At 35.5% G+C, this 72,089-nt stretch overlaps 1 protein-coding gene and 1 pseudogene across 1 annotated transcript; both read right to left on the reverse strand.

The window, feature by feature from the left end:
• Positions 1-30,588: 30,588 nt before the first annotated feature.
• On the reverse strand, positions 30,589-31,032 carry LOC149161548 (T-complex protein 1 subunit beta pseudogene; annotated as a pseudogene).
• A 9,158-nt stretch (positions 31,033-40,190) lies between these two features.
• On the reverse strand, positions 40,191-40,949 carry LOC149161549 (RING-H2 finger protein ATL3-like). Its single transcript, XM_089434911.1, has one exon. The coding sequence runs from the start codon at positions 40,947-40,949 to the stop codon at positions 40,323-40,325; it is 627 nt and encodes a 208-aa protein (XP_089291037.1). The 3' UTR covers positions 40,191-40,322.
• Between the last annotated feature and the right edge of the window lie 31,140 nt (positions 40,950-72,089).

The following is a 72,089-nucleotide window of genomic DNA, read 5'->3' on the forward strand; positions in this document are numbered from 1 at the left end:
GCACAGTGAAAAGCCAGTTAAAAGCACATGCATGATAATTCTAATAACTTAAACAAAAATACAAAAAGATGTTTTCTTCAGATAGTAGAATTAGGGTTTGCTAGGGTTTGTGTTTCTTTTTGGCTTTCAGTTTCTTTCCGCAATTAGATTAGCTTCCTTTGAGTTAGCTTTCGTCCATCAGTTAAAAAGCTTCTTCTAAGAGCTCATAGAAGTTGGCTTGAGCCCCTAGCGGACTTGTGCCAGCTGACCAAGTGACAGCTGCGGCAAGAGCTAGTACTTGTGCATACAACACCGTCGCTTCCAAGTTTGTTACGAACTACCGGGTTGATAAAATTAAAGAAGGTAGTTCCAGGAGTTGTAGCATTATTGCTACAATACTGGAGCCCACCAGTGATCGCGATCACGCAATTTACCGATCGTCGATCATGCGATCGGTGAATCGGCATCAGCGATACACCGAATCCTCAGTCGAGCAACATTTCAATCGTCGATATTGGTGATTGGTGATTGACAACCCATCATGTCGATGAAAAGGTCGAACCCGATGTTTCAAGAAAAACTAGTGTCGATTCGAACTGCTAGTCTCACTAAGATGGGTAGCTATCTTAGAAACAAAAAATGAAAGCCTTTCGAGAGTTCCTTTATCTGTAAGAGGTAAGAGAGAAGAAAAGAGGACCATCTTAGATTTTCCACTTTGATCCTCGCTTGATTTCTCCTTCCCTTGATAGAATTTGCCACCCCTCTCCTACTTGTCCCGCTTCAAAGAGTACTTGTAGAGTCAAAGTAATAGAAAACCATCAAAGCATCTCCATCTAAAGCATCATAAGCAATGCAGAATTAGAAACACATTGATCATACAATTGCATTCATAAACAATAAGATTCAGAAACACACAATTATATGGAGGAAAACTCAAGAAATTTATTAATAGTGAAAGAGAGGATTACAACCTAGTTGTCTGATCCAACATCATCCTCCCAGTGTAGAAGCCCTCTTCACCTCATGAATAAGCAAATCACCCAACAATTCAATGTCTCTTCTCACCAACAAATCAATACCACTTTGTTACAAATTACAAAATTCTAGCCTCTAGATCTCTCAGATGAGGGATCCATTTATAGATGTCTTGCAAGGGTGTGAGTCAACTCTGGGATTTTGATTAGTGTCATTCCACTAATAGTTCTTGGTTCCACTTCAAGATTTCATTGATCTCTTACTCATCCCTGGGTGAATTCAGAGAGGCAAGTGTCACAGGAGAAGTTTCTGGAAGATTCCATGATCATCCACTTAGAAAGCTGTCTCTGTCATTTGTCTATTCTCATTCTTTGTACCCCATAGAAGGCCATTTTAGTATGCATCACACCTAGCTAGTGTGGTAGTCAGTATGCATCACACCTTAACCATGGAGCAGTTAGTATGGCCCAGTTTTGGCCAATTCTGAGTAGTTTTTCAGGTGGAACTTCTGGGAAATTATGTAATTAGTTGACCATGATCCTTTAGGGTATGAAACAACACATTTAGGGACTAAAGAGCCCGTAGTTTATGGATATATGAGTTTGGGGTTGTAGTGCCCGAATATATCTATAACAACTGCCCCCTAAAGCATGAGGTCATAAATCTCTTGATGTCAGGTGAAATGCTTTATCATGAGGATCCGAGGTATTCGAACTCGAAGGTGACCTATATAAGATACAATACAATACATCATCATCATATTATTTTCATGATCTAGCTGAGGCGGGCATTCCCATTCTTAGCTTTATAAATTCATTTTCATGTACATAGGATAGATAATCGTCTCTTGTTGCAGATTGGTGATTCTTCACATGAAGAGTCATCTTCCCTGGCTTAGATGACTATCTATGTAGCTTCTATGTACATTTGATGTCTTTACGTTCCTGAATATATCACAGCTCGGATGGATGAAAATAGATCCAAGGTCTTTAAACTCATCCAATCTTCACCTGATTATACAAGTCGATCATTGTGAAAAGATTTTATGAAGTTGAACATGGAAAGACAACGCCTGATTACCAGCCAATATTGTAAGCTATTAACAGGCGCGAGAGGAATCACCAATAATGATGATGACCTTCAAGGTACTACACTACAATTCATGTGGTGTGAATATATGAGCCGATGTCGAACATCACGCAAAATCTTGTGGTCGAAGGTCATTGATGTAAACCTGTCGCCAGAAGTGAGAAACTTGCCATTAAGGCATGCAAGCTACAAAGTACTGAAAGGGTTGTTTCTAAGTCAACTTCTTGGATAATGAGTTGATGTTCACAAGAAGTGACCTGTTGTAGGAGGGCCTTGATATATCCCACATCTACAATGTGAAACGAAGAAAATGATTTTTTTGGAGGTGAAAACGATCTGATGATATAAGGTTCAGGAATGGCGGTCATGAAAAATGAAGGGTGGAGGAATTGCAGTGGATGAGACATTTGCTAGATGGTGAGCTCTCTAAATGACTTCTCTTGAACATGTCGGTGACAATGATATGGACTGGTAGCATTAACCCCATGGATGTATGGAGTACCAATGGTGATAGTGAATACAAAATCCCAACGCAGCTCAATCATGGTGATGGAGTGAAAGTGTCATGTTCAAGAGTGACCTGCTACCAATAAAATTCTTCAAGTTTCCTTCCCTTTTTCCAAAGTCATTACTAACCAGTACCTCTTTATTTTTTTCAAGCTTGAGTACGATAACATATGCTTGGTCTATAATTTTTCCTTCGGGAAAACCTGTCACTCTATTTTTAGCCAGCCTAGTGTTAGTGAGACTCATTCTTGTCTAGGTGGACAAGTTTGTCGCTATTGTTTTAACAAGTTTAATGACAAAGATAACTTGGTCCTTTTCATGTTTAGAGAGTTTGAAAAGGGACGAAAAGGAGACTCCAACAGTACTTTTTCGTGGCATAATCCCTTAAGTCTGAAAAAGTATATAATAATATGAAAGGGATGAACTTTTGAGCACTTTAACGAGCCGAAAAAGACAAGCGCTAGATATTTTTGTTTAATAATGCCTCAGGTCCAAAAAGATTAAAATAGATGGGAGGGATGGTGTTCCCATTACTTTAACGAGCTGGAAATGCCAATTCCCCGACAATATTTTTATATTTGAGGAGTCTAAAAAGAGTTTAAAAGGGACTCGTTTTTAAGGAAAGAGTGATATTTTTGGGTAGCAACTGGTTCTAGGTAAGTTTGGAACTTCTCAAAACATGGCAGCGTGAAGAGGGTGGCAATCAGAATCACTCATCGCAGTTGTTTCTCAAAAGGGTAAAAAATCAAGTGGAAGCGTATGGTCGGCTAAATGATTGGAGGTGATGGAGGGAACACAGCCAAGGTTAAAAAAGGCTGATAGCAAGGCGATCACAAAGGTTATTTACTAAAGGTGGTTTCATTTTTTAATGAGCTTGAACCAAGAGAAACTATGCTCAATGCAAGTTTATTTTTTAACGAGCTTGAACCTTGCAGGAACATTGCTCTTACCAGTCATTTGAAGATGTCTCTTCGTAGGTTTACTTTTTAATGAGCTTGAACACTACTATAACATGTGCTCATTGTGTTTTTATGTAGGCTAGAGACGACCAAGCTACGAGGTTAAAGGGTTGAGAACCTACAAACTAAATAAATCAAAGTTCGTTTTTCACTTGCATATAAAGGTTTGCATGCCCCCAGGTGTTTCAGTAAAAGCAGAGTTTCCAGGTTACCAAATGGAAGTCCCTGTGGTTAGGCAGGATTGTTTCTGTTGGTAGACAAAAAACTCCTCCTTTGCTTTGTCCATCGAAATAGACGAAGGTGAATGGTGTGAGATTCCAATCAAATAACATATCAAGGTGAATGGTGTGAGCTTCCAATCATAATCATACAAGGAAATATTTGTTTCAGGCTGATCACATAACCTACACGGGAATGTTTCTTCAGTCCAATCATTATCACCTTCAAGAAAATATCTCTTTTCCTCTGGGTTTGCCTACCGAGGTAGACTAGGGTGCATGCCCCCTAAATTTCAGAACATTCACCGAACTACCCGCGGTAATTAGGTGGATGGAATGAAGGTTAAAGAGGCATTGCTGACGCGAAGAGACCATTTAGGGATGATGGATGATTCAGAGCTGTGTTTGAACCAGGAAATGAAAGCTGGTCAACAAGTTGTGCCAATTTGCCTTCATGTGGAAAACAAATCACTCGAATGAATGTGGAAACAATAGCCTCCATGCTATATATATAGTCACATCAAAGGAGTAGATTGTAATGTAGTGGCCCTTAGACTACCATCACATTCAAATGAATGGTTTTCTTTCTCAAAGTTATCGATAACTTTGGATGGATCCCTAATGGTCAACTTCCTTCTTTGTTGAAGCCTGACAAATTTTGTTTTTCGGGCAAAAGCGATGGTGAACCATGCCCTTTCCAAGCAGTTGAGGAAAGGATACTCACTGAAGCCCCTTCATCTATGATAGTGCCAGACATGATCGTTTTGTAAACTTGTACTATGATTCAGAATGGTACATTAGATGGAAGGCAGGGTTTTGCTAGTTGATTCCAATCAAAGAAAACAACTAGATTGCTTGGAGGAGGTACCAGATAGATGGCCGAATAAATCTCATGAACTGGGGGGGTCTCTTCCTATTGTAAAGAAATGGGTGGATTGCCCCCAAGTTTATTAGACTTTTTTTCGACAAAAGAATTTGAACAGTGTCATTCTCATTCTCTTTGCTGATAGTATTATCTGAAGGTGGTCCTTCCAAAGGTAAGACTGGGTCGACTGCCATCTTGACCAACTGACTTTGGTTCGATATGGACTAAGAAGGTTCACTTTCAATGATAGGTGATTCGATCGACAATTGAGTTATGTCAATCAGGTTTTCAACTAGCGAAGGACATGGAAAGAGTTTCCTGTATCTAGGTGGAAGTTGCTGTGGTGAAGCAGGATGATTATCCAAAACTCTTTTTGCTTCATCCAGAAAAGGACAATGGTGAATAGTATGATCACCTTCACATGACCTACATGGAAATATGACTTTTCCTTTCTGTCTATTGACTTTGTTTTCACTAGTTAATGGTGTGATGTCAACTTGACTGTTAGAGGTTGATGACACCAAATGGTGCAAACGAGGAGACCATTCTCTCAAGATCCATGGAATGCAAGGGAAATCTCGATGGTAATTGTTTCCCTTGCAAATTGCGCATGGAGATTTTGGTTTGGAAAGTTTAGTGTGCGGATTTTCATTGAATGATGCAAGGTTGCCTCCTTGTTTAGATGGCTTCTTCTTCTTCTCCTTCCCTTTCTTTTTCTTCTCAATTACTTGGTTTTTGGTGTCACTAGTTTCACCAAGCGAAGAGGAAGAAGGGGAAGGAGAAAAAAATGAAGTAGAAGGCGAAGGGGTAACTTCATTATCATCTGGTTGTTGATTAGATTTTTGAGGAATTACGGTGTTTTAAATGACAGAGGTCGAGAAAAGCCATACCAACAGGCTGATTGTGATTCTTGGAAGGGACAATGTAGCCATATATGGAGAACCAATATCTCCCCAAGAGGAGAAAGGACTAGGATTTCCCCCAAGAGGGATTCCTTGATTGGTGGACTCCATTATCTCAACCTCAAATCAATGAAGGAACATAGATGTTATTCTGATTTAAATAAATTTTAAGATGCTTTGACACAACTTGCTTTTTCAATTTTTAAGAGTCGAGAAAAATATAAAGGTGACTCTAGTCACCTTTGATTTTTAATGATCCTGAAGTGACAAGTGCTCAGAGGGACATTTTCTTTTAAGGAGTCAGAAAGGAACGAAAGTGACTACTCTGGAAATCTAGACAGAGGGATTACCAAACCGATCGCAAAACTGCAAAATACACCTGGGTGATAAACGATAAAGAAATTACCAAGGACATATGTATGGAAGTCAATCTTCCTGAATGTTGTGTTCAGTGAATTACGATCAATAGGGCGGCAGACACGGCTTCTTAAGGATAAAGGATATTAGCCTATTATGGTCTCCCAATATATACTTGACAGTACGGGGAGCACAAGTTCCTACTGGCACTTGTCGTATCAGAGAGGAGGAATCACCCAACCTTCGATGAAAATGATAGTTACCAGGTTTTATGACGCCGGAACACATCTCTAGCCTCTAATTCTAGATGTGTTGCGTTAGGTTCCAAAGCATTTTTATGTTCATTGAGATTTATTTTATGGTTTATCTTGCTTAAAATTTTGTCTTTCAAGTTTCACCGTGTGATGTAGATGTAAAATTCCTAAATATTCAATCTAAAATGATAAACAGTCGTTTATTTTCTTTTAGCAATGAAAATCCTAGCTAAAAAGGAAAGAAGATTATTATTTTTCTTTCAGTAGAGAGCATAGAGCACACATTAGATGCACTTTCCTAAATCAAATTCTACATGCAGTCAAAATGAAAATGCACATGCATGTATTTGTTTTCCTCTTCCTTAATGTGTGAATGCCAAAAAGGAAAGCTAAGTACAAATCTGAACTATTTTCTTAAAGCGACATTTTGACAATTTCTTTTCAAAACGAAAGGAAGACTAAGACGACAATTTTTTATTTTGAAATAAGAACTGTTTTCGACAGTTCAAATGCCAGTAACTCAAATCAAGTACAATGGCAAAAGTACAATCAACAATCTAGAAGAGGAATACTTTAAGACATTCTTCTTTTGATTCAAAATGACAATTATGACACTTGCATAAAAAATGACAGCTCTATTAAGCTACTTTCGTCAAAGGAAGACTGTAAATGATTCAAAAATATGCAAAAACATTTACAATTCCTAACTGATGGAGGCTGAAATGTGTGAAGGAATAAGCTTTCAACAAGAAGACATTGATCATGAATAGCAAAACTACTAAATAGAGCTGAAAACATGGAGACAAACCCAACTTTCAGAGAGAGAAAGCAGTATCACTCAATCATCGCACCTGCAACAGAGGGAAATAGGGATGCATCTCACCTGCAACACACAAGAGGTGTGATGCATACAAACTGCACAATTACAGATAGTGCGATGGACTAGGGAGTGAAACTGAGCTGAGTTTTTGCTCAAAATTTGTAGCTAAGTTCAATGATTTAGGCTGAATAATGATGGAAAGTAGAAACAAAGTATAGGGGTAAGATCTTATGAGGTTATGAGCTACCACAAGGGCACTTAGAATTATTTGTAAGTCAGATGTTCAGTTCATAAACCAACCCAGAGATTGACTGAAGCAACATTCATCTACTTCACAATTGCATAGAAAAGGTGTTTTGAAAGCTAGCTGGCTAACTTCAGGCTCCGTCTGTAGTTTATAAAGCAAACAATAAACAAAAAAAATAATCTATTCAATCCCCAGTGGAGTCACCATTTTCTTTGAGGGAAAACTAGTGTCGATTTGAACTGCTAGTCCCACTAAGACGGGTAACTCTCTTAGAAACAAACAATCAAAGCCTTTTGAGAGTTCGTTTAAGTGTAATAGGTAAGAGAGAAGAAGAGAGGACCAACTTGGATCTTCTGCTTTGATTCTAGCTTGATTTCTCCTTCCCTTAATAGAGTTTGCCACTCCTCTCCTACTTGTCCCGCTTCAAAGAGCACTTGTAGAGTCAAAGTAACAGAAAACCATCAAAGCATCTCCATCTAAAACATCATAAACAATGCGGAATCAGAAACACATTGACCATACAATTGCATTCATAAACAATAACATTCATAAACACACGATTATATGGTGGAAAACTCAAAGATATTTATTAATAGTGAAAGAGAGGATTACAACCCAACTGTCTGATCTGGCACCATCCTCCTAGTGTAGAAGCCCTCATCACCTCATGAATAAGAAAATCACCCAACAATGCAATTTCTCTTCTCACCAACAAACCAACACTTCCTTACAAATTACAAAATTCCAGCCTCTAGATCTCTCAGATGAGGGATCCATTTATAGATGTCTTGCAAGGGTGTGAGTCAGCTCTAGGTTTTTTATTAGTGTCATTCCATTGATAGTTATTGGTTCCACTTGGAGATTTCATTGATCTCTTACTCATCCCTGGGTGAATTCAGAGAGGCAAGTGTCACAGGAGAAGTTTCTGGAAGATTCCATGATCATCCACTTAGCAAACTATCTTTTCCATTTGTCTATTCTCATTCATCGTACCCCACATAAGGCCATTTTAGTATGCATCACACCTAGCTAGTGTGGTAGTCAGTATGCATCGCAGCTTGACCATGGAGCAGTCAGTATGGTCCAGTTTTGGCCAATTTTGAGTAGTTTTTCAAGTGGAACTTCTAGGAAATGATGTAATCAGTTGACCATGATCCTTTAGGGTATGAAACAACACTTTTAGGGACTAAAGATCCCTTAGTTTATGGACATATGAGTTTGGGGTTGCACTGCCCAAATATGTCTATAACACCCGACAAGATTTCAGAGCCTGACTGTATAAAATTTCAAGTCTGGAAAAAGGGCTTTTTCAATGTAAATTGCATTTTCATTAAATGAATGAAAAACCAAAGAAATGTGAATAAAGTGGTGAAACTGGACCCAAAAGGGTTTGTTAATGCAAATACATGTTATTTAATTCTGTCTAACGCCACTTTTATGGGATTTTCATGTTTTAATGTATTTTTTAAATACAAAGGAAACAAGCGGATTTCCGGAGGACCGAAGGACGTAAGAGGTTTTGGCGAGGCTCCACCTAAGCCCAGGCATTGGCTGCCATGTGTCTAGGCCCCGGAGAGAGAAAAACACCCTTTTCGAGTGGTTAAGTCCTGTATGCATGGGCCGCCCGAAATGAACCTCAATCATTGGATCCAGATCTCCCAGATCAACGGTGGGGATGCAATAGCGATTTAAAAATGAGACCTGATGAAATATAAGACGGGATTCTATAATTTTTAGAGTTCAGGAATTTAATTTTTCAATGTATTTCTCGTGTATTGGGAATTTAGCCCATATTCTTAAGTGATGCGATACTATGTCTAATGGCGCAACCGAGAGGGTTATAGGGGCGATTTAATGGATTTTGAGGTCCCGAAATCACGCCTGACAATGAGTTTTTTGGAAATTTCCTTGTGTAGTGGGATTTTGCCAGAGAAATAGACACAATCCCTTTATAATAGATCCTAATCATTATTCCACGCTACAGGCAGGTGTTCTACAGTTATTGATGCATTCTACAGCCACAAAGCCTCAAAGTTGGGTGGTCAATCTAACTAACGGGAAGCAGAAAAGCCGCAGAGCCATAGAGGGAAGATGATAGATAGAGAAATGGCTAGGGAAGCTGAAAAGCCAAAATAATGCCTCAAAGAAAGTAAAGTAGAAAGCAGGGAAAGAGAGAGAGCTCAATTGACTAGAGGTAACAAAAACAAGCGGCGCAGAAATCAAAAGCTGAAGCACAGAGTAGCAAACGGAGTCACTTGGAGTTCAAGTGGAAAGCTAGATGGTTGTAAACTGGCAGAGAGCCGAAGAAGCTAGATCCAAGAGCTAGAGCCAAGATCCAGAGCCAGAAAGCCATGATCGTGCAGAGCTAGGGGTAAAATGGCGTCTGAAGCCACTGTTTCTTTGCAAAATAGCAGGAGTTGAGCCAAGAGCTTGTAAAAAGGACTTATAACATAATCCCAGAGAGCCTAGCTAAGTTGACTAGAGCTCATGGAGATGTAACCCAAGAGTTTTTGGTGAACTCATAATTAAATTGTTGTTCTATGTCTCTTGTTTATTGCTGCGTTAGTTATTATTATATGCATTTACATATTAGCATACATGACAAATTTTAAGGCACATAAATAGCCAAAAATAAATATAAGCATACACCTATAATTTCAAGCATATTATCATTTCCGCATTGGTTAATCAGTAAGACTTGGGAATATTTAAAGCTTTGGAAGTGGGAGAGGTTCTTGTAAGTTAGACAAGAAGCCTAAGTGCCCCATTTTCAGATCAGGTGGTATCAAAGCTTAAGTTTGGTTAACCCCACCTTTAAGGAAGGTTATATTAAAATGCTTGATTGACAAGAGCAAATATTTCTTGTCTGAAAGGTGTTTGGGCAGTCAAGGACTGATTTTCTGATTGATTGTATGCTTATTTGTAACCTGACTATTGTTTGAGTTGCAGAGGTGAAGGGAAAGCTATTGATAGCTCAATCTAGGAAGGACAAATAGGAAGAAGGGTTGAAGGCATTCTTTTATCCCAAAGGACTTCAAAGAAATCCCTGAAGCACAAGATGTTTGTTGCAAAAGGTTACTTAAATAAGCTCTTTATTAATCTTTTTTTAAGTTCTTTTGCTTATTGGTATAATGACAATTCCTACAAGTGAATCCTCAAATTACTCCTTCATCGCAAGACTCTATGATGGAGACTTGAAGCAAGACTTTTTCATCATGATGGACAAGGTGAGAGAAATGTATGAGGATGGAAGAAAGAGAAACATACTTAGAGAGTAGTTGAATTCCATGAAGGAAGAGAAGCAGTTGCTTTATGATAGACTGTACGAAATGGAGAGGAAACTTCATATTGCAAATATGAACCTGAAGGGGATGCATGAGTTGGAGTCACAGCTCTTTGTTGCCAAAGAAGCCTTGGTCAAGTATCATCTTGAAGAAGAGGTAAACCATTCCAATTTGTCTTCAAATTCTTCTCAGAATGCTTATATTTGTTGTATTGACAAACATACTAGAGGCGTCAGTTCCAAGCTAGTGTCCAAGATGGGGTATGAAGGAAAGGGCTTGGGAAAGCATGCAAAAGGTATTGTTGAACACATAATGGTTGAGGAAAGCCCTAAGTATTTTGGTCTTGGCTATGGAAAACCTTATGGAGAGAGTTCCAAAGTTGCCATGAAGACCATTAAAACAGCTCCAAGGAGTTGCATTGCAGGTCTTCAAGAGTGTGAAGGTTGTATTCAGGAGGAATGAAATAGCTTGAAACATCAATTGCAAGATGTAGGTGTTTAGAAGCACTCACTTGAACCAGAGAGTTCGGGAGACTCTAACAGCCTTGAAGAGATTGATGGGGTTCAAAAGGGAGCCACTTCTTCATTTGCTTCACCCCCTCATGAAGGCAATAAAGGTCAAAGAGGTAGGTGTAAATCTGGTTCAAAACATTTTCCTTTTGATTTTACAAAGCATGGTAAATTTCCACATATGTATGGGAAAAGAATTGGATGTTCCTTTTTTGGTTTGGATAACCATAATGTTTCTGGATGTTGGAAGAGAATAGCCACATACAAGAAAATTTTAAGGAAAAGAAGCAAGAAGACAAAGGTCCATTGGACAAGGAAAATCATGCTATCAAGAGGATGCACATGTGTTGCACTTACTACCATAAGCAAGGACATCTTGCTGCAAAATGTTTGACTTTGAATCCAACAATGCTTCCACAAAACCTGAAGAAAGTGGAAAGAGAAAATGGCAGAAATGGAAAGGTAGATTCCATCATTGGTGTGTCTCAAGATGATTCACATGTTGTTACTGATCTGCAGACATAGGTAGTACCATTGAAAGGGATTAGTGAGAAATCAGTAGAGTTCTTATCCAATTAAGGTTGGATGTCTATTGATGCATCTATTTTCATTTCTTTGTTGATGAGATGAAAGTTGTAGGTTCTTACCAAGAAGATGAATGGAAAAGTTGAGTAGGAGACTCACTTTATTACTGCAACATTATATTTCATTTCAGCTTTGAAAGTACAGTGTACTTAAGTGAATGTTGAAGGATGAAATGCATGATGTGCATGGACACAAGGATGCCAATTTTTCTTTGTTTTGAACATGTATGTGTAATTAACTTGTAGGGTTGATTGCTTTGACATGCATTTGCTACAATGTTGACTTGGGAGAAGTTAACTTGGTCTCCAAGAGGGAGATAATAATGAAGTGTTTCATCTTTTGAAAAGGGCCTTAATGGTCCTTTTCTACATGCTTGACTTCAAGGGTAATTTGTTTAAAGGCATGTTTTGTGGGCTTGTTAACTAGTCCATCATTTGTATGCAGATGTAAGACATGGAGGTGTTCACAAGATGTGAATATCTGTTTCTTTTGTTGAAGCAGGAGTTTATGCCATCCAGTCGTTGTCTGTGTTTTTGTTGTTGTTAACAGTTGTTGTTGACAACTTTTCAAACAGGTACAAATGAAAGTTTGTGGAGCAGATGTACTTCACATTTCTTTAAGCCACCTTGGATCAATGATTAAGGCAAATAAGTTCAAACCACCTTCTATGACCATTTCAGCAGAAGTTCTGCAGGAAGGCAAGGAGGAAGAAAGATCTTCCCAGGAAGACCAGCCCATCCAAGAAGGGAAGTGGTCAAAAACTTTGGTACAAAGGCACTATGTAAGGCAAGTGTAGGGGGAGGTTGAAAGAAGAGGGTGAGTCACTCTCATTTACTATTCAGATTAGTATATCAGTCTTTTGTAGACCAAAATTTCTTTTAGTGGGAAGGCATGATCCAAAATGGATTTTAGGTAGACTCTTAAGTCTATGTGGTCCTCTCAAAGGAAAAATGAAATACCAAGGAAGTTATTGGAAATAGCCCCATTGCAGAGTTCATTTTATTCTGAATCTACTGCAACTTGAATGGGCTAAAATTGACTTAGGATGCAGAAGTTATCACATGCATAAGATGCCCAATTTCTTTGATAAAAGAGGCAAAACCCCATAAAAATGTAAGAAAAACACTTAAAAATGGAAATCGCATTGGAAAACGGCAAAGCCCAGATTTACGTGAAGATAGAGGAAACTCCGATCCACCGATCTGATCGATCAGATCAGAGGCAGGCACATATGTGATGTTGAAACTATGGAATCGACGATTGCGATCACGTGATTCACCGATTAAAGATCATGTGATATGCCGATCGCCAATGATTGGATCGACGAATTGGCATCGATGATACACAGAATCCTTGGTTGAGCGATGTTGCAATCAATGAAATCAGAAATTAGTGATCGATGACCCACAATGCCGATGAAAAGGCTGAACCCGACAAGATTTCAGAGCCCGATTGTATAAAATTTCAAGTCCGGAAAAAGGGCTTCTTCAATGTAAATCGCATTTTCGTTAAATGAATGAAAAACCAAAGAAATGAGAATAAAGCGATGACACTGGGCCCGAAAGGGTTTGTTAATGCAAATACATGTTATTTCAAGTCCATTTAAAGCCACTTTTATGGGATTTTCATGTTTTAATGTGTTTTTTAAATACAAAGGAAACAAGCGAATTTTGGGAGGACCAAAGGCGGTAAGAGGTTTTCACCGGGCTCTTCCTGACCCCATGCATTGGCTGCCATGTGTCTAGGCCTCGGAGAGAGAAAACCACCCTTTTCGGGTGGTGAACTCCCGTACGCATGGGTCACCCGAAATGAACGTCAGCCGTTGGATCCAAATCTCCCAGATCAATGTTGGGGATGCGATAGCGATTTAAAAGGTAGAACCGATGAAATATAAGGTAGGATTCTATAATTTTTAAAGTTCTAGAATTTGATTTTTCAATGTCTTTCCCGTGTATTGGGAATTTAGCCCATATGCTTAAGCAATGTGATATTACACCTAATGGTGGACCCAAGAGGGTTATACGTGGAATTTAATGGATTTTCAGGTCCCAAAATCATGCCTGATAATGAATCTTTTAGAAATTCTCTGTGTAATGGGATTTTCCCAATTCTTGGCCTTTTTCCAGAGAAACGACCACAGTCTCTTTGTAACAGATCCTAATCATTATTCCACGTTGCAAGCAAGCATTATACAAGCAATGATGCATTCTATAGCCACAGAGCCAGGTGGCCAATCTAATTGACGGGAAGCAGAAAAGCCGCCGAGCTATGGAGGGAAGATGATACGTAGAGAAATAGCCACGGAAGGTGAAAAGCCAAAATAATGCCTCAAAAAAAGTAAAGCAGGAAGCAGGGAAAGAGAGAGAGGTCAATTGAGTAGAGGGAACGAAAACAAGCGGTGCAAAAATAAAAAGCTGAAGCACAAAGAATTCAAGGGAGTCACTTGGAGTTCAAGTGGAAAGCTAGAGGGCTTCAAACTCACAAAGAGTCGAAGAAGCCAGAGCTAAGAGCTAGAGCCAAGAGCCAGAGCCAAGAGCTAGAGCGAGAGCTAAGAGCTAGAAAGCCAAGATCTTGAAGAGCCGGGGGATAAAATGGTGTCTGAACCCACTATTTCTATGCAAAACAATAGGAGTTCAGCCAAGAGCTTGTAAAAAGGACTTATACCATAATCCCAAAGAACCTAGCTAAGTTGACTATAGCTCACAGAGACGTAGCCCAAGAGTTTTGGGTGAGCTCCTACTTAAATTGTTTTTTTATGTCTCTTCTTTATTGCTACATTAGTTATTAATGTATGTATTTACATATCAGCATACACAATATATTTTAAAGCACATAAACAGCCAACAACAAATATAAGCATACACCTATAATTTCAAGCATATTATCATTTCTACATTGGTTAATCAATAAGGCTTGGGAATATTTAAAGCTTTGGAAGTTGGAGAGGTTCTTGTACATTAGACAAGAAGCCTAGGTGCCCCATTTTCAGATCATTTCCAAAACCACCTTAGTGGGGTGTCATAAAATGGTAAGCTGATTATTAAATCTATTTCATAAAATTCAACCAAATGTGACCTAGAGTGCCACACATGCAAGCATGTCCAAGAAAGCATCGACTTCACATCCCCACTCCACATCATCATTCTATCTAATTACTCCACACCACCTAGAGTTAGTTGTTGCCATCTCCCCATACTTGTTGACATCCCTAACCATTATTTTTCACTCTTTCCACAACAGTTAAAATGATCATCCATAGACTGTTTTATCATTGTATTTCTTTGTCCATGGGTCTCAATTGTCACTGCTCCTAACTCCTCATCAACATCCACTCAACTCTCTCTTCCTTTTTAGGTAATCAAGGAAAATTTTACGGCCTAATGTTTCCCCATGGGCTAATTTTTCTATACTTTTTCCGAAAAAAAGATCCACTAATTTTCAATTTTTTGTAAAAATGATTTGCCAAATTTTATAGAATGAAATTAGTTTACCGTAAAATTCGTTGGAAAATTATATATAGACTATATAAAAATATTATATGTTCGAATATTTTTACAAAAATATCTCCAAACGTTGTATAGATTTCATATTATGGACTAGTGGGATTCGCCAAAGTTTCTAAATTTTAAGATAAATTTCCATCCTTAAAATTTTCCTTGTAGGTAATTCAAAGCTCTCTCGCCAATTTTAAATACTTTCAGCCATGAAGAAGCAAGATTAGAATATTGTATCATCCCCTTCACCCAAAAATACTCCCTTAGTATAAAGAGATGATGACATACATGATTTCCACTGTCTTTTTGACCTCGCAGAGAATCAACACAGTGTGCTTGATGTACCTAACCAATGTAATGACTTATTCTAGTTTGCCTCATCTTAGTTGTATCACATAATCGTTCCATTTTTTTGCAATTTTCAAGAATTTATCAGTTGGGTAGGGTTTACCTTAGTATCCCAAAGAAATTTCTTCATGCTTTCTACTGGATAAAACATCTTTAAAGTTACCCCTGAATTTATTAAAAAAAAAATTAAATTCCCAACAACTAAAATTTAAAAGCGTTTTAGAGATGATACCTTGACTCTCAACTTTTAATACCTCAAACAACCTGATAGTGATAATATTTTCATCATTTCCAGTATATCACCCCAATCTAGCACAAAATTGCACCGGTGACTTCACATCAAGGACTGCCTTAATAGACGACTGATCACCATCTATCAAAGATGGTGACGAGTGCTATGTTATGACACTCCTTGATGTGAAGTCACCAGCTGAATTCCTACCAGACCTGTTGTATAAATATATAACAGAGGCAACTAAATAAATCTAATGAAAATAATAATCAACTGGCCAATAAGAATAAAGTTGCACAAGATGAGATCAAGGATTTGAAGGTCAAATTAAAGCGTAATATTTCATTGGTTGAAGCTATCAAAATTATTTGGGATGAAATTACCCAACAAGTTCATTATGTGTGGGATTATATTCAAGTAATTGCACAGAATAAATCCACAATAAAAGGATCTAAAATGAACATTGAAAAATGCAAGCAAAAGATACAGAAATAAGCATTTAAGGCTAAGAATATTATCAAATGTCTAAATCTAGAAGTTGAAGTTGTGGAACCATGCACCAATCTTGCAGGTCAATATTCGAAGGGTCGTCCATGTTCTCATTAATGAGAAATTTTTATATTTGTAATATTTAGATAGTTATGGAAGTTTTGACAATTACTTTGTAATTTATTTTGATGTAATACAAAAAGACATGAGAACCACTTGAAAATGGTTCTGAGTTTTTAAATTTTGATCACTTGTGTAATGATTATGCTTCCTCAAAGAAAACAAAATCACCAGATTGATTCCAGCACATTGGCATGTGGAAATATATGTTATTCTTCTCATGTGATTTTCATTTTGTTTTCTTCCAATGGAACATGTGTATGATGGCATAAAGTTTATTTGAATGAGTTACATATTTATTTATGTATCTTTTAAAGTTAGAGATATAAGTGTGAGCTTTGTTCAAAGAAATCTTAGTAAGATCTCCATTTTTTCTGCACCTTAATTCTTGTTGAAGGCTCGAAATGTCTGCCTCAATATTGGGGAAAACCACCCGGTTGGGACATTAGAGAAAATCCTCTTATGTTTCAGATCGTTGCTCTGCATGGGATTATGGGACCAATTTCCCTTAAAATAAATTATAAAAAATGGATGGAGTATATAGGTATGATGCTATGATTTAGTTAAAATTGGGAATAAAGAGTACTTAAACTAAATATCTATCTTTATAAATCTTATCTATATATGTGATTCAAAATGATACCATAAGAAACATGAAAATATAGATTATCTTGTTATTATGAGGTTAAAGTAGATAATGATAACTAATTTAATTAAATAGTTAATTAAATTAGTTGATTAATTCATTACACATATAAGATTTCATTGTTTATACATATAATATATTATTTCAATCACACATATGTGTAGTGTAAAATTTATGATTGCTTACAAAACATATATAATAAACGTAATCAAATAACCATTCAACTCTTATGAAAAGTAATAATAGACAAATAGTACTGGTTCATATCGTAATTATGCTCATGAGAAAATAGTAGTGGTTCATCTTTCTATTGAGGGTAAATTAAGTTACAATAGTGCAAACAAAGCCTTTTTTACAAAATTCAAAACACTTACTCCATAAAAATGGAGGGGGATTTATACTTTCAAAATGAAATACAAATATAGCAAAGTAGAGTAAAAGTATGAAAGTTTTTTAACAAACAACGTTCAAAATAAACCAAGAAGACATTTTTAGAATTTGTTATAACAACTTGACTAGGCATGTGAAGAGGATTGTCCTCCCATTTGTTGTTGAAACTTGTAAATATCTATCACGGGCTTCAATTCAAGTAGATTCTTTGAATGAATTTGCATTTGAATAGTAAATATGGCATCTTTTAATGTTGTGAGCATGCGAGTGGTTGTATTGGATAAGCATATGAGCATAAACCATTGGTTGTGAGGCTTGACTACAAATTTCCAATGGTATTCCATGTCCATTTTAGATAGTTGTTCAATTGTTTTGAGCCATTTTTTAGATAATTCTTTCCATGTGTTGGTTAGCAATTTGATATATGGTAGAGTTCCCTTTGGTCATTTTGAAATGAGATTTTCTTTAAAAAAATTGTCGTTGATGGTTTCAATGAAGTTGTTAAAGATATCCCTTGCATTGAATATTATTGTATTTGTATGCTTAAGGTGAATCTCCAATTCTATAAATACTATTTCTTTGTGTTACTCCTCTATCCTAGGGACATCAACTAATATCCCACCAGATTTATCTTGCCACATTATGAAACCTGCAATATTTTCTTAAATATCATCAAAATATGTTTTGAGGTCGATTAATTGGTCCACTAGGGAACTGGTTGTGTGATGCAAATCATGAATAATAGAAATATTTTGACATAATACAATTTATTGTTGAGCTGATACAGTATTTAACTCTCCTACCTCCTTTTTGAACTTAGATAATTCAGGATTGACTTTAAATTGTTCAATCATGTTCTACAATTCCTCTATCTGAGTGTCTCAGGCCTAAAAATCATATTCATGTTTGATTTTAAGGGCATTTAAATTGTTCTGGAGCTCAACAAGTTGTCCCTAGCATTTATTAGCAATATTTTGTTCCTCACTCTCCAGACTCTATTGTAATTGTATAATTATGTCCTTTTTCTTCAATCACTGTTGTATTTTAGTGACTTTTTCCATAGTTGTGGAAGCATAAGCTTTAGTGAACTACGTGAATCTTCCCAGTTCCTTTGAAGGAGTGGATATAGAACCCTCCCATACTACATCGAAATAAGCGGTTCTAGGAACTAAGGCCTGATATTTCTCAATTTTCCTTTTCTTCCTTTGTCTTTTAACAATGACCTTATGTTCAGTTGTAGAATATATCAAGGAGAGGAATTGCTTCGACCCTCAATACAACCTCAGAGGTCGAGGCTGGTATAAATTCAATGTCTTCATTCTCTAAAGGCTTATCAAAGGCCTTTATTGTAATCAGAGTCTTTTCTAAAATTTCAAAAGTGTCTAAGACCTTCTCTTGTGAGGGAGTCTTCAAAACGTGAGATTCCTTTTCTTTAATAACCTAGTTGTATTGTTCCTATATCTAACCAAGCTTGGAGCATGGAAAATGACCTCCAGTCTAAGAAGAAGAATTACATGTCTCTTTTGGTTGAGGAATATTGGTAACCTGTGTGGAATGAACAATTATAAGCTCATTTTGACATGTTCGTTCTTGAACAAGATTTAATTAATATATAGGTAAGTCAGATAGTCATGCTTCCATATATTGAGTTAATTGAGTCATTTCTTATGGAGTTAACTGCTCTCCTACTTGTCTGGAAACCATTGAATAAGTGGAAGATTTTCCAAACAATTCATCAAACTTGTCTAGTTCATGAAAGAACTGTATGATGCTTAATTTTACAGTAACCTTCTTGACAGTTTGTTGGGATCATACGGCCTCTTAGGGATAGTAGAAGAATTGAATTATAAGACAAAATTAATCTCAATGGTTACATGTTTGAAATTTTCCAAAATATATATACCACAGTGAAGAGAGAAAATAGGTGATATTTTTTTATTAGACTCTTTTAGAAATTTTGAAATGCCATTACCTATGGTCTGGTATGTTATCTATCGAGTCAGAAGTTTGTTATGGACATATAAAGGTAATAAACGAGGATTAGAAATAATACCAAAAATATCTACGTAGGTAAATAACTCCTCTCCAAACTAGTTCCCAACCTGGAGTAAGTCTATTTCAGCTTCTGGGGAAATCCTAGGAGTTTTCTTGTCAAAGATAATTTCATAAATGGGCAGCATAATGATATCATGATATATATGAATGGAGGTTCAGTCTTCTAAGGTCCATTTCCATCCCATAGAAGTAAAATCCATAGTGAAGCATAAGGTATCCATTACATAGGCACTAATATTGAAAGGGGGAATTATATTTTCTGAAACTCTACGCTTAATTATAAATTTCAGAATATGAGTGGTAGGATGTTAGATACTATAGTTCCCCAATCTAAAATATATCTTTCTGAGGAAGCATCAATTAGTGGTATCCATTGGTCAAAGAAATTCTGTGTATTGGAATAAGCAAAGAGTCTACATATCATGGCAGCCACTTGACTATAACAACCTCTGAGAGAGTCAACTGCATACATACCCTTTTCCTCAAGCTTATGCTTGTTGTGGTCTCTTATCCATTCCTTAATGGGTTCTGATGCATGATTAATGTTTCTGATGAATTTCTCTGCAAATTGTTTGTTATATTTGCATTGAGGGGGTGGAAAATGGTACATTGCATTAAAATTGTTGTTGCTAAATGACTCGATAATTGTTTGCTTCTATGTCATCAACCACCTTTCTGTAGTGCATCAGCTATCAACAACCCATAAGATCATATCTCTATAAGGAAGGATATAGGCTCAGGCCGCAATCCTATGCAAAAATGAATTTTCCACCTCATTATAAGTGGTATTAGATATTGTTGTTGAATCCTTGGCTATGATGGTTCTTTCTATGACATTGGGTCCTTTATCCTCAAATGTTTTATAAATGGATTCCCAAGAGGCATTGCCAGAATCTAGAGAAGAGACTGTACCAAAAATCAATCCTGGTGTATTAGGTTTTTCAGCAAGTGAAGTAGCTGACTGTTGTTGAGTAATTGGTTTCTTCTTTGATTTAGCCACTTTATAAATTTCTTCTAAGTTATGCTTATCAGGACTAGCTTTTAATGAAAAATAAAAAACTAAGTGATAACTTCATTACTTGAAAGACAACGCAAATAACGATTTTACATAACAATTTCTATCATAAAGGGTGAATTATGATAAAATCAAACTGCAATGAATGAAGTTGATTCTAATATTGAAAAGCATAAATTCATCACTTTTGAATGTTAAATGTAAAAATGTGAATTCACATGGGTCTACACACATCAACATATCGGAAGAAATATATCGGAGAAATCACTTCATTGCACTTTAGAAATTTATGATATAGGAAACTCCTGATAAATCATTTTTAAAGAAATAATAGATAATAAGTGGAGGCAAGAAGTGATATCAGAACTTCTATATCAACAATAGGTTATCAGGGATTTAAAGAGAAAGAACCTGGTATTCAAGTCTTGATATAGGCTGAGGATAGGAATATAAGAGGTTTCATGGTATCGAAGGGGATTGGTATTGGATATATCGAATATTTGAACTTGGAGCATCATAAATATTGAGATATTAGAAGTAGTCGATAGAGGAAGTGTTGAGTATTGGAGTTTTGAGATATGAGGAATTTTGAGCATGGAACACTTTAAAAGTTACGATAATTGCAGATTCTGATATGCGATGTGGTAGTTGTGGGACCGAAATCTCTTAAAGTATTTAATTTAAATAGAAAGTTCCTGACTTAACTTCGCCTTTTAGCTAAATCCCTTTTAATAATTATATTAACCATCGGGAATATTTGATTGGAGAATGATTTTATCATAACTTTATTATGAAGAAAGTTACGATATTATAAGGATCAAATACAAATATTTCAATAATGGATTAATTTAATAAAAAAAGGCCTATTGGGGTTTTATTTTATCATAATATTTGTTAGGTTGGACCTCCGATGCTTGGGTTTTGAAAAGAGAAACTTTCAAGTGAGAGGGTTTTTTATTAAAAATTCAAAAAATTCCTTATCTATATTGAACACTAAAGAGTTTTATTAACATGAAAGAAGGTTCCCCCTTATTTACAATAGGACTAAAATAAAAATACATGGTTGGGGGGGGGGGGGTGTTGTTGAGTACTAGAACAATTATCTATCTAAATCATCCATATTTTATGTCTTAAGGTTTTAACTTTGGATTCTTTATAGCCCAAGTTGTAAACCCTAAACTTCTAACCACTTTTACTTTCCAACTGAATATTCAAAATTACGTAATTATTGATACAAGGCGAATCTGGGTATGAAATTCAACCTCCAATATTAAGTTCTTATTACACAAGGAAATATATCATCTCTGAAAAAATTTAAATAATCTTTAATAACCTTTTAAAATTTTACTGAAGATTGTGGATGTCCTCAGCACTTGGTTCTCTTTTGGCCAAGAACTGCCTCTAGGAGACAACAATCCCCATTCTTCCCCACCCCACCACCAAATGTTGGAATTGAAATTAGTAAGCATGGTTCTTGGTAGTTTAACGAAGGATAAAGGAACATCTATAATTCTTTAGAAACACAAATTTTTTATTTTCTTTTATAATTTTTCTCTAAAATTTAAGCAATCATTCTCATTAATAGATAAACAATCTATAAAAATTTTATAATGAATGTTGGTAGATATGTTCTTAGTAGAATAATAAATACTTACATTCATCCAAAAAGGAATAATTATTCTTATCAATAGAAACAATTTACAAAAAATTGATGATGAATGTTAAAATGGATATTTACAACGAGAGGCATCTCCTTCTTGAAAATGGTCAAGACAACCATTGTCTACCCTTTTATATTGGGCTGACACCTATCCTATTATCTCGAAATGACCTTCGTCCTTTATCAAGATCCCCATCAACACACGGGGTATCATGTGTCAGTTTGTCAGCAACTTACATTGTATCTTTATCAAGTGTTTATGGGGGTTTAGAAGCCTAGCTAATTGTTGTTTTTAAGTTTTGTTTCTAGATATAAATTTTTACTTGACTAGAAGTCGTTTTTCCATCCAGTGGTTCACATATTACCTTACTGATTAAAAGAAAAAGGAAATTACTATTTGCGGAATGATTGAAACAACAACCAGATCACCAGAAATCTTCCACATGTTCAATCATCACTCCAAGTTTTGTGTAGATGAGGTTGGTAAACACCCAACTACAGGTTAAAGAGTCACAATGCACAATAAAAATGGCTTATTCCATTGTATGTTTTATGCATATTTCATTTTTAAAAATAGAAATGAGTAGTTTGTATGGCTGAAATTAAGAGTTCTACTGGTTGTTGTCATAGAGCTATAAATATGTTTGACAATTTGTTGAAATAACCACACTGAGATGACACACTAATTGAAAAGGAATCACTCTTCGAGTTGCAAAGGAATGGTTTGCTCAAGATTATTTTGGGAGGAGAACTTAAAGTACCACATTCCACTCACAACTTCAGCACTACAAGGGGTTGGGAGTGGTAGGTTTTTCCAATGATTATGAGAAGAATCACTAATCCATTAAGCAACAATGTTTATGGTATCAACACTAAGGGTAACTTTTTTCAGAAATTTGAGTAAGAGAATAGGAAATAAACACCAATGTTGAAGTGGAGTATTTCAGGCAGCTTTATTCTTGGTAGTTGAGATAAAAAATAGTGCTTTTGCCACAAAAACTCCTCCAAAAAAGCAAGGAAACACAACTGGCAGCCCTTCAAAGCACATCAATTTTAACATGTTTTTCTTTTTAATCTTTCCACATGGAATTATGGTTGAATTTATATTTGATGGTGTTGGGATTCTATATATGTTGTACTGAAAGTGGGGTGAGGGATAGATAGTACTTTGTGAGCAAACACATCACCCGAGTCTTCATCATCCTTCCACCTTTGCAATCTCATAAACAACTTCCACCACTACATGCTACTATACCTATTGGTGCCTGTCATGTTGTGTCCCTCTGATGTAATCATGTATGTTGATTAAGATATTGATTTTATTTGACCATGTTTGGTCTCTAAATCTTGGAACCTCTTGGTTGTATAATACTTTAATAGTTTTGCATTGTTGTGATTAGCTTTAATCATAATGTACTTATTTTGAATTATCATACAGTTAAGGCACATGTTCTCCTCATTTCATTCATTTTCATTTATTTTTTTTATAAGTTTGGAAATATGACCTCAACCACTAGCTTTTCACAAAGAGTTGATGGTTTCTCTTCATTTGTTTTCGGGAATTTCAAGAATGATTCTTTGTATGTTGATCAGTCGAACTAGTTATGAAGATCTATTATTCATATGAGAGCATAAAACCCCTAGAGAGACCCTAAGGCTAGAAAGAACCAATTTGAATAGTGAGGTATCTAGTGGTGATAGGGCTAGATTTTCTATAATTATATGGTAGGTCTGTTTGTGAAAATTTGTGTGATGGGAGTGTATATTTTCCTGTAGATTCAACAACTCATGTAATTTTCTAAAACAAAAGACGAGAATCTACTCTAATTTCAATAAAAGAAACCAATAGGTTGATGAAAACAATAATCAATAAGAGGAAGACAATCAATGACACATAACACAATATTTCTATTGGGAAAGAAACTAATAAAAAGCATGACTATATCTATTGCATTAATTAGAAATCCAACATGAAAATACAATGTTTTCTCTCTCTTGAACAATCCCTACGCAATTATGATCAACTCTCTACCTCACAAGCCCCCTATAGAAAAAACTTAGCCAATTCTGCTTCCTACCAAGCCCCCCATTTCCTTGTGCAATTCCTAAGAGGATGAACCCATATTTAATTGGGAAGTCCTTCTTCAAAAACTCCACAATCCAAACTTAGCTCCATAACTAATTGCATTCATGATCTGTACAACTTGGAAAATTATACAACCAATAGTACATTGTCCCTACACTCTAGTCTCAACTGGGTCTTTGTCAAAACTGGCATACATGAGTGTCTCTTCAGTGTATCTCCAGCTAGTTGGAGTAGCACTTAGGATGCACTAGTGAACCAACTCACTACTACACCTCTACTAGTTCCTCCAACAATTAGAACTAGTTTAATTGACCATAACTTAGTCAAACTAAGTTATCAAAGTAAAACTCAAATAGACTCATCATGGACCCTTATAATTTAGGGATCATACATAAATCACTAGAGAAAGACTTCCAACTCAAAATTCCTAAGTTAATTAAGTGAATTAAACTTAATTAACTATTTACAAGTTGCTATGAGAATAACATTTGGTTTTAATTCACAATTTAATTCAAGGACAAATTAAACTGGAATTTGTTATTGTCATTTCTCAAAACTCCCTCTCAACAAGAAAGAGATTATCAACTAAGTTGATCATGTATCTTTGAAACTTGAATTTACATCTTGAAAATGACTTTGTCAAAATGTCAGCATCTTGCTCCTCTATGGGAATGTACTCCAACAACATAATCCAATTGAATACACCATATCGAAGATGATGATATCAGATATCAATATGCTTGTATCAATCATGAAAAACTTGATTTTTAGAGAGTTTGATAGAACTTTTATTATCATAGTAAAGCACAGATGGATCCATCAGCTTACCAAACAAACCAGCAAGAATCTTCCTCATCTAGATAGCATCACATGCTTCTTGACTTGTAGCCATGTACTCTGTCTCTACCGAAATGAGTACAACCACTGTTTGTTTCCTGCTATACCAAGAAACTATTGCTGACCCAATATTGAAGATCCCTCCTAATGCTCTCTTCCTGTCAGATGGATTCCCCGCCCAATTTGCATTGTTGAAGCCTTGAAGCTTCACTCCCTTTGTGTATCTGTACCACAATCCATACTAAACAGTGCCTCTGATGTATCTCAACACATTCTTGGCCACCTTCCAATACAACTTGCTAGGCTTAATCATCGCTTGACTAATCGGTTAATTGAATAGAACATTTATAGTTGAGTGTTCACCAAATACATGAGTGAACACACAAGCTATCTATAAATGGTAGCTTCCACTACCTCACCTAATGTAGAATCCTCCTTGCTCTAGTTACATGCTAGAGGAGTCTCCATGGATTTAGTGCTCTCCATCTGAAACCTTTGTAGTATCTCGTTAGCATACTTTCCCTAAGAGATAAAACATTTCCCATCACTTTTCCATGCCCAAAAAGTAATGCATGAGCCCCAATTCCTTCATTTCAAACTCTCTTGCAAGATCCTCCTTGCAACACTTGAGAAAATTATCATCACCTATCAAAATCAAATTGTCGACATATAAAACAATGATAAAAAATTTACTTCCACCAGAATATGCTATGAGTTCGCATCTGCTTGACTTTTGGTGAAGACCAACCTGGTGAAGTAGCTATCAATCCTAGTGTACCAAGCATGGGGTACTTTCTTTAGCCCATACAATGCTCTCTTGAGTCAGCACACATGTGACTCACGGTCAAAGTTCTCAAAACCTTCAGGCTACTTAATACACACCTCTTCCTCAATATTTCCTTTAAGGAAGGTCTTCTTTAGATCCATTTGATGTATCTTCCAACCCATATATGCTGATAGTGCCAATATTGATCTGATCAATGAGTACCTTGCAACAATAGCAAAGGTCTGATCATAGTTAATCCCCTCTACCTGTGAAAAGCCTCGGGCCACAAAACTAGCCTTATGCTTCTCCACACTACCATCTCCAAATTGATTTACCTTGTAAAGCCATCAATAACTCACCACTGACTTGTCTACCAGTCTTTCGAACACATCCCAAAAATTGTTATGAACAATGGAGTCATACTCCTCAACCATGGCATCAACCCAAACTGGTTGCTACACTACCTCCTCAAATGAAGATTGCTTTGTCTCAACACATCTTCTTATAAGAGGCATGTATGAAGTGTACCTCTAAGGTGACCTACTATGGCTGCACTATGATGTGGGTGCTCCCACATTCCCTCTCACATCTTGCAATAACCTGTCAGCCTCTCTAGTGCACTTTCTCCCATCTCTAGAATACTCTGCCTGAGTGGATGTCTCCACTCCCGGATCCTTTGCATTTGGTTTCTCCACATCATTTGATTCTCCCAAAAATTAGGAGCCGAAATCTACTAAACCTCATGTAGTTGAAGCTCCATCTTAATGGAACATCACATGACCTTCTCCTCATCGAATCTGACATCCGTGTGAACCACTATCATCCTACTAGTTGATAGGTAAACCTGATATTTGTGAGGTGTATCATTGTACCCCACAAATATCCCCAACTCTGGTGTTGGCTCAAGCTTCTTCCATGCATCTTTGGTCACATGGCAATATACCAATGACCTAAAAATCCTAAAGTGGACAACATCTAGTCTCCTACGAGAAAGCTTCATTTGGTGTATGCATCCCAAGAATCCAATGCAGCCTTTTGTTCTGCAAATAAACAGTTTTCTTGTATGCCACCCTAATCATGCAACATCGCCTGTGCTTCCCCTACAATTCTTATGTTCTTTCTTTCGACCAACCCTTTATGTTTTGGGTTATGGGGTTTCGTTAACGCCCATTTAATCTCTTCTTTTGCACAAAAGTTGTTAAACTCATTTGAGACATACTCACCACCGTTATCACTCATCAGAGCTTATCCTTCTTCCAGAGTCCTTCTCGCCCAATGCTTTAAATTCCCAAAAATTTCGAAATTTCGATCTTTCTTCTCCATGGAAAAGATCCAGTGTTTACGAGAAAAATCGTCAAGAAATATAACATAATACTTGTGTTTAGTCATGGATACTGTCGAGAATGGTCCACACATATCTAAATGGACTCAGTCTAGAATCGCATGTGCTCGACTTTCTTTGTCATGGAAAGAAACTTTTGTGAATTTTCCCAAAGTACACCCCATGCTTGTATCAATTTTCTCTAGCGTAGCTCTGGGAAGACAGGTAGAAATCTGTTGCATTATTTTTAAAGCCCCGTGATGCAAGTGACCCAACCACTTGTACCATAACTCACCAATGTCTCGGATCTACACCTTTTCTACTTTTGTAGACAAGGCATCACAATATTATACCTCCAACTTGTAGAGATTATTCACCCAAATCCCTATCCTCTTTACCTCTCTTGTGGCTATGTGACGAAGGAGTGCCTCTCCTTCACTAAAGATCACATCATAGCCTCTATCCTCGAGCATGTAAATAGATACCAAGTTCTTCTTAAACCTAGGAACATACATAACATCTCTCAAGATGAGAGGAGCACCCAACTCCCTCTAAGAGGTATATGTAACCAATCTAGTAACATTATACCTCTCGTCATCACCTATTTCGATATGCTTCTAGAGACCCCTCTCCTCCAGATCACTGAAGAACTCCTTGTCTCGAGTCATGTGGAATGAAGCTCCCATGTCTAGGTACCATACACTACCCATCAGTGATCACACTATGGATGCAATGATGGTAAAATCCAATTCAAATTGAGAGGCAAGAGCCTAACCCACCACTCCTCTTGAGGACTTCTTCTTGGACTTCTCAAGTGGAAAATTTGTAGCAATATGTCCCCGCTCGTGACAGTGAAAGCACTTTACTTTTGTCATGTCGTTCTTCTTGCCTCCATTATAATAATCCAATTTGGAATGGGATGCCTTACCCTTCACTTTATTTTCCTTACTGTTAAGGCACAATTTTTGTCATCATTAGTCTTTGATGAGGAACCATATCTAGTGTTCCTTGTCATCTCTTCCTGCATCAAATCTCGACTTAGTCGTTCCCAATATGGTAGATTATCCCTCCCATTAATAGAGTCCTGATAACTATGCCAACTCTTGGGGAGTCCTATAAGAGTTAGGTGGTAATGGTAATCCCAACACTTCCAAGCTCGTATCAACAATGAATGAACTTGGTCAAATATTTCTAAATTGATTTTCCCTTCTCAATTTGATCTTTCTGATTTTTTCCTTCAGTGCCAACTTCCTACGGTCAATGTTATTCTGAAACAAATCCATCAATGTCTTTCACATTGAGTATGGAGTTTCCTTACCATGGAGACTGGAGACGATATGGTCTTGAACTCCCTTAAGAAGAATATTCCTTTCCTTTGCCACACACTTCTTCCATTCCCCAAATCATTAGCATCCGATGTTGGTGGCTTGTGAATGTCTTAATCAATGAATTCCTTGAGACCATTATCGTCCAGCACTTCTTTCATCATGTCCTTCCATGCTATGTATTTCAAGTTTCCTTCCAATGCATACTCGAGCCTCAAACCACAGGAACCCATTTGAAGATCCTGAAGTATGAATTGAAAATTCGAATTTCATATGTAACCCCAAACTCAAAATCTCTCGTAGTATATACTATCTTCAGCTCTGATACCATGTATATTTTCCTGTATATTCAATAGCTCATGTAACTTTCTAAAACAGAAGACAAGAATATAGTCTACTTTCAACAGCCGAAACCAATAGATGGATGAAAACAATAATCAACAAGAGGAAGATAATCGATGACACATAACACAATATTTCTCTTGGGAAATAAATTGCTCAAAACCCCGACTATCTATATTTCATTAATTATAAATCCAAGATGAAAATACAATGCTTGTTCTCTCTAGAACAACTCTCGCACAAGTATGATCAACTCTCTGCCTCACAAGCCCACTCTAGCAAATACTTAGGCAATTCTGCTACTTGCCAAGTCACTATTTCCTTGTACAATTCCTAAGAAGATCAACACATATTTAAATGGTAAATCCTTCTTCCAAAACTGAGTAATCCAAACATAGGTCCATAACTAATTGCATGCATGATATGTACAACTCAGAAAATCATACAACTTATAGTACTTTGTCCCTACACACTAGTGCTAACTGGATCTTTCTCTGAACTAACATGCATGAGTTTCTCCTGAGTGAATATCCATTTATATGGAGTAGCATCGAGGATGCACTAGTGCACCAACTCGCTATTAGACCTCTACCAGTTCTTCCAACAATTAGAACTAGTTTAACTGATCATAACTCAGTCAAACTAGGTTATGTAATTATAACTCAAATAAACTCATCCCGTGCCCCTAAAATTTAGGTATCAAACATACATGACCATAGAAAGACTTCAAACTCAAAATTCATAAGTTAATTAAGTCAATTAAACTTAATTAACTATTTATAAGTTGCTATGAGAATAGAATTTGATTTTAACTCACAATTTAATTCAAGGAAAAATTAAACTAGAAATAGAAATCAAAGAGAAACAAGAGTGGCAATTTGGTATAGATTACAGGGCCCTCCACAAGGTAATTTTTTAGAATTGCTACCCTCCGAGGTTAATTAATGATCAGTTATCAAGGGATGCAAGTGCTTTCACCAAGCTAAAGTTAGCTCCCAACTACTACCAAGCTCAAATGGAAACCTATACAGGTATAGAAGACAACACTAAAGACCAAGTTCAGCCATAAGTGTGGCTTGTTATACCTTTATGCCTTACCAATGCTCTTGCTTCCTTCATATGACCTGTTGGACACCTAATCCTAAATGGGTTAGTGTGGAAGTCGAATGGACAAAAGCAGTCCAAGAGACCTTAGGATCTGAAACCCAAGAGTCACATAATGTACTATAAATGTAAATCATTTGTCAATAAAAATTGTATTGCATGTTTTATCTTTCACATTGTTTTGTTGTCCATGTGTGTTTAACATGGTATCAGAGCAGGCGAATTCTGGCCCTGCTCATATTTGAGCCACTTGTTTTGTGGTCTCTATGTATATGCCATTTGTGCAGACCTTCCAGTTCTGCCCATTACCTATAAAGCTCCATTAATTCATTGTTTGCCAGAAATCTGTTGACTCTGGCTATTTTAAGCCTCTCTGTCTGACCCTTGAAATCATACCTACACTCTCTCTCTTCTGCGTTACTTGCACCCTATGTCCTTTAAATTATGACTGCGCTCTTTACTGTTTATAAACATTTTGAAAATCGCTGTCCTGACAATTTAAATTCCTAACTGTGCATTGTTGAGTTTGTGAAAGTTGTTACTCTTGGATTAATGATTGAATTTGGTGGGCCTGCTATATAATCCTGGTGCATTGAGCGTTTGTAACGCCCCTTACCTGCTTAGAGCTATTCGACCTGACCCTCAACAGTCGCTGCTCACCTCTGACCATAACGCGCTGCCTTTTCCAGCGCTACCTCTACCGCATCACTGCATCAACAGCCAATGATGCAAAATGTTGGTTGTCTTGTGCAAGGATTTTGGAACTGAGTGTTGTCATTGCAATATTCATAAGGTCGGACCGGAAGGATTATGAATTTGCCTTATTTTCCCAAACCCGTTGTTCTAAAGCATTGCGAGCACACTCAACAGCCATTCTATAACCAAAGATAATTGTCATAGGGTGAATCTTCATTGCTACTAGTTTTTCTGCCTCTCGCAAGAGCTTGCCAGCCAAAACAACTACTGAAGTGGTTCCATCTCCTACCTCATCATCTGGGACTTTCGAGATTTCGACCATTACTTTGGCAGCGGGATTATCTATGTGAAGCGATCTCAATATAGTAGCGCCATCATTTGTAACGGTGACACTATGTCCCCTGCCTGTGGATTGCAAAATTTTGTCCATCCCTTTAGGTCCTAGAGTCGTCTTTACAAGGTCGGCTATTGCCATGCCACCAACAAACGAAGCCATCCTGGTCCGTTCACCCTTCTCGTCCCTGGCATCATCTTTAAATAACCTTTCAGTTGCCATGTCTGAGAGCACGAAACGTTAATTGTAGAATCGATCGCCTCCTTTCTTCCGAAGGCTTCTGTCCGCCGGGAAGGAAAATATTTGATTGCAGAGGGAAGCAGAGTCTTGAGCGTAAAGCGAGGTTTGGGGCATTAAATCACTTCTCAAGGGACTGCATTTCCTTTCTGAGCATAGCCACAAATTCTGGAAAATTATAAAGACAGTCAAGGAACTATTCCTCGCTGCTGCAGCTTCATTAAGGTGACTGTGTACTGTCAAAAGACCCTTGTGATATGTGAAACTGTGTAGCCATTTCTGGAACAGCGTCTGGGTTGCTGGAGCTCTCTGAGGCTGTGTTGGACAGCATGTGGGTTGCTGGAGCTCTCTGAGGCTGCGTTGGACAGTGGCACGGCTTAGTATGCAAAGGGGTCACACTCCCAACAATTTCTGAGCAGTGTATGATCTTTTTATATGTGCGGGAGCGCCATTTCTATATCTGTTAACAGCCACAAATGCCAGGTGCCAAATCGTTACCTCTGTCAAGTATTTCATGCGTTGGTTGGTAGTATGAGGACTGCTGTGTAGTTCTGGGCTAGCGTATTTAATTCTGGGTGATTTCTTCATTGCCAAAGGCTGAATCTGATGCCTTTGGATTACCATATGGACATATTTCATTTTCACGCCCACGCCAAACAGGAGACTTAATTGAGGCCTCACGGGATCGCATCCAGTTCAGATTTGCCTGTATAGTGTTGATCTCTCCATTATGGCCGAGAAATCTCATAGGTCGTATTTTGCTCATTTTTTGGTGCTTTGAGATTCGACATATAGAGCGGTTGAACTGTTTGAATAAGGTCTGCGAGCAGCGCATCCAATCTACTGCTTAGCTTTTTGCAATTAAATCCATCGAACGTGTGAAGGATGTGATTTCACTTTCCCATGCTGGGCGAGGCTCACCATGCAAAGAGCTGCCAATCACCTTCAGAGCAAGTGGCAGTCATTTACATTCTGCTTGCACCTGCTTGACTAAATGTTCATCTGCATTATGGCCGAGAAATATCATGGGTTGTGCAAGAGGCCATCTAGGACTGGTATTTGTGCTGTATCGCCTATGATAGATAGGAAATGGTGAAATATATAACTCGTTTTGAAGATCTAGATAAAACTGCCCCAGGATTTCGGACCGTAGCATGCCCTTGTAAACTAAAGTTTGATTTGATAGAGAACAAAAGTAAAGCTCACTTCCCCATTCTTCTGACACCACTGCATTTTCAATTAAAGCGCTACATAAAGAATGATCTAGCCCCAAGGCTACAAACTTGTATTTTCTGTGGTTGTTTCAGTTGAGCAGCATATCACTGTACCTGTGCTTGAAATCTTAATGAGTATAGACTATTGGAAGTGATGTTTGGTGATGTACCTCTGCTATAGAGGGTCTCAAACTTTCTCATCTCATTGGATGTGTGGCTGCGAGTATATTGAAGACACCCCATATTTATTTCTCTGTCTTGGAGTTGAATACATTGCATATATTATCACTGTGGTGTTTTCTCTGTAATGATGGAGCTTCTGTGATGTTATAACACTTATCTACAGCCACTGTTCTTCTTAACATTTGCTGGTATATTCTACTTCAGATCCCTGTTATTATTAGAGTTGATATATCAGAGGTATATGTAATCCATTCCTGTAGTTGAAGTTCGAATTTCAAAGAAGGAAGAAGTCATCTAGTTGTGCATCCATACAAAGCGTATCTTGGTATACCTGAGCATTTTAAGGGTGAAACATATCTATTGTATCTGTGTTGGAAGGACAATGTATTTTTCAAACTGATATTCTTAATCTTCAATAGCTGGGGTTTGTCTAGACTTGCTATAGTCTCCACTAGGATTGTTGAGTGTTCATTTCTTTGTTGAGACAATGGCTAGATTTGATGATGTATTAGAGTTAATGAATACACTAATACACTCCACTATTGGTGGGAAGGTAAATGTTAGCAAAGACACTCTTTGTGACATTCAGACCTGCCTGTATGATGCACAAGAAAAGATTGATTTTTTGCAACTAGAATCTCAGTTCCAGCAAGATGAGCTTCAACAGATTTGTCATTCCAAATTGTTTTCTGCTCAAAACAATATGCTGTTCAAGGTTAAACCAGCAAGTGGTGAAATTAGTAAGATTGAGGTTGAATCAGAATCCAATAAAGCAGCAGTTGTACATGCAGATGCAGAAACTCAGTCTACACTTCCCAAGCCCATCATCAGACCTTGGGAACAGCTTGTCCACAACAAGCACAGAACTGGTCTTGGATATGATAAGGACTTGTCCTTTCATATTCAAAACTATGCCAAGCCCATTCAGTTTCAGAGTGCTGGATTCATTCATGACAGTTCACCTGCTCCTCATGACAGTTTAGCTTCAGTTGTTCCAGACTCTGCCCCTCTTCCATAGCAACAGCAACAACAACAACAACAACAACAGATCGTGAAATGCCAACTCTGTGACCGAGTTGGCCATCTGAAAGATCACTGTTTTGATCTTCATCCATGTAAGCACTGTCATAAAACCAGCCATTCTTCACACAGATGCTTCAAAAACAAACGTCCTGCAAGAACAAAGATTCATCTTGGATGGATCGCTTCTTGGCAATGGGCATCAACAGCCAAGAAGATATTCCAAACACATATCAGAACTTGTTCCAAAATATTGAACATTCTTGCAATTGAGTTTTCTCCATCTTCTCACCTTGTACCTGACAGGGGGGTAAATGACGGTCATCTACAAGCTTCAAAGTCACATCAAGCGAGCCTGAGCCACAACCTGCCACACCAGTTTCAGAGTTGTAGCCAAAGACAAAGATGCCTGAACATGCCTTCAGTTGGCAATCTGGGACACTTCCTCTAGCAGAAGACTCCAACTTCTTGCCAGTTTTGGAAGAGTTCCAGGAATTACAGAGTTGTTGGTCATCCTTAAACCATCACAGATTAAGAACACTTCCTCTAGCAGAAGACTCCAGCTTCTTGCCAGTTTTGGAAGAGTTCCAGGAATTGCATTAAGCATTCCAGAGTTGTTGGTTATCCTTAAACCATCACAGGTTGAGACCTCCCTTTTATGGTTGAAGGTTTCCCTCTTTAAAACAATAGGATCACTTCCTCTAGCAGAAAACTTCAGTTTCTTGCCAGTTTTGGAAGAGTTCCGCGAACTGCACTAAGCGTTCCAGTGTTGGTGGTCATCCTTAAACCACTGCCCTTTATACCAACATTTCATAGAGCACATTCAACCTAGTTCTGCCATGCATTTTTTGCACATTTTGTATTACAGCTCTCTTCTTGGACTCATACATAACCCTTCGGATTAAGGGGGGGAATGTTGGACACCTAATCCTAAATGGGTTAGTGTGGAAGTCGAATGGACAAAAACAGTCCAAGAGACCTTGGGATCTGAAACCCAAGAGTCACATAATGTACTATAAATGTAAATCATTTGTCAATAAAATTTGTATTGCATGTTTTATCTTTCACAATCATTGCCTCTTGGTAATTTTGTTGTTGTTTGCTTAGATGACATTTTCCTTTTCACTAAATCTTGGTTCAGCCATCTGCAAGATGTCCAAAAAGTTATAGGCCTTGTCCACCAACACAAATTGTAGCCTAAAACAAACTCATTTTTAGTAAAAAAATTTGTTCAATATCTAGGTTTTCATTATGATCATGTGATAGGTACTTTAACAACATATTAGTTTCAGCGGAAGTTAGTCAACTATTGTGGGCTTTATTTTTAACACAACAACCTCACATATTCTTCTGGAGATGTTAGTCAAAATATATTGCCTTTATTCTTAACATAATGGATTTAGAGATTTCTGTGTGAAATGAAAAAATGATATTCAAAATTTATATTACTCAATCGCTTGTGTGAAATGACCCTTAGTGATCTCCCTTTGTTATTGATATCAAGAATATTACCATCTTTTATTTACTTTTATTGCGTAGAAGTGAAAATTGCACTTACGATGGTGATTTAAAAGAGAAATAACAATATATCTTTACTCTCTAGAATGAGAATGTGACAAAGCATGATATTTTTATTTTAGCTTTATTATTGAAGGGACATTAGCTGGGGATTGAACTTGTGGCTTCCTATTGTGAAATTCCAACCACCAATTATTTAAACAAAATTATCTTTATCTCACTTTATAAAGTTAACTATTAAAATATGTGAAGTCTGCATTATATCCATATATAGCTAATTGTTCTATAAATGAAATTTTCAGAATGGGATGACCCTGTTGCCTTTGGAAGTCTGGCATTCCATTCGGGCAAAATACTGCTCAACACTTGAGGCCTTACTCCAGTATCATGTTGATACTAATGCTAAGGATAATGTATTTATTACTAGTTGTATTTTGATATTTAAGTTTACTATGTATCTCATGCTTTTAGAAAATAGAAACTTGAATGTGAACATCTATCTACAAGAAGGAATGACTCCATTAAGTCATATGTCTCAAGGTCCTAGCAATTAAAAGTTGCATTTGTTGTTGCACGTTAACAAATAAAGTGGAAATCCAAAGAAGCATGTGACAAGTTCAAGAGCAAGATGTCATTGCTAGAAGTAGAGTTGTCAAGAGTTGTGGGGTTGCATGAAGTGAAGGTGCAACTACAAACATGGGAAATGGGAATGATTTTAGATGAGAAACAATGGGCCCTTGGACTTAAATTTTCTTCTAGGAGATCAACAGACATGATTATCCTTAGAAAGATTGGGACATGTTTGACAGCGTCAAACCTTACAAAAAATTTCTACTAATTTATTCTCTCCTTCCTTCTTTCATTCTGCACCTCACGACATACACTATTTCATAGATCAACATGGACGTCAAAAGTTTATTACCAAAATTGAACAACCTTACAGAAGAAATGCACAATACACTTCCCCTCTCTTCTAACTATCACTCCTTTTTTTGTGTTAAATAAAAATGCATTTGTTGTTCCAATTAATATAACAATATCTACAGGTAGCATTGAAAAATAAAAAGGTGGCAAAAATGAAAGGTCATTGCTGTTGGTAGTAAAGACACAAAAAAATGTCCTCGGAAACTCAAAACGGGAAAAAAATGTAGGGAATTAAATTTCCAAATTCCTAATCATTTTCAAGTTATAATAGTAGAAAGGAATGGAATAGGGCCATGATCCGGAAAACTATACAAAAAATAATGTTTGCCTTGGGAAGAACACCAAAAATAAGCATTATCATCGTTAAAATGAAATAGAATATGTTGCAGCTGTAGGATGCAGGTCATAATGTTTGGGTTTGAACAACCTAGTCATCTATGGAAATTCATCAACAATTGGTGGCTCCCATTTGTCATTTTCCTTGCTGGTTTGGTCATTTCATGAAAAGAACCATGGGGAACATGACACTTCATCATACAATGGTGGGCCAAGGAGCATGTTTCACCCACATGGCATTCTCTATCTTAGGACACATCTACATGCATGTGTTGGTACAACCCCTGATGGGAAATATGAGAGGCCATTGGAAACTAGGTCCTAGAATTTTTAGGCAGGGAATAACTCAATGCAAGTGTCAAGGTCCTTGTTCAATATCCGTAGAACACTTCTAAAGTTTGGAGAGATATATTGATCCCAACCACAAACAATGAAATAGACAAGGATATTTTCCCATTACAAGAGCAAGTTGTTCCTCAATATTTATTGTTTTCTAGAAGACCTAGTGATTCCATTCCAAACCTTAAGGTTGAATTGTTGAATTTTCCCATTGATAGAAATGAAAAGTTAAAGGAAGAGAGTTGGAATGTGAAGGAATGGAATAACCATAGGAGAGATCACTAGGTGGTTAATGAGGAAATATTTGCAAGAGGTAATTCATATTTTGGGGATTTTTTTGTTGATGAAAAATTTTCAAGAACTGGATGATAAGTCGCATCCATAGGATGAGGTAGTTTCATTGCGTTTAATGACCAATGATGAAGACCAGAAAAAGGTTCAGGATAAAATTCATATATTAAATACTAATGAAGTAGAAAATAAATAACTCTATGATCCAATCTATGATATGATCTTCAACTCAAGTACAAAGGGTTGGAGGAATTCGGAAAAATGAGGATAGTCCACAATGACCATACAACATTAAAAAATTTCCCAGAGGTTTAGGCCTTGCTATAGACAAGAAAAAAAATTGCACACTACTTTGAACTTTACACAAGTTAGGACTTATGTAGGAAGGGATGGTCAAGATTCACCACTACTATTGACGAAGGTGGTAAGGAAAAAGTGATAGATTCTCAAGAGAATTCTATTGGTGATGAAAATAAATATTCTTCTCCCCCTCTAGATCTACCTTCTAATTTCGATTTGTAGAAAGGATTATCAACCACTGGTGGTAGAAGACAACCTCCATGAGGAGGAAATGATGATGATAAAGATAGCAATGATAATTATAGAAACAACAAAGAAAGGAAAAAAGAAAAAAGAGAGAAATATTAACCCAGGGAAACTAAATAGGATGATGAAAAGTTACAAGATCAATCTAAGAAACCTCTTTATTCAAATGTGATAATTCTGTTTGGTACTCTTTCAGTATCTACTCTCCTTGATCTCACTGATCTTATTATTAGTGTTACCCCGAGAGGAGTAACTACATTAGACATACCATGGCAAGGTTTTTTTCTAATGTTGTGTGTTTAGGTGATTTGAGATCTTTATTAAGCGAAAGATACTCATATAAACTTTCCCATTGTTCACTTCTTCCCAAGAAAAGATCGAAGGGAATATATTGTTTCCACAGGAAAATCTCTTTATTTAGTGGATTTGTATTTGAACATAAAATATATCAATTTGGTATCTAAACAATTATGAATGTGTTCTATGTTTCTCAAGTTTTAGGAGTATTGGGAGCGGAGGTATGCATGTAGCTTGTATTTGTGCATCAAATGATTGCATAAGTTTGCATGGTAGACATTATTTTATTTTTCTTTCTGTACTGATAACATGTATGTTTGAAGATATACAAGCAACTCCAATTGGAGTTACATTTATCCTTTCGTCAATGTGCACATAATTTCACTTGTGTAGATCCTATATAAGACCAATAGAAAGGAATTCGATAAGTAATAAGATCAAAAGCTTTTCTCACTTTTTTTGACAGTGCTTATGAGGTAAGCTAAGATCAACACATTGAAACTCTTATTTCTACATGATATTTTCCCTATCTTGTGTGGTGAAACTAAAAGATACATTTGTTTGTCTTTTGTTCATCTATATGCTATTTGTATTTAAGGTTTCTTTAAATTGTGCAACAAATCATGGCCTTTCTCTTCTTTGATTTAGGGATTTTCCAGTGGAAGCCTTGATGTAGATGCATACTCTGTTAGTTTGTTTGTAGGAGATGGTGGTGAATACTTTACTGCTCAGAGTTATGCAAAGGATATGGGGTTGTATGGGGAGTGTGTGGGTGCTCTTAGAATCCTAAGGATAATGAACTTCAAAACCACTATGTTTTGAGGGACAGGTTTTATTTGTAAAAATATTTTATGTATCAGTTGACATAAACTATCTCAACTTGTCATATGCTCGAATATCACCACTCTTGAATATCCAACTCTAATATTAGTTTCTTCAAGTGAGCACTTTATCATTACAATGATCTTTTCTTTAATATATTTTAAAGAATTTGAATGATGTTCTTTCACGTTTGGTGCAATGACCACTACATCATTACATTGATATTTTCTTCAATATATTTTAAATAATTTGAATGATGTTGTTCCACGTTTGGTGTTTAGATTGTGTCAACCATTCTCAAGGGCGAGCAGGTGTTTGATATCTGCATTTCCTCTAGCATGTCAAAGATAGAAGTTTCACTACTTATATCTTCTCTATATAACAATATTGTATCTAATGTTATGATGAATCTTTATCGTTATTACAATTGGACTATTAAATTGAAAAAAATGGCAGTTTGCATTTTTAACATCCACCATCAACTCTATCATACTCTGATTCTACAATGTACACTCCATTAAGAGCTTTTTAACTTTATAACTGGTAGGGTCACATGACAACCCAAAACCTATATATTATATAACAATTACTATTTAAAATCAAAGTATAATTTTTCCAATTTAACAGTTCTATTGACATCTCTTTGTACATTTTGAAACAATTGCTAGTGTCAGAAAAAAAAAGACATTTATATCCATCCACCAAATGATAAAAACATAAAACGCTATCATGAAAAACAATATAATATCCCATACACCAATTAACCCTAAATATTGAATCTCAAATTTTGTATGTAAAAATAAAATACACCGATATTACTTATTAGAAAATTAACATTTCAAGAATCCCTTTAAAATGAAATTAATAAATTAAAATCATCCTCCATATATTTAATGTCATTATTTTAGAACAAAATTAAACATTTTTTAATGTAATTATTTTGGAACAAAATTAGAGGTTAATTAAAAGTAGAATTTTTTCTTAGTATAGCTCTAATTATAATATAAGTTAATAATCTAGAACGTAAAGATAATCAACAAAACACTAAAATGTAATTTAGTCTAATATTTTGATTTTTTAAAATTATCACTTAATATTATTTGTGTAAGTAAAACATCATTATTTATTGAGAAATTTTTTTGGGGAAATCACATTATCATATTTTTGTCCACTGGTTTCGATCTAATGAGTGTGGTTCATGTCAAGATAAGTTGAAGAATGAGATCATTACTGCATATTAAATAGGGAGAGCAAATCTTCCAATGGAAACTGCTATAATATGATTTCTGCCAAAAAAATCTTCTCAAAATTTAATATAGATCACAAAAACTTAAATTCAACAATCACTATATATTCTATGACAATAACAATGCTTACATTTATTTTTTCTTTAAAATAAAATAAAATGAATATAAATTTACAACTAACCATATTAGAAATCATGGCATTTTGATTTTTTCAAATAACAATAATGAATAAACAAAATTTCATACATAAATCAAAGTGGTTTTCGAGAAAGTATTTATAAGCAATTACTCATAAGTGTATCAAAACAATTTATAAAGCTAAAAAAAAAAATCAATTAAAGAAAAAGAAAAAACAACACCGTTGAGAATGGTGGCGGGAAAGTTACGCTTTGCGGCTGTGTACGTTGTTCCTGTCCCTCGGTTTCGATACCCTGATCTCCTAAAGGACTGGCGAAAACCCTCTACTCGTCTATTTAACATTATTTTCAATGAATGGAGCACAGTTTCAATCGTGAAGCTTTCAGACCTACTCGGCAAATCAATGGCGGTTTCCGGCGTCGAGGACATTCCGCTCGTGAATGGTGATTTGTTCTGCGGTTTCCGTTTCATTAGAGCTTGTTTCCCCTTGTGCGAGTCCTGGGCTGATGCCGAATTCTCTATTACCTGAACAAACCAATTCTACATTAATGGAAATCTCATCGTTATTCCCGTTACTTACCCGTTGTGTCGGCTCAACGTCCGTTCTGCAAACGGGGCAAGTCGAATGCGAATGAAACCACATGTCGATACAATCTACATGAAAGCTGTGTTCGCAATTGGGTAAAAAACGACCTTTCTCGTTCTCTTGGAATTCTGACAAACAGATGGCGCATTCCAGAACGTCTGTGAAGCTCTGTGCTTTATACTCGAAGACGGGCAGAGCCTCTACGACGCACGCGTCCAGAGGAATCAAGGGATCGTCAGGCGCAAAGGATAATCTACGGCGTCGAGAGGAATTGATCTGTTGAGGCATAGGGGAATTGGTATAAATCAGAAAGAAGAAGAAGATAACCATCAAAATAGCTCCCACGATCATCGCTGCAAATGGCTTCTTTCCGGTTGTTGGTGGCGCAAAATGCAAATTCCGGCCGTCAGTTGGTGGCGGCGAGGGTGAATGAAAGGCCATGGCTGGTGGTGAATATGGATGAAGAAGAATGCAGGTGAACCCAAATTTAAAACTGATGTGTGGATAGGAAATCACTTTGGATGAAGATGAATACAGGCGAACACAAATTTAAAAGTCATGTGTGTATAGGAAGTCAATTATGGGCTATTCAATAAAATATTAAAATTAAAAATTAATGCATTATATATTATTTTAAGTCATGTGTGTATAGGAAGTCAATTATGGGATATTCAATAAAATATTAAAATTAAAAAATTAATGCATTATATATTATTTTAAGTTCTGTGGTGGGATCCTCTGTTGTCTTTTTTCCCATCTGGTTTGAATTTCATAATATGACATATTCGATTATATAGTTTAGTTATCATTTGTCGAAATAATAAATAAATGTTATTTATATTTATAAAAGTACCTAATAATATCTAATTTCTCTATATTAGACTATAAACGCAATAATTTCATCTCAATAAAAAATAATTTTTTTTTTTTTTTTTTTTAACTCTTTAATCACCCCAAATAATCTCCAACCACAACCTAATATCTTTGCTAATATCATTCAAGTAAAAAATAACACTTTGTTACTCGTAAATAGAGATAAATATACCTCATGATTTAAGGCTACAAAATAAAATCATTAATTTTAAGTTCCAATAAAATTAGTCGCGAAAGATCAAAATTGACTAATAATAAGAATGGTAATTATCTGCTTCCACTGTAGCGGGCCAATGGTGTTATAGATTATGCTCTGTAAAGTGAAATTACTCAAAACAAGATATGGCAGTTTTAAAGTACTAACCATGACAGATAATTAACCTTTTTAAATTTAAATAAATCTTCGTCAATATGTATTTTGTATTTCAAATTTCCTTATCATGAAATATATAATTTTAATTTTAATAATATCTAAATATATTATTAATATTAGATATATATTTTTCCATTTCAAAAGTAGCTTTATAATATAAATATTTATTTAAATTATATTTAATTTTTAATATATTTATATATATATGATTCATAGATATTTTGATTCTGAATTATATATATATTAAAAAATAAATATGATTTAAAAAAATATTTATAAAATTATTTTTGAAATAAAAAAACTTGTATAAAATTAATGATATATTTAAATATTATTAAAATCAAAATTATATATTTTATGATAAGGAAATTTGAAATACAAAATACATATTGACCCAAATTTATTTAAATTTAAAAATGTTAATTATCTATCATGGTTAGTCTACTATATTAAAATTATATATATATATATATATATGGAGAGAATTAAAATAATATTTTATATGAGATTGTTTTTGGATTAATCACATCATTAAAATTTTGTTAACATTTCCAATCATTTAATGTGGTTCATCCTTTATACTTCATTGAAATGTTAGACCTCTATTATTACCTTTTATAAATATATAAATATATATAATTGAAGTGTGTATAATACAAATAGAAAAATAGTATATAAGATAAAGATAAGTAAATAAAAATGAAAAATATTATTCAAAAAAAGTTTAGTGTGGAGAGTTTTGGGATACACTTTCAGGTTGGATAATACTATTGGACCATTAATTGTAAACACTAAATAAGGCCGGCCTTACTCAGGTTGAAAAAATTATGAAGGAAATTGACTTTGGAAAAGGCTAAATGTGGCACTACGATCCTCACCATGTAATTTCTGATAAAAGGGTGGAAGTTGGTTCTGAAACCTATCCCCATGGAAGCAAATCAAAACTTGGAATAATGGAAAATCAAGAAATGTGGTCAGGTGACAAATCAACTCAAATACATGAGTAAGCGAACATTGACACCCTTGTTGTCAAAGAGAAAGTTCTGAAGAGCACAGTTCCAAAGCAAGAGGATGTTAACATGGAAAATGTACAACAAGGGGAAAGAGGTAAAATTCAAAAATAAGAGGAGGAAGAAGAAATAAAAACCAAATTGACAAAATTTCCTTCAAAGCAACCTAGATATGAAATGCAACTAGAAAATACATAATGGCGGTTCCAGCTCCTACTTCCACTGATCTCATAGCACACCAAGTTGGAAACATCCCATCTCAAGTAGATGCATTACAGAAAATCTATTAATAGATTAAGGAAGTGAGTAGTAAAGTGAAAAGTGAAATAAAGACTCAGGTGGCCGCACATTCAACATCGTTTTATCAAGCCAAGTTTCTCTTTACTATGGATTTCTGGAGAAATCAACTTAGATTATTTTCTATTCGTCCAACCACTCAAACTATACATGTTCAACTTGATTTCACAGCAATGAACCTGTCAATTAATATAAATGATGTTCCTTTACGTGGAAAAATTAATTTTCACAAGCAGGTAGGTGAAATGATCTATATTAATTTGAGCAAAAGTGACCTCATAGTGTCAAAAGCTGAAAAACTTCATGAGAAGACCACAAAAAAATTAAGGCAAGAGAATTTTAACTCAGGGTCTAAGAAAAGACAAAGTTACAAATACAAAATCTAATTCTAAAGATGGGGGTTAATCCAAAAGATCAAGAAGAAATCAATATGATATTGAAGAACAATGAAGCTGAGATGCAATCGTCAAAGATAAAATTAAAGATGCCTAGTGTTGAACATCCTTAGACAACAAAACTGACACAATTTCAAAAGGAAAAAGAGTAGTTGCTAGAAGAATTGATTAATAGAAATAGAGAAATTGTCATTTTACAGGAAAAAGTACAAAGTTTAGAACAATCAATCAAAGATCATATTTGGACCATTGTTGTCCTAGGGGAATCAAGTGATCATTCAGAAAAGCTGGCAATGGTAATGACCAAAAATAGAGTTTTACAGGTTGAACTGAAGAATGCTTAGGCAAACTTGATTGAAATAAAGGAACAAGTAAATATAGAAGACAAAAAACAAAATAAAACTAATGAGACTAATAATGAGTTGAACAATAAGAATAAACATGCACAGGATGAGATCAAAAATTTGAAGGCTAAATTAAAAGGTAATATTTCCTTGGTTGAAGCTAAGCAAATTGTTTGGGATGAAATTATCAAACAAGTTTGCTCAATGTGGGAGTATATTGAAATAATTGGTGATATTTCTTTGAGTGAAGCTAGGCAAATTGTTTGGTATGAAATTATGAAACAAGTTCATTATGTGTGGGAGTATATTCAAATAATTGCAGAGGAGAAATCCATCATAAAAGGACCTAAAGTGAACAATGAAACATGTAAGAAAAACATGTAGAAAGAAGTGCTTAATGCCAAGAACATGATCAAATATATAAATGAGAAAACTTCAAGTGAACTTAGGGCACTAGATTAATAGCATAAGTGTCCTTAGACACACAGATTTTGTTAATAAGAAAATAAAATAACATCAAATCTGCAAGATATTACACACAGTCACTCAACACTTTTGCAATGGAGAGAAACAAGTTTTAAATAAGCTTGTGTCCTAAAATAATTTTGTTATGTATCGCTTATTTCATTTACAAGTTTCTATTTACATTTAATGCACTATTAAGAACACCCCTAACTATTTTACTAAATTAGTTCCTAGGAAATGACACATTTCTTAATGTCATATCTCTTATAACAAATCAATATTCTAAGAAGAATATAAGACTCTAAATAATAAATTAAATATACTAACAAAAATCTAAATAATAAAATAATAATTTGTTTACTTTGTAACATATATCTAACGTTAAGGTCATGGAGGCGGCGTAGTGGTAAAGTCGGCCTCGTCTTGTGTTCAATCCCGAGCAAGGTCATAGCTCGTCGTGCGAGTAGTTAGTCTAAACCGGGCCAAGCCCACTACCTTTTGGCCGTGGGGGTTTGGTCTAGTGGCAAGCGAACGATTTGCTAAGTCGTTCGTGCAGCTATGCCGGTCACGAGTTCAAACCCCAAGAATACCCGAGGGACGTTCAAGGCGGCCTGGGCGGACCCTCCTAGAGGTTATAGAGGTAGCAGATGGGATTCGACCCCGTGTAACGCGAGTACGATACCATCGCCGTTGCCGATTCCTCTAGTATAAAAAAAAAAAAAAAAAAAAAAAAAAAAACAACATATATCTAACGTTCCCCCTTTGATCCAAAGGTACATTACAACATATACCAAGCTCTTACCTAAACTTAGTAAATTTCATCATGCCAAGTAGCCTTGTGAAAATATCTAAGATACAATCTTCTGAAGGACAATATACTAGTTTGATGACATAGTTGGTTATGAGCGTCCTGATGTAATGGTACTTTTTGTCCAGATGCTTTGTTTTGGAATGGAAAACTAGATTTTTGGGAAGTTTTATAGCTGAATGGGTGTTAATGAATAAATATGTTGCTTTTTCTTGACGAATGCTTGAATCTTGCAAAAAAATTCGTAACCAAATAATTTCACATGTTGCTTCCCATGTTGATATATATTATGCTTCTACCGAAGAAGTGGCCATTGTAGCTTACTTCTTACAACTCCAAGAAACTACAGTTGACCCCATGTTCATCAAATAATCTGATGTTGATTCCTGATCATCAATACGTCCAGCAAAATCTGTATTTGAGTATCCACCAAGTAAAAAGTTCTTATATTTTTGTAAAAAATACCAAAATCTTTCATCCCTTGGATATATCCAAGGACCCTTTTTGCTACATTCTAGTTCCTTTCCTTTGGTTCATGCATAAAGTAGGATAAAATGCTATCTTTATAAGATAAGCCTAGGCCAATGGTTTTCAGATATATCAAGCTTCAAATCAATTGTCTATAAGTAGTACTATTCACCAATTCCCCTCCTTTAAATTTAGAAAGTTTTAAGTTTTGTTCCATTGGGGTGAGAGAAAGCTTGAAAACTTGCATTCCAAATCTTTGATGAATTTGAGATGCATACTTCAGATGCCTTGTTTGGATGTTAGAATAGTTCAAATCCAAGATAATAGCGAAGTAATCCCAAATTAGTCATCCTAAATCAAGCCTGCAACTCCTTCTTTACCTGCAAAATATGATCATTATTGTTCCCAGTAATGATCAAGTCATCCACATATATAACTATAATCACCATATTCTTACCATGTTCTTGTACATATAAAGTATCCTCAGATTCACTTTGCTTAAAGCCCACCTTGCAAATTTACTCGTCCATTTTTGCATAGCAAGCTCATGGAGCTTGTTTTAATCCGTATAAAGCCTTCATCAATTTTCATACTCTGTGTTCCTACCCTTCAATCTCAAGACCTAGAGGTTGAGTCATATATACTTCTTTTTAAAAGTCTCCATTGGGGAATGCACATTTAACATTCATCTAATGGACTTTCTATCTTTTTTTACTTGCTAATGTAAGTGTTGTTCTGATGGTGTTCCATTTTGTTGTAGGTACAAATTTTTCATCATAGTTGTCTCCTTCTTTTTGTGCAAAACCTTTGGCAACATTCCTTTCCTTTCTACATGTCAATGTCTCCATATGGATTATACTTAATTTTTTAAACCCATTTGCATTCGATGGCTTTAGCATTTTTAGCAGAGTCAACAACTTTTCAAGTGTTTTTCCATCAATACGTTGTATTCTTCAACCATTTCCTTTTTCCATTCTATATGTTTATTTCCTCTTTGTATGTGGAGGGCTCAGTAAAATCACTTGTTATTAAGGAAATTTTTTCTTCATTTCTTTGTGAACTTCGTGTTCCTGTTTTGTTTTGTTCATCTTGCCTAACATCTTTCAAAATGTTAATGGTCCATTTAGGAAGTTGATGTTCACTTGTTTGTGGATCTAAATAATCACCATCATTATAATGTGGATTGATATAAACAAATGTTCTTTCATCTTCTGAAGGTTCAACGGGTGGAGATTCATTGTTAGATGAACTGCTACTAGGAGATCAAGATGAAATTCCAAAAGATCTAGATGGTACAGATGAAGTAGATGAGGTGGATGAATGACTTTCTGATGAAAAAATTCAATATCATACTAATGTTGTGTACTTGGCGGATTTTTCATTTTTCTTTTCTTTTTATCTCTCTTAGTTTCCAATTTCTGTAGAATAATTTCTATCTCTGTGACACTTTTTCTTTTTGTTTCATCAAATATAACATCTCTGCTAAAAATAAAATTTCCATTGGGCAAAATACAATATCCCTTCTTTTCATCAGAATCCTCAATTAATGTATGCTTCAGACTTCATGAATCAAGCTTAATTCACTTTCCTTTTGGAACTAAGGCATAACACACTGAACCAAAAATGATAAGATGCTTGACTCGAGATTTGAAACCAAACTGTGGTTCATATGTTGTAATTCCATCCAAATAAGCATTAAGAGATCTGTTCCTTAAGAAGAATGATGTATGTATTGCTTCTGCCCAATATACAGGACATAAATTTTTGAAAGTTAGTGTGCATCTTTCCATCCCTTACAATGTACGATTCATTCTCTCTGATACTCCATTTTTCTTTGGACTGTAAACACTTGTAAGTTGTCTTTTGATAGTATTCTCCTTGAAATCATTTTAGAATTCATAGGAAGTGAATGTCCATCCACTATCTATCTTGAGAGTGCCAATTTTTTTTTAAATTCATTCTCAACTAGTTGGCGGAATGTCTTAAAGTTTTTGAATGCTTTTATATTTTGTTTAAAAGAATAAACCAAATTAATTCTATTAAAATCATCAATGAAGAGTAAAAAGTATCTACAACCTCTTAGCGAAGTCTATAGAGGTCCACAAATGTCATTGTGAACCAATTGAAATGCTTGTTTGCATGCCATGAACTTGTTAGAAAAGTGTCTTGAATTTGTTTCCTGTAAATGCAAGCTGCACGTGTTGCATTTTTTTTTTTATAATATGGAATTCATTTAACCATTCCATGTTTCTAAAGTTGAGAAGGAATTTAAAAGTTAAATGTCGATATCTCACATGCCAAAACCTTATTGGTGAAAAATTTCTACTTGTTTCTCCTGCGAAATCAAAATTTCATGGAACGATTATTCCTTTCATCATAGAAGTTTTCCATATTCATATCTTATTATGACTGTCTCCATATTATGTTTTATGGATTTTATATTTTCTAAGCCATCCTCCATAACAACCTAATGTCCTACTTGTTGAATCGTGACTAATGACAATAATTTCTTCTTGAAAGTTGGTACGTACTACACATTTGAAATTGATTTTTCTCCAATTCCAGAAAGAGAAATGTTTACTACACCTTTCCAACAATGAGTGTGTTTTGTATCATCTGCAAGAAAGATTGAATTGAGTTGGCATTGCTTAAAAGTCCAAACAAAGTCACATCGAAAAGTCATATGTTGTGTTTCCCTTGTATCTAATATCTAAGCATATTCAGAATCACTTTTAAGATATGTGGAGACATGTAATGTTTTTTATTTTGAACTTTGAAGTGTAGTGAAGACATATTATGAGCCATCATCTTCTTGGTCATTAACAAATTGTACCAAGTGTTGTTGAAACATTGGAATTATTTCAATAGATTTTTTACAATCTTCAGCATAATGACCAACTATGTTACATCTTCTACAAAATATTGATTGAAATATTTTCCTCCGCCTAGACTCTATCTTGTGCCTCTGCTTTGTCCTCGACCTTTATCTTTTTCCTCTCCCTTGACTTTTTCCTCTTCCTTGATTGTTGCCTGTGCCTTGACTGTTGCCTCCGCCTTGAATGTTGCTTCTACCAGAAGTATTGCCTCTACCAAAGTTGTTCCGTTTTCCTTTAATTCTACCATAACCATGTCCTTTATATTCTCAATTTAGATTTTTGTGCCCTCTTCCTCTAACTTGATAACTTTTAGTTGAATATTTATACTGCTAGCTTATATAACAAGACATATTCCCCAACATGTTTCTTCTTTCCAAAACATCTATCATGCTGAGCTAGCATTTTAGATACTTCATCAAACTTTATCTTCTCCAATTTCCATTTTCCTGTAAAGTTTTCAAGAGATGTGTATATGAAGAAGACAAACCGGCAATCAAAATAGTAGTCATGAAGTTATCATCCATTGCTCAAAATCCAACCTTTATTATTTCTTGTTTAATGGTTTTAAGTGTGGAAATGTATTCAAGTACATTTCCCCTTTATGTCAATTTCTGTTGAAGCAACTTCAATTGAAGATCAACTCTCTTAGGTTATGGTTTTCTATTAAATAATTATTTAAATGTTTGCTAGGGAGACCATGCAGCAAAATCATTTTCAATGTGAACATACATTTCATCATTAACTAAAGGTTTAATTAATACTAATGTTTTGGCATTTTTGATCTCCCATTTAGATAGTGAGTCTGCATCTATAGGTTTCTTTGGTTTAACATCACCATCAGATACATCTCGCTAAATTTCATTGTAAAGCAGAGTGCCTTCTATGTGTCTTTTCCACGTCTTGTAATTCTTTCAGCCTTCAAGTTTGTTAGAATCAAAAAATAAATTTACCAGGTTGGACATTGTAAAAGTAAATGTATATACCAAGATGGATCATGCACCAAAAAACAAGATGGACAATACACCACATGCAACACCACACACAAAAAATAATTGTCTATCAGGGCTTGGCCTTGACCCTCGTGTAGTCATTTGAGGAGAAACGTGATTGAGCTTTGCACTTGGCTCTAGACAAATTTTCTAAAATTTTACAATGAAACTTTCAAAATTTGATTTTTTACAATATACTTGTAGTTTGACTTCTTTGACTCTATCCCCCTCAAAGTAAAAGTTACATGGGTTATAATTTGTTTCCCTCAAATAAAATATTACACCTTATTACTCTAAAATTTTAAATTAGAGAGTTACACCTTTTCACTCCAAATTTACAAAAAAAAATTACACGATATCTCTCAAAACATTTACACCTATATTAAAAATGACCTTATTACTCAACTATATAAAAAATTAATCATAAAAACAATTATTACTCCATTGATTTATCACTCCAACAAGAAATTTATTTAAAAATCACTTATCTCTCCAAAAGACATTAAAGCATGTTTACATACATCCTATGTAAAATAATTTAAAGTAATTTATGAAGTTAGATAAAGGTGATTTAACTAATGGAACCTTTTAACTTATGAATGTAAAGCATAAATAAAAATACGCACCATAAAAATATTTGGTTGGATAGACATTCAAGGAAATAGTCTTCCAATGAAGCTCCTTAACATTGTGACTGAATCAACAATGTTCTCCATGTTAATCCGCTCTCTTCTAAACATAAACTCAACTAGCCTCTGCAGTGATCTTCACGTTGTTCTCTACGCTAGTCTCCATGCTGATCTTTTGTAGTCTCTGCACTCATCTCCATGTTGATCTCTATGATCTTTCAAACATAAACATTGCTTGTCTCCACACTTATCTGCATGATGTTATCTACAACATTCAAGGTGGCTATACAGTGTCATGGAAATACAACACAATTCTTCAACAAAGGACCATGCCAAATGTGTAAAGGTACCCAATCATACTTCTTTAATCAATGGATCTGAGATCCCACAAAACAAAATAGCAGCTTGCAGGTTTTCATGTAATAGAAATCGACAACCAAATTTTTATGTATCTCTTTGAATATTTTTCTCAAAAAATAAAGTTGAAGAAACTCGAGTCGATATAAAATATGAAATTAACAATGAAGTTGTAAATTTCTTTTCTTTAAGAAAATTGGGAAATTTTCATAACATTCAACCACTCAACAATTTCATGGAGTTTTCCAAAAGCTTGCAGAGCTAGAATCTCCTATTCATACCATCTGCTTAATTGTAGCTCCGATACCACAATAATATTAGGAGTGTCATCACACACAAATTTTATTAATATGAAAAGAAAATTACATAAAATCTGCAAGAGATTACACACGATCACTCAACACTGTTGCAAATGGAGAGAAGCTGACTTTAAATAAGAGTGTGTCCTAAACAAAGTTTGTGATGGATCACTTATTTCATTTACATGTGTCCATTTACATTTAATTTACTTATAACAACACTTGTAACTATTTTCATAAATTAGTTACTAAGAAACAACAACTTTCTAGATGTCATATCTCTTATAAGAAATATATAATCTAAGAAGACTCTAAGACTCTAAATAATTAATCAAATATTCTAACAAAAATCCAAATAATTAAATATAAATGTGTGTACTTTGGATCATATATCTAAAATAGACATTACAAACAATGCTTCAGTAATTATGGAGATCAAGAAAATTATTAGGAAGAACATGCTTCGTATTGAATCTTCAAGCAAATTGAAAGAAGTCCAAATGTCACTCTCTTTATTCAACACCAAATTTGATGAAGGGTTGAGAGCTCGTTTACCTAATTCCCTGACCAACAGGGGAAGTTTTTCTTGAGAATCATAGGGAAAGGAATTAGTGCATATTAAGAGTAGGGAAGATGAAGCTCATGAAGAAACTAAAGTACTGAAAACGGAGGACTATGGTCAATTATTTGCATAGGTGTTTTCAACTCCTTTAGTTAATGAAAACATTGTTTGTTGCAAAGCCTAATTATACAAATCTCATGTTCGAGGAAATGATCCAATCAGACAAAGTTCATTGGAAGAAGTGTGAAAGGAATTTCACACCCACTAATGTCAAAGTTGTCGAACCATGCACCAGTCATTCAAGTTAATGTTCCAAGAATCTTATGACTTCTCATTAATGAGAAAATTTTATAGTTGTAATATTTAAATAGTTATGGTAGTTTTTGCAGTTACTTTATAATTGATTTTGATGTAATACAAAAAGACATGAGAACCACTGGAAAAGGGTTCAAAGTTTAGTTTTGAAATTTTGATCCCTTGTGTAATGATTATGCTTCTTTAGAAAAAATAAAATCACGAAATTGATTCTAGTAGATTGGCATGTTGCAATATGTGTTATTCTTCCCATGTGAGTTTCATGTTGTTTTATTCTTAGAAAACATGTGTATGATGGTAGCAAGTTTATTTGAATAAGTTACATATTTATTTATGTATTTTTGAAAGTTACACATATACCTGTAAGCTTTGTTCAAAACAATTTTAATAGACTCTCCACTATTTTTGCACCTTCATTATCTATCTAAATCATCCATATTTTTTATCTTCAATTTGTAACTTTGATTCTTTAAAGCCCTAGTTATAAACCATAAACTTCTAACTACTTTTTCTTTCAACTAAATATTCAAAATTTTTTAATTATCAATACACCGCTAATATATAAAATTCAATCTCCCCAATTAAGTTCTTGTTACACAAAGAAATATATCATCTCCCAGAAAATTTAGATAATCTTTAATAGATTTTTAAAATTCTACTCGACATTAGGGATGTTCTAGGCACTTGGTTCTCTTTTAACCATGAACGGTCTCTAAGACAAAACAAGCCCCATGTTTTTTTTTCCCTTCCACCAAATATCAAAATTAAAATTAGTAAACATGATTCTTGCTCATTTAACAAGCCCCATGTATTTTCCCCTCCACCAAATATCGAAATTGAAATTAGTAATCATGGTTCTCGCTAATTTAACAAGGTTAAAAGAACATGTAATAGTTAAACAAAATTATTTAGAAATTTGCTCTAAAATTAATTCAATCATTCTCATTAACAGATAAACCGTTTATAAAAAGTTTATAATGCAAGTTGGTGAAGATGTTCTTAAATAGAAGAATAAACACTTACATTCATCCAAAAATTACTAATTATTCTTAGTAATAAAAACTATTTACAAAAATTGATAATAAAAATTAAAAATGATATATGTAGAAGAAAAGACATAAGAATAAAACCCTGTAATGAAAAATAAGAGTGTCACCAGTCACCAATTAATAGTAAATAGTGAATTTCAAAATTTTGTATGTAAAAAGAAAATACACCCATATTATTTCATTAGAAAATTAACATTTTAAGAATCACTTTAAAATGAAATGCTTGAAAAAATTAAAATCATCATACGTTTTTTTTTAATGTAATTATTTACATTGAGAATTTTGGAACAAACATCAGTTAAAAGTATAGAAATTTTCTATTCCAATTCCAATTATAATACAAGAAAATGGAGTGGAGTTTCACTCGTCAAGCTTTATGACATCGTCGACATATCGATGGCGGTTTCCGGCATCGAGGACATTCCGCTCGTGAACGGTGATTTGTTCTGCGGTTTCCGTTTCATGAGAGCTTGTTTCCCCTTGTGCGAGTCCTGGGCTAATGCCGAATTCTCTATTACCTGAACAAACCAATTCTACATTAATGGAAATCTCATTACCTACCAACTGTTTCGGCTCAACGTCTGTTCTGCAAACATAAGATAAGATAAATAAATAGAAATGAAAATTTTGTCGTTACTTACAAATGTAAAAATAATATATACGATAGGACAAATAAATAGAAATAAAAAATATTATTAAACACGCCACTTTTATATATTTTTAAAATTAACTTAACCTGTATTGATTTCTCTTTAATTATAAAGTTTGACCTATAAAACAATATTTAGTTGAGACCTACATTAATTTTTTCATGTGAATAAGTTTTAGTCTTTAAAGTTTTATTGTCTTTTTATTTTTTTTATTACGAGACTTTTTAAATTTCTTGTGATTTTGTTAAAAAATAAAATTAAAAGAAATTTAAATACAGTTTATTAAAATTCATGAACATATTTTACTTGAAATTTGTGAATATCATCAAATAAATTTGTGTGAGTGAATTTCAAATTTGATGAATTTTGTTGAAGGGACCTATTGATGTATAATAAAAAATTACATATTAAATTAAAAACAAATAATTTTAAAAGATTAAATATCAATCTTATAAAAATTACAGATTTTGTAAAATTTATATTTAAAATAATAATATTATCTCATTTAAGTATTAAGGATTTTTGGCAGTGTATTATATTAGATATCTTTTCTTCGGATTTAAGTGCATTAAGAAAGTCATTAATCTATAATCATTTACATGAGAAGTAGTCGTAACTGACTAATTTCTCATGATTGTTGAATAGTCCACTTAGCACTCATTGCATCGGTTTAAGTGCATTAAGAAAGTCATTAATCTATAATCATTTCCATGAGAAGTAGTCGTAGCTGACTAATTTCTCATGATTGTTGAATAGTCCACTTAGCACTCATTGCATGAGGTGATGCTGACAGGGGTGAAGAAGTGAGATTGAAACTAGTGAAATGAATCAGATAGCGTCAATCATCACTTCTAGGGCCTCCTGGGAGGTCACCCATCCCAAATCACCTCTGGCTCAAGCGTGCTTAACTGTGGGGTTTTTCCCCAAAATCAAGCCCACTTAGCTTGCTACCGCATTTTCAAAGCCTTAGCAAATATTGTGCCTCATGAACCATTCAAGTAAAGCTCCCTTCACTTTTATGTATTTAAGTATTAAGGGTCTTTCACAGTGCATTATATTAGATATCATTTTTTGAGATTCAATTGCTTTAAGAAAGTCATTCATTTATGACTATTTCCATGATCTCAATTATTATATATATATATATATATATATATATTATTAATAAAATAATAAAAATAAAAATTTTCCAACTCACACATCTTATATACCAATTTGATATGTAATTTGACTCTAAATTGAAAATTAAATTATTACTAAATATATATATAATTCCTTTTAAAAACAAATAATAACAAATATTATAAAAAAAAGGTTACAATAAAAATGCTTATATAAATGTTAGGAAATCTTTATGATTTTAAATACGGAATTTATGAAGCGTGAACAATGTTGACAGCTTAATTTACTTAAAGTTAAAGTTAAGAGTGTCACGCAACTTAGATTTAAGAGGTTCGTGGAAAGAGATGTAATGTTAAAATAATTAATGGCTACCACGGAAATAATTTAAAGGTTTACGAAAGATTATAAAAGTCATATTCAAAATAGGATCTCGTAATTTTATTATATATAGGTATATATAATTATATTGTTTGAAAAAAATAGATTACATGAGTGGTGGTTTAAAATGGATTGGATTTACATGGTTACATAGAAATTAGAGTTATTAGTTCGTCTACGGAAATTCAAAATATTTACGAAAATTCAAAATATTTATGGTAAACAAATAAATACATTGATACCATAAAAACAAAGAAGACTAATAAGAGGTAATTATATCATTTCATCCGGTGCACATGATGTCACAATCTTTGAATTCTTTGCACTTAAAGTAATTAGGTTTAAACTTGCATTAGATATGACATTCCATGTGGGCTAAGTGATCTTCCTTTCTGTCAAGGAAAGTTTGCAATTTCTACTAATTCTATGAAATGTCACTAAGAAAAGAAATTATTTCATTTTCATGCTCATGTTTTTTGCTTAACACCCTTCCCAATAGAGTCTTGAGCTCCCACTAGAGGGTTAGGGAATGCAAGTATTAGTTCCTTCTTCCCTTGTAGTTGCCAAGGTACGAAAGTCGACCAAAGACCTCCTCCAACAACTTAAAATATGAGTATGCCTATGTAACGCCCTCCTCCCACGTCTACCTAAGTAACTAGCCAACCATGGTAAACATGTGATGAGAGGCTGCTATGATGGGATTCGACCTCTTCTGTGACCTTAAGGAAGTGGAATTGACGAAATCACAACAAACAGATATAAAACACCAGTCTTAGGACCAACAAGAACGAAACAATCATTTTAAACAACTTGCCCCTGGGTCCTACTATTGTTTTAGCCAACTTAGGTGAGAGTAAAGCTCCCCAAACACTACCAAGGCGAGTTATAACGCTCCAGAGACACCGCCCAGAATGGAATCATCACTTAAAATTGGTAAGAATATAAGAAAATAAGGATGTAAAAGCAATAAGTTAAACAAGGCCATAACGAGAACCCTACTAGCCATAATAGGAATTTCATCAAACATATCATCAACATGTAACCTACAGGTGTAAACAATAGATTTAGGTGTAGAGATCTCATAATTATCTGAGAATTGCCATCAACCATTGTTCCTCATGTCATTTGTTGCCTTATCATTTATTAGATCATAGATACACAATCCATTCAGATACGGGTAAAAACATCATGAGAATAATATATAGCTTGTGTCATAAAATATACATACAACCATCATAATAGGAACATAAATACAATGGACATATCAACCATCAAAATCCATGTATACACCATTACTTTTACACATGAAAATCAAGGGAATGAATTTCTAGTTAATTAATGCAATGAACCAACTAGGGATGGGCCTACCACACTGCACCCAACTATAGATTGGTTGAGCCAAGTCTCTCTTCAGCAAATCACCCCTATGCCATATTCCAAGCATGAATGTGGGATCTCATAGAACAGATCAATCAAAAACTCATCTAGGGCTTCCATAGGCCATCAACCTCAACGCATCAAATAGTGATTGAACCTCATGGTCGGACGTCACAACACCATGATTATATTGGTCTCCATCCAAGCCTTCCATTGCTTCCAGAGCGTTTGTTCCAACGAAGGCTTCCGGGACTAGTAACTCAACCCACAACTGTCGTCGAGCTTCCAGAGCATTTGTCCAACCAAAGCTTCCAAGACTAGTAACTCAGCCCACCAAGGATTTCCAGAGCGTTTTTCCATCCAAGGCTTCCAGGACTAGTAATCCAACCCAAGTTGTTACAGGGCTTCCAAAGTATTTTCTAACCAGGGCTTCCACAAACTAATAACTCAACCGAATATAAGCAAACACGATAACCAACCAACAACAAACAATGAAAGTAAGCCCAGAATCACTATGGCTATCAATCAAATGGAAAGGCTAGGAAATTCATTGTCGATCCAATCAATCCTTCATACCAATGAGAGATCACAACCAAGAAACCACATGTATATGTCGTGCATGCTGAAACTGGTGAAGAAATAATACATGAAATTTGGTACCTGCAAAACAAATCCGATGTAGTTGTTGATCATGATCCCTTCTTGCACTTTCCTGCTCTTCCTTTGCCTTCTTGCTCCAAGAATAGCAATATGCCACACCCTTCAAGAGTGCTCCTAGAAAACTCTAAGTATCAAAGAGTATGAGAGAGAGAGAATAATGAGAGAGAGCTTCAACATCGAACTGACAAAAGGTTACACTGACCAAGATTGCCAAATGATCCTCATAATGATCCGGATTTAAACAGGAACAGAACAAAATAGAGAGATAACCATAAAGATAGATATGCAACGGAAATAATACCTCAATTCATTACTGTAAAATACTGAAATATGCTTACAAACAGAAATGGAAATAAACCAGCTAGGGCGATGGTAGCTTATCTCTGAGAAGAGATGTGGTGGCTACATGCCCCTGAACTGTCTTACAATGAGGCTCGAAGGCCTATTTATTGTTGAGAAACAATGGAAAACCCTTCACATTCCAAAACCTAACCCTAGAAGATGAAACACCAAATTGTGGGCCCCGTTTTTGGGTAAGTTAGTACATCAACTTCCCGGGGTCGCGAATTGGTTGTACTATCTCCGTTTGACGTGCATGATAGCCCGTTGGAAAGATCTCTCTGAGGACTACGATGGAAAAGACGATTTTTAGAAAAAAAAATCACTAGCAGTAGATTTCTCAAAAAACGTCGTTTAGGGCCTCAAAACTGCTCCAGAAGTTTAGGACCTGAAAAAATGCTAAAAATAGTAAATTGTGCTATAATTAAGGAAACTGAGAAAACTGTAAGAAGCACTAGAGGGGATCCAAGTGGAATTAGTGGGTGGCCACCAATATCCACCTGGATCACATAAGCCTTTTTCTCAATGAGGCCCCTATTTTCTTCATTTTCCATCATTTTTCTTCAATTTCCTCCTCACACAACATGTTCCCTTTCACCTCCCTTTTCCCATAATTTCTATTATTTTCATAAATAAATGTGCCAAAAATTCCATCTTTTCATTCCAAATCCTTAGCCATTTCCTTTTCCAATTTCCTTAGCCATAAACAACCAAATGAGCACCCCATAGAATGTTTTTCGCACCATTCTACTTGGAATACATATCCCATCAACTATGGTCTTATGTATTTTTCCATGGAAATTTTACCAGGGTTGTTACAGAACCCTCCCCCTTGGGGAAACACTGTCCTCGATGTTTAATGATAGCTATAACCAACATGAAATTTGAAGAAAAACATACTTCCCATGGAGTTTTATGACACAACTTGTTGTAGTACTTACATTGAAAGACATGCTCAAAATCAAAACATCATGACAACATACCGCATATTGGAGCTTTATAAAGTAGCTCTTTACGGTATTTACAATAACCACATATACACATATTCACATTTGCTAAACCAAAAAATCAAAGGATACGATGCCCATATCAATCAACGAGGCAATTGAGAGGATCAGACCTCCACCCTCTAAGTAATAACATGATTCACCTCACTCCCACAAAGCCCAGAATCCACTGCAAAGTGAAATGTGCATCGAATGTCGAGCACTATAATCCTACACCACTTTTCTTATCAGTGAACAGTTACCGACTCATTATTCCAGGGCGCACTCCCGTTGTACATCAGATTCCATCTGGCAATGCTAATGACCAAAAAATATATATCCACAACCTTCCCTTCTCTGCAACACAGTATCTCGGGAATCTGGTTACCCCTTCCATGCAATCACTCACCTTCCAACACTAGTAGAAAACGAGAAATTAGTGACTAGGTGACTAAAAAGTTAGTTACTACAGCTTTTCCAAGTGAAATACTTCCAAAAATGAGCAATCTTATGTGACGGAACTAAAAACGACTAACATAAATCACTAATTTAGTCATGGGTTAAAATATGTGACTAGCTAATAATTAATGCAACTGAAACTGACTAACATGAATGACTAATTTAGTCTAAGAACAAAAATACAAGTACTACAATAATATGAATCAATTTTTTATGTTAGTGATCTTAGATGTGTCAAGCAATCTAAACTTACAAGTGATAGGGGATTGAAAGGTTGTTAAAGATTGGTTGAAAGGTTATCCTTCCTTAAACACTTCTTCATCCTCACATGGTGTATAGGTGAGTCAACTTTGAATTATTTATCTCTAATAATTTGTAATTTTAAAAATATATTTTTTAATAAAAAAATATTTTACGTTTTTTTTTTTTAATTTAGTCATTGAATCTAATTGGATCTAGTTCCAATCTGAAATTAATTTGAAGAGAAATTTTAATTTTTAAGACTATAATATCAAATAAAAACTACTTTAATTTCATATTAACTGACCTTTATGCATCTTAACCATGGATATATGAAGTGCCGAGAGAGATCCAATCTCTCGAGGTGAAAACGTTTTTTGTAGTGCAAACCTTGAGGAAATGTTTTCACCTCGAGAGATTGGATCCCTCTCGCAAATTGATAGTTATAGGGTTAATACGGATCTAGGTTGGTTATATAATACTATAATATCTATATTTGTATTTGTGTCTCTTTCTTATTCCCTCAATCTATCACACCCCCCAAACATACACAGACTCTCTCTCCCTCTCTTCCCCTTCTCTGTCTATCTCTCTCTTCCCCTTCTCTCCCTCTCTATCTATATCCTTCTCTCTATTCCCTTCCATGCTCCTCTCTCCCTCACTCTCTCTCCATGACTCCCTTCTCACCCCCTCTCTCTCTCCACCTTTCTCCCTCTATGTTTTTATTGTTCCATCCCTCCCTCGCTCCCTCCAATTCCATATCTCTCTCCTCATATCTATCTCCCTTCCTCTCTATCCCTTATTTCCCACCTCCCTCTATCTCTCCCCCCAGATCAGTCTCTCTCTCTCTCTCTCTCTCTCTCTCTCTCTCTCTCTCTCTCTCTCTCTCTCTTCCATCGAACTCTATCACTATCTCCCCTTGCCTGTCCTTGTCCATCTCTATGTCTCCATCTCTTTCCCTTCCCCTTCTTTCCCTATCTCTATCCTCTCATCTTCTTTCTCTTCCCTCCTCTCCTCTCTCTGTCACTCTCTCTCCATATTTCCATTATCACCCCTCTCTCTCTCCACCTCTATCTCTCTATGTCATTTTTCTTTCCTCCCTCTCTCTCCCACTCTATTATAGACATATTTGTGCACTGCAAACCCAATCACATATATCAATAAGCCAAGGGCTCTCAAACCCCTAAAAGTGTTGCTTCATACCCTAAAGGATCAAGGTCAAATGATTACATCATTTCCTAGAAGTTCTCCCCGAAAAACTGCTCAGAACTGGGAAAAACTAGACCATACAGGTTGCTCCACACTGAGTGTACGATGCATCTCACTTGCTACACACAAAATGTGCAATGCATACTGAAAAGCCCTTTTGTAGGGTGCAATGAGCGAGAGCAGGAAAATGGCAGAGGCAGTTTTCTAGGTGGAAACTCAGAGAATATTCTAGAAACTGCTCAAATGACACTTGCCTCTCTGAATTTTCCCAGGGATGAGTAAAAGATCATGAAATCTCCAAGTGGAACCAAGAAATATCAGTGAAATGATACTAATCAAAATCCAAGAAGCTGAATCACTCCCATGCAAATATCTATATATGGATCCCTCATCCTAGAGATCCAGGGGCTGGAATTTTGTAATTTGTAAGGAAGTGTTATTGGTTTGTCTTTGAGACATTGTATTGTTGGGTGATCTAGATTTTGATGAGGTGAAGAGGGCTTTCATGCTGGGAGGATGGCTCTGGATTAGACAGAGGGGTTGTAATCATCTCTTCTACTACTTCTATCAATAAAGCTATTTGTGTTTTCCTCCATATACTTGTATATTTCTGAATCTTGTATTTGTGTATGCATTTGTATGGTTAATGTACATCTTATTCTACATTGTTTATGGTTATAGATCTCTATGCTTTGATGGTATTTTTCTACTTTGACTCTACACGTGTTCTTTGAAGCGGGACAAGTGAGAAAGGAGTGGTGAAGCTCTATCAAAGGAGAGAGGAAACATGTAAGGAGCCAAGCAAAAGACTGAGGTTGGTACTCTCTACTTCTCTCTCATCTATCTCTCATAAAGGAAAACACATGTTACTTTGAATTGTTTGTTTTTAAGATAGCTACCCATCTTAGTGGGACTAGCAGCTCTGAATGGACACTAGTTTTCCTGGAAACAAAATGGCGAATCCATTGGGGAATGAATAGTTTGTTTGTTTGTTATTGTTGTTTGCTTTATAAACTACAGACGGAGCCTGAAGTTAAGCCAGCTAGTCTTCTTACTGCTTTTTTTATGCAATTGCAAAGTAGATCAACGTTGCTTCAGTCAATCTCCAAGTTGGTTTATGAACTAAACATCTGACTTGCAAACATCCTAAGTGCCCTGGTGGTAGCTCAAAAACCTCATTAGATCAGCCCTTATACTTTGTGTTTATTGTCTATCATAAGCTCAGCCTAAATCCCTAAACTTAGCTGCAAACTGTGGGTGAAAACCAAGCTCAGTCTTGTCCCTAGAGCATCGCATTGTCTCTCATTGGTAGTCTGGATGCATTGCACCTCCCATGTGCTGAAGGTGAGATGCATCCCTGTTTTCCTTAAGGACAGGTGCGACGATTGAATGAGATCATTTCTGCCTCCAGATTTTGGTTTTTTCTTCATTGTTTTCAGCTCTATTCAGTAGTTTTACTGTCTATGATCAATATATCACTATTGAAACATTCTTCCTTCACATTATTCAGCCTCTATTGATAAGGGATTGTGAATGTTTTTAATGTTTTTTTCATCATTTACAGTCCTCCTTTGCAAACAGTAGCTTAATCGAATTGTCGTCTTTTGATTTGAAAGTATCACAAAGTTATCGTTTTCAGTCAAGAAAACGAGTGTCGTAAAGTCTTCCTCTTTTAGATAGTCCATTACACTTTCACCATTATATTTGATTTGAATTATCAATTCTTTGAAGAATCGAAAATAGTTTTCCATTCGAAACAGAAAGTGTTGTCTTAGTCTTCCTTTTGTTTTTTGAAAAGAAATTGTTAAAGTGTCGCTTCAAGGAAAAGTAGTTCAGATTTATACTTAGTTTTCTTTTTGTCATTATCACATTAAGGGAAATGAAAAAAAAATACATGCACGTGCATTTGCATTTAGAATCCATGAGGAAATTGATTTAGGAAAAGTTCATTTAGTGTGTTCTCTCTACTCTATGTTGAAAGAATCATATTTTTCTTTCCTTAGTAGCTAGGATTTTCATTGCTAAATGAAAATAAACAATTGTTTATCATTTTAGATTGCATATTTAGGAGTTGTACATCTACATCACGCGGCGAACCTTGAAAGGAAAACTTCCTAAGAAATATCAATTATAAAATAAACCTTAATGAACATAAAAACACTTTGGAACCTAACGCACAACATCTAGAAGTCTAGGCTAGAGATGTATTCCAGTGTCGTAAAGCCTAGTAACTATCGTTTTCATCGTAGATTGGGTGATTCCTCCTCTTTGATACGACAAGTTCCAGTACGGACTTGTGCTCCCACGTACCGTCGAGTATTTATTGGGATACCACAATACACTGATATCATTTATCCTTAGGAAGCCGTGTCTGCCGCCCTATCGATCACAATGCACTAAACACAACATTTGGGAAGATTGACTACCATACATAAAGTCCTCGATAATTTCTCTATAATTTACCACCGAGGTGTATATTGCAGTTTTGCGATTGGTTTGATAATCCCTCTGTCTAGATTTCTAGAGTAGTCACTTTCGTTCCTTTTCAGACTCCTTAAAATAAAAAGTCCATCTGAGCACTTGTCACTTCAGGCTCATTAAAAATCGAAGGCGAATAGAGTCATCTTTAGCGTTTTCTCGACTCTTAAAAATTGAAAAAGCAAGTTGTGCCAAAGCGTCATAAAATTTATTTTATTCAGAATATCATCATTGTTCCCTCATTGGTCTTAGGTTGAGAAAATGGAGTCCACCAATCAAGGATTTCGCCTTGGGGGCAATCCTAGTCCTTTCTCCTCTTGGGGAGATATTGGTGCTCCACACATGGCTACATTGTCCCTTCCAGGACTCACAATTGGCCTGCTAGTATGGGTATTCTCGACCTCTGTCATTCAAAACACTCTAATTCCTAAGCAATCAAATCAACAACCAGATGATATTGAAGTTGCTTCCCTACCTTGCACTTTGTTTGTTTCTTCCTCTCCTTCTTCTTCTTCGCTTGGTGAAACCAGGTAACTGAGAAGAAGAAGAAAGGGAAGGAGAAGAAGAAGAAGAAGCCAACGGCAAAAGGGGGAACCATGAATTGTCTGGCGAAAATCCACACACTGCACCATCCAAACCCAAATATTTGTATGTGATTTGCAAAGGAGACCACTATCATCTAGATTTTCCCTGCATCCCGTGGATCTTGAGAGCTGATCTCCCCACTTGCACAATCCGGTGTCTTTAACCTCTGTCGATCCTATTGGGAGTACACTGTCAACTAGTGAAAATGAAGTCAATGGGAAAAAAGGAAGATCTAATTTTCCTTATAGGTTGTGTGAAGGCGATCATGCCCTCCACCATTTCCCTTTCTTGGACGAAGCTAAAAGAGTCTTGGATAACTGTCTTGCTTCATCGCAGCGACTTCTTCCTGGATACAAGAAACTCTTGCCAAGTCCATAGCTAGTTGAGAATCTGACTGACACACCTCCGTTGTTAGTCGAAACGCCTATCATTGATGATATGCCCTCTGAGTCCACACCGAACCAAAGTCAACAAGTCGAGACGGCAATCGACCCAGTTTTTTCTTCAGAAAGTCCACCTTTAGATGATACAATCTCTAAAGAGAATGAGAATGACACCGTTCAGATTCTTTTTGTTAACATAGAATCCGATGAACATGGGGGCAATCTACCCATTCCTCTACCACAGGAGGGAAGTTCCTCGGTTCAAGAGATTCATCTGGTCATTTATTCGGTCCCTCCTCCAAGTAATCTAGTCATTTCCTTTGATTGGAATCTACTAGCGAGACCCCACCTACCATCTAATGTACCATTCTTAATCATAGTACAAGCTTACAGAATGATCATGGCTGGTACTATCATAGTTGAAGGGGCTTCTATGAGTATCCTTTCCTCAACTACTTGGAAATCACTTGGTTCGCCATCGCTTCTGCCTGAGATTCGAAATTTGTCAGGCTTCAATAAAAGAACCAGTCAACCATTAGGGATCGTTCCAAATTTACCTATAGCTTTGAGAAGGAAAACCGTTCATCTGAACATGATGGTAGTCCAAGGGCCTCTAGATTACAATCTACTCCTTGGGCGTGACTACATTTACAACATGGGAGCTATTGTTTGCTAACTCTTTCTAGTGATGTGTTTCCCGTATCAAGGCAGAATGGTCTAACTCGTTGACCAGTTTTCATTCCCTGGTTCAAACATGGCTACTAGTCAAATGCCATCCCTAAATGGTATTTTTGCATAAGGAATGTCTCCTCAACCTCCAGTCCGTCCACTTGATGATCGCAAGTGATTCGGTGAATGTGATGAACCCAGGGGACATGCGCCTTGGTCTGCTTCAGTAGGAAAACCCTAGATATAAGGTAGGTTTCCGCATAGGATATATGACTAGTCTAACACACTCGCCCTTTTAGGATATGGGATTAGTCTGGAATAGGACTTCCTTGTCGAAGGTTATGTGATTGGTAGTGGATCCACACCTTTCACCTTTGTCTATTTCGATGGACAGAGTTGAAGAAGTGTTTTGTTTGTAACGTGGAAAAAACAACCTTGCTTTAATGCAAGAACTTCCATATGGTAACCTGGAAAATGTATTTTTCTTTATACCTAGGGGCATTCAAACCTTTTGTATGCAAGTGAAAAGCAACCAGCATAACTCTAACCCCATAATTTTTACTAGCTTCAACAACTTAATTTAGGTGATTGTTCTGATCCACCATTCATCTTTGCCGGGACCAGCGGCGAGGGCAAAGCAAACGAAAAGTTTTGTACGAAACTATACTACCTAACCTCGGTAGTTCATTAACCCTTAGGATAGTAGTTGGTCATTCCTAGCCTTCATAGAAAAGGCTCCGGAGCAAATTTTTGCATGGGGCAAGCTCCCTAAAAAATGAACCTACTGATGAGAGACATCCTTAATAGATGACTGGTAAGAGCAATGTCTCTGCAAAGTTCAAGCTCGTTAAAAAATAAACCCAACAATGAGCATATGTTCCCCCAAAGTTCAAGTTCATTAAAAAATGAACCCACCTTCATTAAATAACCTTTGTGATCGCATTGCTATTATCTTCTGAGCCTTGGTCGTGTTCTTACCATCACCTCCACCCTTTTAGCTGATCATACACCTCCACTTGATTGTTTACCCTTTTGAGGAATAGCTGCGATGAGTGATTCTATTAGCCACCTTCTTTACAATGTCATGATTGAAAATTTCCAAACTTACCTAGAACTAGTTGCTATCTGAAAACATCACCCGTTCCTAAAAAATTAGTCTCCTTTATGCTCTTTTTAGACTCGTAAAATATGAAAATATTGCTGAGCAATTGGCCTCTCCAACTTGTTAAAGTGATTTGAAGTGCCATCCCTCCTCTATATTTTAATATTTTTGGACCTGAGGGATCATCACACAAGAAGCTCGAGTGCTTGTCTTTTTCGGCTTGCTAAAGTGATCGGAAAAGTCATCCCTTTCTTATTATTTTATTCTTTTTCGGACTTAAGGGATTATACTACGAAAAAGGACTACTGGAGTTACCTTTCTGTCTCTTTTTAGACTCTCTAAAAATGAAAAGGACCGAGCTATCTTTTTCGTTAAACTCGTTAAAACAATAGCGACAAACTTGTCCATATGGAGAAGAGCGCGTTTCACTGTCACTAGGCTCACTAAAACATAGCGATAGGTTTGCCCGAAGGGAAAATTATAGAACAAGCATATGTTATCCTCCTCAAGCTTGATAAAAATAAAGAGGTACTGGTCACCAATGACTGGGGAGAAAGGGAAGAAAACTTGAAGAACTTCATTGGTAGTAGGTCGCTCTTGAACATGACACTTTCACTCCATCACCATGATTGAGTCAGGATGGGTTATTCTGTTCACCAGTCATATCACCATTGGTCCTCCATACCATCCATTTTGGGGTTAACGCTACCAATCCATTCCAATGTTGCCAATATGTTCAAGAGAGGTCGCTCAAAGAATTCACCAACCCAGCTAACACCTCATCCGCTGCAATACCTTCGCACTCCATTTTTCATGACCGCCACCCTGAACCTTGTATCATCAGATCGTTTTCACCTCCACAAAATCATTTGCTCCGTTCCATGTTGTAGATGTGGGATTCACTAAGGCCCTACTACGACGAGTCACTTCTTGTCGACATCAGCTCATTCTCCAAGAAGTCGACTTAGGAACAACCCTTTCAATACTTTGAAGCTTGCATGCCTCAATAGCATGTTTCTCACTTCCCGCAACAGGTTTACATTAATGGCCTTCGACCGAAAGATTTTACGTGGTGTTCAACATCGACTCATGTATTCACACCACGTGAATTGTACTGCAGTACCTTGAGGGTCATTATCATTATTGGTTATTCCTCCCGTGCTTGGTAACAACTTACATCATTGGTTGGTAATCAGGCGATGTCTTTCCATGTTCGACACCAGAACATATTTTCACATGGATCGACTTGTACATCGGGCGAAGATTGAATGAGTTTGAAGACCTCAGATCTAGTTTGTCCATCTGGGCTATGATACATTCGAGAAATTAAAAACATCAGATGTTCTCCATGGCTGCACAGATAATCATCCAAGCTAAGGGATGATGGCTCTACCAGAATCATCAGTCTACCACAGATGATTGTCTATCCTATGTACATGAAAATTATTTATAAAGCTAAGCATGGGAATGCCCACCTCAGCTAGATCACGAAAATAATATGAAGATAATGTATTGTATTGTATTTTATATAGGTCACCTTCCAGTTCGAAAAACCTCGGATCCTCATGATAATGCATTTCACCCGACATCAGAAGATTTACGACCTCATGCTTTAGGGGGCAATTGTTATAGACATATTTTGGCATTGCAACCCCAATCACATATGCCAATAAACCAAAGGCTCTCAAACCCCCAAAAGTGTTGTTTCATACCGTAAAGGATCAAGGTCAACTGATTGCATCATTTCCTAGAAGTTCTCCCTAAAAAATTGCTCACAACTGGTCAAAACTGGACCATACAGACTGCTCCATGCTGAGGGTGTGATGCATCTCACCTACTACATAGAAAGGGTGCGATGCATACTGAAAATCCCTTCTGTAGGGTGCGATGAGCATGAGCAGAAAAATGGTAGAGGCAGTTTGCTAGGTAGAAACTCAGAGAATCTTTTAGAAACTGCTCATATGACACTTTCCTCTCTGAATTTGCTCAGGGATGAGTAAAAGATCATGAAATATCCAAGTGGAACCAAGAACTATCAGTGAAATGACACTAATCAAAATCCCGAAAGCTCACTCACTCCCCTGCAAATATCTATATATGGATCCCTCATCCTAGAGATCCACGGGCTGGAATTTTGTGATTTGTAAGGAAGTGTTGTTGGTTTGTCTTTAAGACATTGTATTGTTGGGTGATCTAGCTTTTGATGAGGTGAAGGGGGCTTTCATGCTGGGAGGATGGCACTGGATCAAACAGCTGGGTTGTAATCCTCTCTTCTACTACTTCTATCAATAAAGCGATTTGTGTTTTCCTCCATATAATTGTATATTTCTAAATCTTGTATTTCTGTATGCAATTTTATGGTTAATGTACATTTGATTCTACATTGTTTATGGTTATAGATCTCTATGCTTTGATGGTATTTTGTTGCTTTGAATCTACAGGTGTTCTTTGAAATGGGACAAGTGAGAAAGGAGTGTCGAAGCTATATCAAAGGAGAGAGGAAACAAGTAAGGAGCCAAGCGAAAGATTGAGGTTGCTACTCTATGCTTCTCTCTCATCTATCTCTCATAAATGAAAACACAAGTTACTTTGAATTGTTTGTTTCTAAGATATCTACCCATCTTAGTGGGACTAGCAGCTCTGAATGGACACTAGATTTACCGAAAACACACTCCAATTCCATCTCTCTCTATCTCTCTCCTCTCTCTTCCTTCCTCTCACTCCCTCTCTCCCACCTCATTCTCTCTTCCCCCCATCCCTCTATTTTCCCCCTATCTCTCTTGCTCCCTCTCTCTCCCCTCCATCACTCTCCTTCTCTCTCGCTCTACCCTTGAACATTTTCACTATCTCCCCCCCTCTCTCTGCCCCCTCCCCAACTCTCTCTTAAATTTTATCACATTGTATTGTGTTTAAGAAATGATCTAAATTAAAAAAAAAACATAATTGGTTGTAAAATATTACACTTATATTTTGGATCAATCATGTCAAAGAAACTAAAATAATGAAAAACTTTAAAAAAATCATGCACTATATTAGTCTATTATAATTATTCAATTTGTTTGCTCTCATCCCTTGGATCCTTAGCTAAGATGGGTCTATATATATATATATATATATATATATATATATATATATATATATATATATATATATATATATATATATATATAGATACATATATATATATATATATATATATATATATATATATATATATATATATATATATATATAAAGAAACGAAATATATCCATCTGAGATTAATCTTATTAAAAGCTTAATTTAATTTCTATGGGAATATTTTTAGTAGTCGTGAGGATAGAGGGTTTAGATATATCTCAAATTGTAACTTTTTCCCTTTTAGATTAAATTAAAAAAGTATTGTAAAATTAAATTAAAATATTTTTTTTTTACTATGATATAAGTTATGGTTTGTGGTATTGATAAGCCATAGAATTGGCCCATGGTATTGTAACAAAGCTGATTTACAAGTTAACATCCATGGTAAAGTGAGGGCGAATATCCATGGTTAACAATCTTCTCATATTGTTATAAAATATTTTGATTGTGAAATAATTTATGTGTTTTGGGCATGTGGTATTGATAATCCATGGTATTGACCCATGGTATTGTAACAAAGACTATTTTTTACAAGTTAATAATATCTACCATAATGTGGGGCTGAATATCCACGTTAAGAATCTTGTCATATTGTTATAAAATATTTTGGTTGTGAAATAAGTTATGGTTTTTGGAATTGTAGTATTGATAAGCCATGGTATTGGTCCATGGTGTTATAGCAAAGCCTATTCACAAGTTAATAACAAAATCAAAATATAACAAATTGAATTTTATTATTTTTATAAATTTAACTTTTTATTATTAATTGAGGCCATATTTAAATGGTTACACTCATCCCAATATCATTCTTAACTTCTTCTTTTTAATTTAGGGTCTTACACAAAAATAATAAGTTATTATTAAAAATAAATCATTTAACCCAATTGCAATTTATATATTTATTTTATATTATAAATATTTCTTTTATGTTTTCCATTAAAAATATTTCTTTTCTTTTTCATTTCCAATTTAGTGCTGAGTTGAAATAAAATATTCACAGATTATAACATCACATTGTAGCATTGCATTTTTCTCAGTCTTGTTGATATCTACGTGGAAATGCCAGAATAAGGAAGACCATCAACTTGATCTATGAATTTAATAGGATTCAAACCCCATAGGGAGTTTTCATGGGAAACACCTTATGAGAGAATCGACGATTAGGTGAAGGAAGGGCAAGGTCATTGGGCATGGAGGTTTTGGCCATTTGTACATGGGTATGAATTTAGACTCTAGATAGTTCTTCTTTTTTAATAAAGATAATTTTTGTTCTTATGGGTAAATAATTTGAATGGTTTATATGATCTAAGCATAAATTTCATCTAGAGTTGAGGGTTTAATGATTATGATAATGCAGATCTTCATTGGGGCCAACAATTCATCAAAAAATAATGAAGAAGTAAGAAATTTTAATGTCCTTATTGCACAAGGGGTTTAATCATTATGATAATGCAGATCTTGTCTGCAGCCAACAATTCATCAAAATACAATGCACAAGTATGCATTTTGCATGTCCTTATTGTAGCGATCAGTTCGCTCCTCCCTAACTTTTCTAGGGCCAGAATGCATAAAATTTTATTTTTTCTTTTCACCTTTTTTTTTAGTCATTGATTGTTCGTGTAATGGACTCTACCATGCCCAAATTCAAAGGGCTGGAGTGATTCAACAAAATTTTCTTGTAGGATGCAGATACTAGACCTTCCTCAAACTTTGTTATATGAAATTAAAATTTCTTGTAATCATGAACATAAAATATTTTATGTTTCATTCTTAGATTCTGATCTCAATGCCTACAATTTTAAACCATGTTACTATATTTTAAGTAGAATATAATTAGATCCAATAAACAATACAACTCTCCAAAGATTAGGTTAATTTCAGCTAAAAAGAAGGAACCTGAATGGCTTTTGCAATTTAAACTCAATGCTTACAGACAATGATTAAAAATGGAAGAACTGAAATGGTCTAATAAATTTTACCCACCCATTAATTTCCAAGACCTTTGCTACTATTCTGAACCTAAAAAAGAGAGTAGAAGAAGAATAGGAGCCTAGATGAGGTGGACCCTGACCTGCTTGGTACTTTACAAAAGTTGGGCATTCCATTGACTAGAAGAATAGATTGACCAACGGTATTGTAGATGTTGTTTTTGACAGTGTTTTCACTGTTACCATGCATATGTAGACTCTATAGGTAGTTGAGGTTATCTTTTGTTTGTGATAAGAGGTAATTCTGGAGTATCTTGATCTAGTTTGTAAGTAGCTTGGCAAGGTCGTTCCTCCTGCTGCTAACTATTATGTTTCATTGTAATTTCTTTTTATTGATAGCTCCTTCTATTAAATGCCTAAGCACACTTTGTCACTGTTAGGTCCCTATAATACTAGTGATGCCCCCATTAATATTGTATTTGTATCCCTTATCAATATTTTTGTGCCCCTATTGTCCCCATATTGTTATTATTGTGGCCCATAGAATCCCTCTATTGTTATTTTTGTGCCCTTATATTATTATTGTCAGTTCAACTTGGTTATATTGTGACCCTTTAGACTCCTATATATAGAAAGGAGGTTTTGTCATTTGAATCATCCAAGAATTGTTAATTTATGTAATGTAAAGGAGGGTGCCCCCTCGAAGAGGCTGAATTCTAAGGCATTGATCTATCTTTTCTATCTTTTTGTGAGCTAGTTTCATAACATTTGGTATTAGAGGTTTGGATTCTAGGGTTTCACAGCTCCAAAGAGGTCATCATGGCATGTTCTCTATAATGTTTTTTCTTCTTTGTTTCAGAAGCGAAAAAAACCCAGTTGAGATGAAATTGCACGGAACCTCGGGTCTAAATTTTAGAGATTTTTGTGCTATATTTGCGGAGATATGATATGAGGAATTTGGTCTTTTTGCAGACTCTTGAATTACATTCCAAACAGGTGACTCGTGGAAAATCATCATAGCTTTCTCTCTGAGCATCGGATTGAAATTTTGTAAGAAGGTATAGAAAGAGGACGGACTTTAGCTTCTTGTATATATTTTTCAGAGCTAAAGGTTGAAACAGTGACACACGGCACTTCATACAAGTTTTCCCTTCTAGAAGGGTCTATAATCAGGTCATCTTGGGAGATTGTGCATAACTCTTCCTTGGAGAATTCAATTTGGATCAGACTAGTGGCATTCGAAAGAGAATGTAGAGGGCTACTATAGGTCACAATTTCAAAATCAGATGATCTGAAATTACAGAGATACATCAGATTCAATGTCAAGATCCTACAAAATGAAAAAAGGTGTGTAGTTTTTCTTAAATCTTTTCATAAGCTTAGTTTGAAAATTTAGTTTGAAGGAATTCAAATGGCATAGTAAAGCATTATTAGCGGTAATTGATGCCCCGAGGAAAGAAAATGCAAACACCTAGTAAGCAACCTGAAAGCTCTCGCATGACTCATGAAGAAGAGGAAGAAATGCAACATGATATATCAAAATTATGAGACCAAGTGCAACAAGTGTCACTTGCACAAAAAGTAACAAAATCTAAGATGGATGGTTTAAAGAAAGGTGTAGAAGCTAAGATGGATGGTTTAAATAAAGGTGTAGAGCTAAGATGGATCGTTTAAAGAAAGGCGTAGAAGCTAAGATGGATGGCGTGGAAGCTAAGATGAATGGCATGGATGCTAAAATAGATGGCATGGATGATAAGATGGAAGAATTGAAGATAAATATGAATAAG

The sequence above is a fragment of the Pinus tabuliformis genome, chromosome 5_2, assembly GCF_031772625.1.
Source record: "Pinus tabuliformis cultivar Carrire ecotype Pingquan chromosome 5_2, CPIR1, whole genome shotgun sequence".
NCBI classification, from domain to species: domain Eukaryota; kingdom Viridiplantae; phylum Streptophyta; class Pinopsida; order Pinales; family Pinaceae; genus Pinus; species Pinus tabuliformis.

Coding starts and splice junctions, on each gene's coding strand:
- LOC149161549 (XM_089434911.1), bottom strand. CDS start 40,949: ATGGCCTTTCATTCACCCTCGCCGCCACCAACTGACGGCCGGAATTTG.